A 71,881-nucleotide genomic window follows, 5' to 3' on the forward strand; every position below is an offset into this window, starting at 1 on the left:
AACTACAATACTATGAAATCTTTTATCAGTTATTCTTTGGATGTCAAGTTAATGTATTTATTTCAAAATCAAATGCAGCATAGGAATGTGTATTTACTGGAAAAAATACTTTTGTATGCATTTTTTATCTTGTTACACAGCAAGATGTATTTCCTTGGTAATTTTGTTTATATTCCCCAGATATACTTCCCTGTGTACAGTAATATATAAGTATATTTACGTGAACATATATATCATTCCAAATTTTGATCGCAATATACTGTTCTCCATATGTTTTGTACGTGTATTTATGTATATGCGTATATGGAAATATATGCACACACAAACATACATACACCCATGTGTAATTGTTTTCGTACATGTTTAATCTTATGTTTGTAATGTATGGTGCTCATTTGAATTATTTCAATGGACTTTGAACCGCATTCTTCTATCAATCAGATTTGTTTATACAACAATATTAAACATTTGCCTTTAAAACACATTCCATGCATTTTCCCCCTAAATTTGCATTTCTTTACATGTGACCTTTCTGTTTGGGATTGAGAAGGTTTTTTTTGTTTTTGTTTTTTTATTTAACTTCCCTTTAATTTGTTCAATAAAGTTTGTAACAGGGCTCAAAATTTTTCTTGGGTCACATATCTGGTTTTGAATGCCCCAGGTGTTCCTGTCCTGCTAACAGGGCACTCAAGCAGTCTTTTCCCCAATGTCTTTGTCTTGAAGATGATGGTGGAGGTGAAATCCCATTCCTCAGGCCTGGAGGCCTGGAGAGAGGTCCACATGGATAACACTGTGCTGGGGTGGTGTGTGGGGCCCAAGCAGAAGCAGAGGAAAAGTAACCTCCACGGAGGGAAGGAAATGATCATTTACAGAATTATTTTAAGCCAGAGGCTCCCTACATGGTATCTCGAATAACCTGACAAGTATTCAGTTATTTTCCCCATTATTTACACATGTAGAATTAGGTGTGAGGCCTTTTTCCATTGTGCCCTGAAGCCTTCAATGCTTTGAATGAAGAATTCCCATTGGGCTAGTACTTGATGCAACCCTAAGTATTTTTTGTTTTGTTTTCTGTCATAGCTATATTATTTTTAAATGAAGAAAAACCATGAAAGCTAAAGCAATGTCTGTACTACCAAAAGAAAAAAAGTTAAAAGCTTGAAAAGGTAGGAATGAATATTTGCAAACAATATTACAGAATTTGTGCTAGTGGGCTAGAAAATGAAGGACTTTTGTTTATCAGTGGAGAAAGGGACAAATGATAACAAATAATTTACGTAAAAAGCAAAATGCTTCTCCAGTAAACGTCTGGAAAGATGCCACACTGCATCAACTGAAGAAATGGCAATCTGGAGACGTTGTAATAAGTAAGTGAAAAAATCAATTTGCAGAAAATTATTTATGTGATTGCAAATTTTTAAAAGTATGTATCTGTAGCCACGTAAGTACACAAATATTTTAAGGTAGGTGTACACACTACCTAAACAGAAACACCTCTGGAAAATGTGCACCAATCTATTTACGTCGGATATCTTGGATACCTGTGAGTTGGAGTGAGGGGATCATATAGATGGAAGGTGCAGAATGATTTCATTTTCTAAGTATACATTTTTAATGTTTAGCATTTTGCAATTAGGCAAATTTGTTGAGGGGAACACTTGAAAATATCTAATAACCAATTCACAAGAAAAGTTCACATGTATTTACCATGTTATGAAAATGTTCCCATGATACTGCTTAATAAACAAATACAAACTTCAGCTTTTGATTTGACAGTTTATCTGTATATGTGTGTGTTTCTGTCTTACCCTTCCCTTACCCCAAATGTTCACGCTCTCCTGTGCAGAGTTTTGTTCACCTCTCCCAGGGACTGAATTTTCTCTCTCAGGGCATGGAGATCCAGAAAGGGATTGTGGACAAAGAGTAGAACATTCCAAAGGTAGTGGAAAATTCTGGAAAGTTCTGGCTAATGCACCGGAGCCCGAGCGCCTCCCTCCTTCTTTCTGCCTTGCAAAGCCCTCTAGTCAGAGACTTTCAGAGCTACAGTTCTGGCTCTGACCACTACACTGACTGTATTTTTTTTTTTTTTTGTAAAGGAAAAGGCACAATTTGTTTCATTCTACTCTCATTACAGTGACCCACCAAACTCTGTTTGCTATCTCCTTTATAGTTTCCAGGTTTGCTATGTGTGTGTTTTGCTTTATGGTTTTGGTTTTGGTTTTGGCTGGTGTGTGTGTGTGTGTGTGTGTGTGTGTGTGTGTGTGTTTGCTTGCTATTATCTCTCTGGAATGAGGTGGAGACGATGCCAGCCATGTAATTATTTTCAGAATATTCTGTCATTTTGCTCTAACTTAAAAAAAAAAATCCCAATATTGAAGCAAGAATTTAGCTAGGCTACGTATGCATGGACATGTCACCGCCATTCTGTGGAGCTGAGTTGCAGCTCTGTTTCTCCAAGTAGCATCTGAATGACCCCAAACAAGCTCTGGCACCTCATTAAACCTCAAGAAACCTCGAAAAGCTGGTGACTGCGATATCAGAGTCCCCTTGTTAAGGAATACATGACAGAGCAGATGCAATGTAACAAGTCCAGAGTCTGCCCTACAGCTGGCACTCAGAGTTCTCTGGGTTCACAGAATGAGGGAACAAGATGTATTGCAGTGGATACAGAGTCTGGCATACAGAGTCCCCTGTGTTTGTAGCTATAAGTACCTGGGTCCGGTCCCACCCCTCCTGACTCTAGTTGGCCTTTTCTGCAGGGCAGATTCAGTTGGAAACAGTTCCCTGGTAGGCTGGTAGCAAACTCAGGGGACAGTAATTATAAGAAGTAAAGTCGCCTCGGGCGCCTGAGGTTTTCTCCATGCCTTTGAGGAAGGGACTTCCCGTAAGGACTCCATCTTGCTTGTGTGGCGCTGACAAAGGGGTTCGGGACCTCCCTTCCCCTTCCTCAGCAGCCATCGTTGATCTCCAAACCTCCAGCTCCAGACCCCACGGACTCTCTTCACAAGCAAACCGGGAGGACATTGGTGACGGATCACTGCCTCAGTCCACACCATGGGTAAGTTGGTCAGCATGAGGCCTTGGTCTCAGATCCCCAGAGGGTATGAGGGGTTCTGGGCCCCTTCCCAAACCACATCACCCCACAGGACACCCAGCCAACCCCCTTTTAGAGGAAGGGTGGAGTGGCCCAGGCTGACTATTCTCCACTCTCTTGAAATGGGCTAAGTGGGCCCTGACGTTCCCATCCTGGTTCCATTCCACATGGAAAACTTCCCCTCCTATGGAAGTGGTCATGGGTGAGGTGAATTTTCTTCACTGGTTGAGGGGATAGACCTGATTTATGTGGTCTTCACAGGTCCAGAGTTTGGAGAGTGGGGAGGGTCTCCTAGGTTGGTGAGGTAGGAGGCAAATGGGAGGGGGTGTTGGTATAAATTAACATTCTCTGGATGCCTGCTAGAGGCTGGGGACAGGCAGAGCACCCACCATTACCCTTGACTCTTACATCAACTATTCAGGGTAGACTGTATTACCCCCATAGAAGTTTCTTGAGGTTTGTTTTATAACCCAGCATATGACCTCTTCTGGAATGTTCCACGTGTAGTGGTTATGTGCCCTGTTCCACGCCAATTAAGTAAATTTGTTAGTTTACTTAATTCTCATTTTAAAATCTCCACCTAGTGGAATTTATGTCTGCCATTTTATAGGTCACTCAAGGAGGTGTGTTAATGTTTCCCACTGTAATGGTGAATTTATCCATTTCTCCTTTTACTGTGATCACTTGCTTTGCACGTTTTGGCTCTGTGTTAAGACACGCACACAAATTTAGAATTTTGTACTAATGGCTCCTTTTTACATTGAAACTTTTATAATAATGAAACATCCCTCTTTTCTTTAGCAGTGTTTTTCCCCCTTGAATTAATACCTTTCCCTTTAGTAATATGGTTACACCAGCTTGCAGTACGTTAGTGTGTAAATGGTACACATTTTGCCTTGTTTTAGTTTTATTTTCAAATTTTCTAGACAATTAAACTTTGCATGTGTCTCTTTTAAGGAGCATTTGATGGAATTTTTTTTTCTAGGTTCATAATATCTGGTTTTCTATTTGGAATATCCAGTCTGAAACTTTTAATGTAAATATAGGTATAACTTGATTTCTATACAGCGTGTTAACTGCACATTTATTTCTGCCTGTTGTAAGGCCCTTTTCCTCTCCTTTCCTTGAAATTATTTAGTATTTTTTTAGAGGGAAAGAGAGGTGGGGAGGGGCAGGGGAGAGGGAGAGAGAGAGAGAACGGCTCTCTCTGAGGTCATGACCTGAGCCAAAATCAAGAGTCGCACCCTTGGGGCACCTGGGTGGCTCAGTCAGTTAAGCCACGACTCTTGGTTGCAGCTCACATCTTGATCTTGGGGTCATGATATCAGGGTTGTGAGAGAGAGCCCCGCCTTGGGTTCCATGCTCAGCGTGGACTCTGCTCGAGATGATCTCCCTTTCCTTCTCACTCTGCCCCTCCCCTCACCCCTCCTCTTTCTCTCTGTCTCTCTGTCTCTGTCTCTGTCTCTCTCTCTCTCTCTCTCATGAATAAATAATAAAATCTTTTAAAAAAATTGGACCACTTAACCAACTAAGCCACCCAGGCAGGCACCCCTATATTAGTATTAAATTGTTACCTTATTTGGTTGGACAGTTAAACATTCTCATAGTATTTACCCTTAATACCATAATGTACTTTTTTGCCTTTTCACGGTCTGATGTAAATTACTTCTTTAAAGCTCTTCATTCAGACAGTGAAGGAACGTTGAAACACTTTGATTCCACTCACACCCTCCCAAGGTATTGCCATGAATTTTAATTCTACGTGTATTTAAACCCCTAGAAGAAATTAGCCTCATGGTGCTATATAGTCGATACTCATTTAGACTTGCCTACGTATTCACAAATGCCATTCATTAGTCTTTCTTTCCTGCATCTCTGTGCCTCCACGTGGGATCATATTTCTTCTGCCTGAAGGAGAACCTTTAATATTTCTTTTAGTCTGAGTCTTCTGGTGACAAATTTTCCCAGTTTTGCTACATTAACATCATTGTGAAATGTACATCTTTTCTTTAGGAATGTTTTTCCTTAAAGCATACTTTGTCTCCTCTTAGTATTGTTATACTGACTTGATTATCCCGTTACTTTGGGAAGGTTCTCAAGCAAGATCTCTTCAAATGCCACTTCTCCACGTTTCCCTCTCCTTCATTCTGGGACTCAAATGAAGCATGTGTTAGATATGCCCACTACATCTCATTTAATTCTCTCCTCTCTCTTCTGGTATTATCCATATGATGTCTCTCCAGGCTATTCTGGATATTTTCATTAAATCTAACTTTCACTTCTCTAATTCTTTCTTCAGGTGGGAACTCACCCTTGACCCTTGAACCATAACACCAAACTTTCAGGGTGGACTTTGTTATCCCCCAAGGCAGAGGAGGGAACTGTGAATTAGAGGTGCTAGGCAACTTGTCCCAGGTCACCTAGCCTGAAAAGGGCAGAGCAGGGGGCTAACATCACAGATGAAACCCCAGGCCCAACCCCTTTCCTCTGTGCTCTATTTCTTCATGGCTGCAAATGCTCCCCACGTCTCATCCTCCCAGGAAAGGGAACCGCAGTGAAGTTTTTCAACCTTTTTGGCACTGTGCCCTATTTTGTTTTTGGATGATAAAAGTCAGTGATATTTCTTCATTAGCCATGGTATTTCCCCAGAACCTTTTGTGGCATTTGGGACCACTGACGTGTTGTTCTCAATTTCAGGGCATAATAACGTAGGTAACTCCTTGCAAAGAAGAGCAAGATGCTGGAGTATTTACCGAAGGAGATATAACAACTGGTCTGAACAAGTCAGTTCTGGCATTCGTCCTTCATCCCACCAGCAGCAAGATGGAGATCCAGCAACAAATGGCACTCACATGAGCACCCGAGTAAGATAGTAAGTGACCAGTCAGCATAGCTGAAATGTACCAGCCAGTGGAATACATAGCCTTGTAGTTGAATACGTCAGTCTCTTCTCCAACCTGGAAGAGTGAAGAATGATAGAATCAGGATAATGATTGAGCAAACTTTATTGTACCCTGGGATCAGTGGGAAAATGTGTAATAGAAGACTTTCTGAGCACATGTGGACTACTTTCTTCTCTCCACTTGCCCACAGCACTCCCTATGCCATTCCACCATGTCATTGGAGAGGCAATTTTCAGAAACAAGACCAAGTCCAAGCTAACATGGAGGGAGAGCAAAAGCCTCCAGAGAGAAAAATGGAGGGGGAGAGGCAGGATGAGACCTCGGGGAGCTGGTTCAAGATCATAGTGAGTGTCTTGGCAAAAGGGGCCTAATATGCAGAAGAAGGTGAACAGAGGAAATTGTGTTGGACTCATGTAGATATGCTGGGTACTTTTCTGGGGCAGAAGAGTGGGTAAGCAGTCTTTTTATTAACAGGAGTTAACATCCTAGATCAAGTAAGGGCAGACTCAGAGAAGCAATATAAAGGGACTACAGGGAGAATCCGGTAGGTTGTCTAAGAGCAGAGGAGACTACAGCCAGGGAGATGGAGCAACTCCACACCGGAAGGCTCAGTTTAGCTCTAGCTGAATGTGGGGGGAGGTTGAGTCTCTGGTGTCCCCGTTGGAGAGGCAGGCTAAGGCACCCTGCCCTGAGCTAGGATCACTTGGAACTTTATAAAAGGAAGTACATGTTAAACATCTTAAGTTGATTATTTGAAGAGAAGCGTTTGAATGGAAAGGAAATCCATGTCTGGTACAAACGTTTGCAATAATGGATAATGTCCTATCAGAAGAAATTATTTTAAAGCCCCCCGCCCCCCAAAAAAATGTATGAGACGAAGACAATGGTCTTCCCTAACCTTCTCTTAACCTTGGACTCCATTGTGTCAATCTCTTCTCCCATCTCTGCCTCCTAGATTCCATTTGGCATCAAATATGAAGAGACGTGGCTGCTGAATCTGATTCAGGGACAATGCAGTGTCCCCTTCACCCCAGTTGAAGTAAGAGAAGACAGTGAGGCAGATGAGAAGAAACAGGGCAGATGAGCAGTGTCTTGGGTCTCATATTATCTTTCTCTTGCCATTCTCCCTATAGTTTCACTATGAGAAAATGCAGGCCCAGTTCTTTGTTGAGCATGCCAGCATTGCCTTTGCATTGAAGAGTGTCAACGGGAAGATCTGGGATGAGAATAATGAAAGGGTGCGTGCCAAGGGCATGACTGTGGCTAGTTGGGGGCAGGAGGGCAAGAGAGGGGTAAGGTCTTGCATGATCCCAAGGCTCAGGTTTCCTGGTACTTACCCAGCCCCTCTTGTGTTCCCTACAGGTCTCTGTCTTTGTCTACCCCTCTGATGCACCCCACTCTGTGCAGAAGGAGCTGATGTCAGAAAAGGTGGAGCAGACAAAGGTAATGCAGACTCAAGACTAGTTGTGCATCCACATCCAGACCCACATCTTCTTCCCACACCTACTGCCCCCCCCCATCTCCACTTCAAACTCAGAGCCACTGACCCCATCCTTAACTCTGCAGCTGACCATGAACAAATGATACGTAGTTTCCCAGAACCCTCTTAAGAGCCAGAGAGTCCCCTATGCCTCTGGTATGCCCACAGCAGTAATTCTAGGGCATGTGAGGGCAGAGGGGTCCGTCTGGGAAGGAGACATAGGGATGGTAACGTGGGGAGGGGTTGGAGCTAGAGCTGTACCAGCCGGGCCTCTCCTCAGCCTTCTGATTGCCTCCTCTGGGCTTCTCGGAGACTTGATCACCCATGATATTGCAATGGTACTGAATCCTAGAAACAGCATGGCTGCCTCCCTGCAGACCCATGGAAAGAACATTTCCAAGGTGAGGACTCAGGCCCAGTGCTGAGACTGATGGTGAAGTGGGAGAGGTTAGGTAGAAGAGGCACATTGGCCCCAGATATTCCCCGTTGGGGTCCTCACTCTAACTTTTTCCTCATCATAGCTTTTGCCCTTGAACCGAAGCGACAAGAAGCCTTACCAGTGGGATGGCCCATCCAGCATTATGCAGAATGCCTCCAGTATCAAGCCCTTGAACAGTGAGGTGAGGTGTGGTACCCAGATCCCTCTTTGAAAGGAAGGCAGGAGTGCTCACGGAGTGGTGACAAGAGTCAGGAAGTGGACTTGTTGGAAAAGGGAAGGGTTGCGGGTGCAGGATCTTCCTGGCCATCTTTCTCTGCTCCATTTGTTTCCTCCCTATAATTATAGGTGAAGTCCGCAGGGGAGTTGGACAAGAGCAAAAGCCTGCAGCCAGAAGAGATGAGTGCCAACAGAAGCTCCCTGTGCACCGCCTTTCCTGATAAATCAACCAACATAAGGTCAGTTGTACACTATGTCACCCCATGGGACTCTGAACTATGCCTTATGGTGCCTGTTTGGAGGAGGCAGCAGCTCTGTTCCTTTGGGGGGGGGACCAGAGGCCCTATGCTCTCCTCCCTCTGTCCCTCACCTGTGCTTAGAGGTCTCCTTCCCTTCTTCTGACCTGCTCACCTGTTTGTCTGGTCTGGGATCTGTTTGCAGGCTATCTGCACACAGTTTTCTCTAGCGTGCCCTCTGCAAAGTGTGATCCATGAAGCAGGGCTCCCCTTCCTCACTAGGACCAGAATGACCACCTTGAACCACATGCTGTGACCTGGACAGAGAAGGGCCCTCTAGCCCAGAGCCTCATGCTGAGACAGGCCTTCCAATTCCCTCCTGAGACAGCGTTTCCCTCCCTTGTTTTGAGAGGGAGCCTCCTTTCCTTGAACCAAATGTATTGCCCGCACCCCCCCCCAACCCGCCCAATCCCACGCAGCCATGATGGCTTTCCTGCCCTATGCTGAAGGCTGAGGTCCTGGGGAGCTCTTCCCTGAGGTCCTGTTCCTCTGGCCCAAAGCCAAGATCTGGGCCCTCCCTGGGAGACACCAGGGTTCCCTGAGTCAGGGGGCCAGAAGTGGGTGACTGCCAGTGAGCTGAGGGCTTTCCTGAAGCAGGGATGGAAGGCAGAGGGCAGAAGTGCTTGAGCATAATGAAAGACAGGCCTCTCAGAGGCACTTCCCCCTCCCCTCCTTCCACACATCTCATCAACCCGACTGGTCCTTCAGAGGAGCCCTGGGGATCCCGACATTGATATAATCCCTCAGGCTAGGAACCAACTGAGACAGGCACAGGTGCACAGGGGCCATCAGGAGGGAAAGCAGGGATCATAAGAGGAGGCCACAGAACCTCAGCCATGCTGACCTGGGGCTTGACCTTCTACTCCTTCTGGGACAGGTCTCCTGCCCCTATGGTTGCCTTGTTCCCCATGCCCAGCTTGGATTGAGCTCACACAGGTGACAAAGTTTCAACCAGCATCCAATGGGCCCCCAGCCCAACACCTGCATGTTTTCCATTCCTACCTTGGGTGCTAGGGCCAGCCAGGGCGGATGAAGGAAAAGGCTGCAGCCATGGGGCCATTTCCTCCTTCTCTCTTCCTTCCTGACCCCCGCCACCATGGTAGAGCTTCTTTCCCTTCCCTTTGTTTTGCTTTCTCTTCCTCTTAGTCTCTGGTTCTCCTATGTCTCTCTCGCCTTTCTCCTCCTACCTTCTCCCCCCTCTTCTGTCTTTATCTCCCTCCCTCTCCCTCCCTGCCTCCTGGCTCTTGCCTCACTCACTCCCATGCCCCAGCATCCTGGGCCATCCCTTGGCGGTGGTGGTGGTGGTGGGGGTCATAGTGCTGCAGAATGCTGGACCCCTAGTGAGGTAGCAGAGTCCTGGGCGCCCACCCCATTCCCTCTTCTCTCTGGAGTCTTCGGTAGGGATCTGAAGGAAAGAAGGGAGGCAGGGAGGGGAATTCAGCCCTGGAGCCTGAGCTCCAAATGTTGCTTCTGGTGGCACTGGAGAAGGGAGTCAGGGCAGTCTAGGTGGGAGCCGCCCAGGGGGAAAGAGAGGGAGGAGGGGGTGGGGTGGAGAAATGGAATCAGAGAGGAGGGGAAGAGAGTGTATGCTTTCCCTATAGGTCAATCCACAGTGGAGGTGCCAAGGGCCCCGGAAGGCTGGGACACTGTGGTGTAGGTGGGACATACTGGGCTGTGAGTCAGGTGTAAGTGTGCTTGCTCCTATGACGAAGGACACTTGCAAAGAAAGTTTCACTAACTTTTCTATTTTGTCTGGATTTATGCAGCTCCATCCTGGAATTGTTTCCCAAGTTATTATGCCTGGTAGGTGTATTCCTTGATCATCGACTTCTCTACTGGCACCGATGCTTCCCACAACCTGCCCTGAAGCCATTTAGGTCTTGCAGAAGTTACAATTTTCATGACCCTTAGACCTCATGGAGGTACAGATTCGCGTGGGAACCCAACAAGGGCTCCAGATCTCCTTCAACCACGTTCTCCACAGGCATCAGGGACCTCAAGACGACGATCCCAAATGTAGTCTTGCCCATGTAATTTCAAGGGCCATTTTACACCTGGCCTCTGACCCTCACCCTCTCTGGGGCCCATCCTTTCCCTGATTGTCCAGTACCAGCTCCTGGTCTACACTGCCCACTTCCTCTTTTCCTTTTCCCAGGATAGCCAGGAGTCGCCTTCACCAACCAGCATTGGTATTGCAGCTCACAAGAAGTTACCAACCTGCAAGGTGAGAAGGGTGGATCAAGCAGGGTTTTGGGTGGTGCGTGAGGAAGGGGTCTCAGCCATGGTCCTGAGGACCATTGTGATTTCAGGGAAGCTTCTTTGGATCTGATGCACTGAAGAGTCTAATCCTGCAATTCCTACTGCAGTAAGTACTCCTGGGAATCTGGGGAAGGGGATGGCTAGGATGGGTGAGGTCACCCAAGCTCAGGACTGCTGACTGGGTCTTGAAATCTCATTTGGGGTCTAGACCACAGAGATAGACTATCCTCATTGCCACCCTCCATCCCCCCGCAGGTACTACTTGATCGACGACTCTGGAGACCGTCAGGGTCTCCTCAGTGCCTACCACGATGAGGCCTGCTTCTCCCTGACCACTCCCTTCAACCCCAAGGACCCAGCCCTGTGAGTAGCAAAACTCAGACTCTGCTCCTGGGCCCTGTGGCTCCCCAGCAGACACAGGGCAGCTCCTGGAAACACTCACACTGGCCAGACCACCACCTCTTGTTCCCTTTTCTCTCCTAGAAGCAGCTTGTGTGAATACTTCAAGGAGAGCAGGAATTTGAAGAAACTTAAGGACCCCTGTGCGTGTGTGATGGGGAATACTGGACAGGGAAAGGGGGTGTGAGGAGATAATTATAGGGTCCCGGGTGTGGCAACCCCTGACCTTTGCTCCTTTCTCCTCTCTTCATAGCCCTGCGTGTTCAGCTGCTGAAGCATACAAAGTGTGACATCGTGCGCTCCCTCTGTGTGCTGCCCAAAACTCAGCATGACCTCAGCTTCTTCGTGGTGGACATGTGGTTCCAGACGGTGAGCATCAGTCTCCTCCCTCGGGCAACCCCAGAAAGCCACAGGTGGGTAGAAAGTTTAGGTGACTTAGCACCTGGGCTCTTCTCTTTCAGGAGATGATGATCTGCTTCTCCGTCAATGGGGTATTCAAGGAAGGTGCGTGTGTGTAGAACCTCCTCCCCAGACGCCCCCACTGCTCTCCCCACTGCTAGCTGGGCTCCCTCTCAGAACTCTCCCAGCTTTTCTGGTGCCTTCCCTCCCCTTCCTATTCCTCCTATGTTCTCCCATCTCCACTCTGCCCTCAAATCATCCCGGTCTGAACTAGGTCTGTGCCTGTCTGCCCCACATAGTCTGGGCATTAGGGACACGGTCTGTGGAGTTTGACGGCTCTCATCCTAGATCCTTACTCTGTGACCTTGGGCTCTTAACCTATAAGTTTCCTCATTTGCTAATGGAGCTAATGATGCCTATCTCTTGAGCAGCTGTGAAAAGTGCATCAAATGCACTTGATAGGGTCCCTGTCACTGGTAGAGTCCCTGTCACAGGGAATAGATTGCCTTCCCCATCCAGAACACCTTGACTCCCCAGGGAACAAGTGTCCCCTTCAGCATGAATATCAACTCAGACCCTGACTGGGGAATGCTGTGTGAGTATGTAAACATGTGGGATGCTAAGGGGGTATTGTTGTGTGTTGCTGAAGTGGAAGGAATGTCTCAGGATTCTGTTCGCACCTTCACCCGGACCTTCATCGCTACCCCTGTCAGCAATTACAGGTGAGTGCTTTGTTGTGGGTGTAACACCCAGTTCAGTATGAGTTCGGGGGTATGGGAATGGGGAGGTACAGTCTTTGGGGTGTTCTCAATATTGTGAAAAACCATCAGGTACATCCAGGGAATCATGTCTCCTAGTGATTAAGAGCATTGGCTCTGAAATCAGATTATGGGTTCTTTCCCTGATCCCCACACTCACTAGCTTTGTGACCTTTGCCAAGTCACATGATCTCTTTGTGACACAGTGTCTTCCTCTGAAAATGGAGATTAGACCGTCCACTCCTTGGCAGGTGTGTTCGGTAAATATGGACGTAAAATTGTCCGTGGTTTGGGGATAAACCTATAAATGTAGTGAAATTGGTTAGACAATCTCTCTAAAGGTTGGCTCTCTGAGGGGTGAAGGAAAAATAGAGGTACCGGCCAAGGAACCTGGGTGGCGTGCCCAGTAGGGGTATGGAAAGAATCTGGTTTCTGAGTGGCAGTGGGAGCAGGATCGTTGTTGGGGTGTGGGGTTGTCTATCTGTCCAGTTTCTAAGGTCCCATTTTTTTTCCTTCAGCCTGTGCATCATGAATGATGACCTGTTTGTGAGGGACGCCAGCCCCAAGGAAACTCAGAGCACATTCTCTATCCCAGTGCCCGCACGCTCCTGCAGTTCCTGGCCCACCCTCTGCCAGAAGCAGCAGGAAGTGGTACAGACTTTCTCCACTCAGTCTGGGATGAATCTCCAGTGGCTTCAGAAGTGAGTGTTGGGGGTGCATGGGGATAGGAGGGAGCTGGGAGGAACCAAGATTGAATCATGTCAACTTGCAGGTAATTTGTTTTGCTCATTTATTTCACTAATTATCACCCTGAACATTATCCTTTCATTACTTATAAGCTGAGCTCTTCCTTCCTTCCTTCCTTCCTTCCTTCCTTCCTTCCTTCCTTCCTAGCTAGCTTCATTTTGTTTGTTGTTTTACTTTCCTAAATCCATGGACCTGTGCCTTTATTGACAAACATTTTGGTTTCAGGAGTTTTTCCCAGTGCTCACTGTGCCACAGGGTTCATTCCATTGCCTACATTGTGATAAATGTGGTGGCATGTTTCTTTTGCATAGGTTGGGAAATGGTACTGTGCAGTTAGATTGTGTCTGCTTTAGTTTTAATGGATATCACCTATGCTTTCTCCACACTAGGTAACTTCATGACAGCCAGTGGGACTACGGAGGTTCTCACTTGGCCCAAGGTGAGGCTGAGGAATTCAGGCCAAATGAGCCGAAACTGGGTGGCCTGGGGATGAAACTCAGGGCTCCTGGCTCTGCTGATCTCCCAACTCCTTCTCTTCACTTCCCTCCAGGCCAAGCACACAATCCCAAAGGAGGCCCTCACCCAGGCTCATCCAGGATCCTGAGAACGCAGCCCTGACAAGAAACTCTTGGATGTAGTCATCTTCATCTTCATCATCTTTGTTGTCTTTTTTCTGTAGCCTGAGTTAGTTGACTGAGTGGGAGGTTTGCTTGGGGCTGGGAAGCCAACGTTTAACTGACACTAATCCGCTCAAAGACCAGTTGTGTCTCAGGATTTTCCCACTCAGGATCCTTGATTCTCTTCTTAATAAATAGTGACATAGCATGTTATGTTGAATCTATGAAAAATCCATTCGAGGCCTGTATTTTGATCACTGGTCCACAGAGAAAGAAAAGGAGAGTCAAAGAGGCTCAGTGACTCTTGGAAAACAGTAAGGGTAGAGGCTCAAAAACTGGACCTCTCTAACGCCCAGGCTATGTGTGTGCCCTGTGGCTGTGTGGCTACCACAGTGGGGCATGTTCTCTCTCACTCTGTCATACCTGGGGATGCTTTTCTGTGCCCCTAGTGTATTAGTCAAATAGCTTTAGGCAGAGAACAGTATTCCTTCTTAGGCATACAAATCTATTCAAATTTAGCAACAATCCATTTAGGGAAAAACAGCAGTAAAGAGCACAAGAGAACCTGAGGAGAAAAGACTTGTCTTCATATATTACTGACATTGACACATAAAGACATAAGTAGAGAGAAAGGAAACTGATACTAAAATTGTTAATAAGATCAATAGGAATACCCAAGTAAATATATAAAAAGCTCTGTAAGCATAATAATCTACAAAATCACAACTGCAAATATTGTGATAAGGTAATAAGTGAGAAAAGAAAGGTAATGATTGTATTATCAGAGAAATGTGTGTGTGTGTGTGTAAATGCATGGCATCATGCATGTTTTCTGTACTGATGTATTAGTTTCCTAAGACTGCCATAACATTACAATAAAATAAATTAAAATTTAAAATTTCAAAAGTTGATCATCTCACCATTCTGCATGTCCAAAATCAAAACTACGGTGCTAGAAGGGCCATTTTCCTTTGAAGGCTCTTGGAAGAATCCTTTCTTGCCTCTTCCAGCTTTCTGGTTTTCCTGGTGATTTTTCCTGTGTGACAACATAACTCATATCTCTGCTTCCATCATACCATGGCCACATCTCATCTAAATATCAATTTTTAGAAGATTTTATTTATCTATTAATGAGAGACACAGAGACAAGGAAGAGACATAGGCAGAGGGAGAAACAGGCTCCTCACAGGGAACCCAATGTGGGACTCCATCCAGGAACTCCAGGATCACATCCTGGGCCAAAGGCATGTAGACGTTCAACCACTGAGCCACCCAGGAGTCCATAAATATTAATTTTAAAAGTTCCAAATCTCATCATCTAAATCAGGTGTGGGTGAGACTTAAGTTGGGTAAAATTTTTCTCCATCTTGGACCTATAAAACTTGAAAACAAGTTATTTGCTTTCAAAATAAATGGTGGTAAATTCATCTGATATACATTCTCATTTTGAAAGGGAGAACTTGAAAGGATTGAAAAAAAATTCATTACTCCCAAGTAAATTTGAAATTCCCGGAAAGTAAATTCTGATAGGTTTCAACAGCCTGGAATAATCCTCTGTGGCTTGAGGCTCTATTCTCTGGGCCCATCACAGTTGCCCTGCGTTCTCTGGACTCTGCCTCTATATCTGTGTCTTTGCCCTCATAATCATTCTATATTTTTCTTGAGGAATGACCCATATTAGCAGCCAAGTAGCTCTATCATCATGTTTCCTACCTTTAGAATCCTAGAAGTCTGACAGCCTTCCTTCACTTTGTGCCTCCTTTGTTATCTTCAAGTCAAATTGGCAGTGTTATAAGTCCAAAGTAGTCTAACGCTCGTCTTAAAAACCTTGTGAATCTTCCATGTATGACTAGGAAATCCATGCCATCAGACAATGGGTTTTTCTACAGATATTTACTGGATAACCTCATCTTTATTTCTGGAATCTTCTGAGAAATTGATTGGATCCATTAGCCACACATCTAATGTCTTGAGCAAAGGGTGGTCAACCATAAGCAGCTCTTTTTCCAGAACACACTTAAAATCTTTTGCAACCTAAATATGCTGAGAAGTAACAATTCAATCTTCAATTTAACTCTTTCTTCTCACCTTTTACTGTAAACAGCAAGGAGAAACACTGCTTGGAAATCTCCTCAGCAAAATAAGCAAATTCATTGTTTAGAAATTCTACTTTACATCCAACAAAACATAATTCAGCCAAGTTTTCTCACATCTTCTAACAAAGATTGCCTTTCCTACATTTTCCAATAATATGCTCTTCATTTCTGAGACCTCACCAGAAGCACTGTATTTTCACGAACAGTCTCTTCAAGACCACCTAGGCTTTTTCTGTCATGTCCTTCAATTTTTTCCATTTTCTACCCATTTCCCAATTTCAGAGCTACATCCACATTTTTAGGTATTTGTTGTCACAACCCATCATTCCAGATGCTAGAATCTGTATTAGTTTCCTAGGACTGCCATAACAAAGTACCATGAAGCAGATGTCTTAAAAAAATAGAGATTAATTCTCACATTCTGGAAGCCAAGAATCCAAAATCACAGTACCAGCAGTGCCATGCTCCATCTAAAGGCTCTAAGGGAAAGTCTCTCTTGCTTCTTCCAGATTCTGGTGGCTGTGGGGTTTCCTTAGCTTGTGGCAGCATAACTCAAATCTCTGCCTCCATCTTCACATGGCCTTCTTCCCTCTAATTCTGTCTTCTCCTTTTCCGTTTTTTTTTAAATTTATTTAAGGAAATTTGTCATTAAATTTAAAATCCACCTTAATTCAGGCTGCTGTCATTTTGAGATTCCTATCTTAATTACATCTGCAAAGACCTTTCAGATCACCACTTCCTGGGAAGCCTTCATGTTGTTGATTTCTGCAGTTGAGAACCAGAAATCCTCTTAGGTAAGAACATCTCAAGGGTCATGAAGGGCCTGACACCCACAGAAAGTCCAAATGCACTACTTTCTGTTTACTTCATGCCTACTCTCCATTTTCATAACTTTCAATTGGGACTCACTACCCATAGACAGCCAACAGAGGTTGTCATCCTGTTGTACTTTGTGCAAGGTAACTATTTCTTGCACCAGCTAAAATGAAAGTACTTATCATTTTTTGAGTAATATTTACTGTTTTATACCCACAGAGACAGTCCAAGAGATAGATTGTCATATATAAGCATGTGGGGTACTGAGATTTTGGTGAAAGAACTTCAGATACCATCTATTTAGAGCCATAGTTGACACAATTAACCATGCCAGGATCCCCTAATGTCTCACACCTCTATTGAAATCCCTGCCTCTCCATCCAAAAATCACACACCCACTCAATCAAAATTGGTTAGGTTTGAGGTCACAGGAAATGAGTCAGGGCAGAACAGATCCCTTATGGCCCAGTTAATGTCTACCATTGCCAGTTCTAATACCTTTTGTCTTAGGAAGGACATGACTTGGTGCTTTAGGTTGAGAATTAAAATCACAATCCCATTTCTTATTTCATATACTTTTATGACCCCAGTTTTTATTATTTATGTTGTCCATCCCTTTTGTACCAGCAAAAAAATATTGCTTTAAGAGATACCAATTGCCCTTCCACATCATCTTTGGTATGTTCTTTTGGCCAGCATTATCCTCTAGGATAAAAACTGAAATAGTTGGATTAGGTTTTTAAATGCATTCTGCCAATCTATGTCTTTTGATAAGGGAGACTAATTTACATTTATATTAAACTTATATTTACACTTAAAGAAATTACTGATAAGGAAGAACTTACTGTTGCCATGTTATTGTTTTCTGTGTGTCTTATAGTTTTTTGTGTGCCTCATTTTCTCCATGATTGCCTTCCTTTGTTCTTAGTTGATTTTTTTTGTAGTGACTCATTTTTATTCTATTATTTCCTTTTTTGTATATTCTATAAATACTTACTCTGGTTACTGTAAACATGATATATAAGATCCAAAGTTTTAACAATCTATTTTAAACCAATAGCAACTTAACTTGAATCACATACAAAACTCTACAACTTTCCAACTGTCTCCTTCCCTCATTTGATGTTATTGATGTCACAAATTATATTGTGTATCCATTAATATAGATTATGTTTTTGTCTTTTAAATCCTGTAAAAGAGTAAAAACTAAATTTTCAACCCAAAGTTACAATCATGCTTTTTTTTTATATTTGCACAAGTAATTTCCTTTTCTACCTTTCCAAACTCTCTCAGTTTGTGTTTCAGAATGTTTTAATTTTTCCCTCATATTTGAAGGACACTTGTTGGGCAAAGAATTCACACTGATATGGTTTTCTTCATTCACCATTTTAAATATATTATCATTTTGCCTTCTGGCCTGCAAGTTACTACTAAGAAAGCCACCGATAATCGTTTTGAATAAATCTGATGATAGTGGAAATGTTTGTTTTATTTTGGATCTTAGATATATAGCATTCATTCTGGCACCATTATCTACAATGCTAATTGCAAAATTGTTGTTTTTTTTTAAACATTGCCTCACTCTATACACACACATGCAAAAGTGTAATTAGAGCTAATAAACGAGTTCAGTAATGTTTCAGGATACAAGGTCAATATATGCAAATCAGTTATATATCTATACATTGTCAATGAACAATCTGAAAATGAAATTGAGAACACTATTTTATGTACAATAGCATCAAAAGGAATACAATACTGGGGAGCAAATTTAACTAAGAAAGTGCAAGACTTGATATTTGAAAACTACAACACACTTGAAAGAAATTTAAAATACTAATAAATGGAAATATGTTTATGTTCATGAATTGGAAGACTTAATTTTTTAGATAAAAATATACTTTGATGTTTTCTATAGATTTAGCACCATCTCTATCAAAATTCCAAGTACCTTCTTTGCAAAAACTGACAATCATATCTTAAAATTCATAATGAAATGCATGAGACACACAGTAGCTAAAACAATCTTTAAAAATCAGAAGACAGGGCAGCCCGGGTAGCTCAGTGGTTTAGCACCACCTTCGGCCCAGGTTGTGATCCTGGAGACCTGGGAACGAGTCCCACGTTGGGCTCCCTGCATGGAGCCTGCTTCTCTCTCTGCCTCTCTCTTTCTTTCTCTCTTTCTCACTCTGTGTCTCTCATGAATAAATAAAATCTTAAAAAATAAAAAATAAAAAAATCAGAAGACATTTATAGATCTTACACTTCTAAATTTCAAAATTTACTACAAATCAATAGCAATTAAGACAGTGTGGTACTCGCAAAAAGATAGATATATAACAATGGAATAGAATTAAAAGTCCAGAAATAAAACCATGTGACTATTGTCAAAGTATAACCACAAAACTCTTAGAAGAAAATATACAGATTAAGTATTTGTGATCTTGAGTTAGGCAGAAGTTTCTTAGGTATGACGACAAAAAAATTACCAACAAAGGAAAAAAGTAAATAATTTGGATTTTATTGAAATTAAAAGCTATTGTGTTTTAAATGGCACGATTTAAGAAGGTGATAAGATAACCCAAACAATGGGCTGAAATATTTGCAAATTATATATATGATCAGGGATTTCTATCTAGAATATATAAAAACTCTCATATCTCAAAAATAATAAAAAGAAAAAGAATTCAATTTAAAAATAGGAAATCAGGACAGCTACATGCAAAAGAATGAAACTTGACCACTATCTTACACCATACACAAAAATTAACTCAAAATAGATTAAACACTTGAATATAGGACCTGAGGCCATAAAACATCTAGAAGAAAACACAGGTGGTTAGCTTTTTGACATAGGTCTTTGGCTTTTTAAAAAAATCTGACACCAAAACAAGAGCAATAAAAGCAAAAATAAACAAGTGGAACTACATCAAGCTAAAAAGCTTCTGAACATCAAAAGAAACCACCAACAAAATGAAAATGCAACCTAACGAATGGAAAAAAATATTTGCAAATCATATACCTGACAGAAGTTTAATATTCAAAATGTATAAAGAACTCATACAACTCAACAGAAAAACAACAAACAATATCATTTAAAATGAGCAGATCTGGGATGCCTGGGTGGCTCAGTTGGTTAAGCCTCTGCCTTCGGCTCAGGTCATGATCCCAGGGTCCTAGGATCAGCAAGGAGCCAGCTTCTCCCTCTCCCTCTGCTGCTCCCCTGCTTGTGTTCTCTTGCTCTCTCTGTCAAATAAATAAATAAAATCTTAAAAAATAAAATAAATAAATAAAATGAGCAGATCTGAATAGATATTTTTCCATAGAAGACATAAATATGGACAACAGGTACATGAAAAGATGTTCAACATTATTAAGCATCAGGGAAATGGAAACCAAAACCACAATGAGTTATCCCCTCATGCCTGTTAGAATGGCTATTATCAGAAAGATGATAAATAATAAGTGTTGGTGAGGATATGGAGAAAACAGAACTATTGTGCACTGCTGATGGGAATGTAAATTAGTGCAGCCAGTATAGAAACAGTATGGAGGTTCCTCAAAAAATTAAAAATGGAACTACCCTACAATCTGGCAATTCTACTCTGGATATTTATTTAAAGAAATAAAAATATCAACTTTAAAAGATATATGCACCCCCATGTTCATCGCAGCATTATTTACAATACCCAAAACATGGAAGTAACCTGTGTCCATTGATGGATACATGTATAAATGTGTGTATATATACACACACAATACACATACACAAAGTAATATTATTCAGGCATAAAAATGGGATTATGCTGTTTGCAAACACATGGATGGACCTTGAAGACATTATGCTAAGTAAAATAAATCAGAGAAAGAAAAATGTTGTATGATCTCTCTTATATGTGAACTCTAAAAAGAAATAAAGAAGAAAGCAAGAAGCAAGGAAGCAAACTTTTAGATGCAGAGAACAGATTGGTGGTTACCAGAGGCAGGCAGTAGAGGGTGGGAGAAATAGGCAAAAGGAGTCAAAAGATAAAAAGAAGTAAAAAATATGGAAAAGTGAAACTGAAGAGTGAGAAAAAAATTATGGAACATCCACACAAAGAGTATTATGCTGTGTATTAGATAGATAATACTTCATTATCTTAGTATAGTAGATTGCCAGTAAATATCAGTAAGTAAAATATGAAAATGGAGAAGTATATGTAACATATGCACTATTTATCCAAAACAGGGGCATACAAAATTTATGTATACATAAAGTGAGCTCTGCTCACTTTCCATTGAGCTCCTGAGATAATTGACACTACAGTTCAAAGCCTAGCAGGTCAACCTGAACTAGCAGATGCTTCCACCTAGAATCCAAGTCCTTAGCCCTTGGTTAGTCCACAGTTCCCATTTGTTTGGAGACTGCTGTTTCAGTCAGTAGTTCCACTTTGGGAACTGCTGGTGGTACATACCTAAGGCCTTTTCTTGGTCAGTACCATCTCTATCTCTTTGGTTTCTGCTGGTGCCCGGAGTCCTATTTCCACAGTTTCTGTTAGTTTCTGTTAATATACACATAAGATAAAGTAAGAATAGATCTATTGTAAATGAGAATCTCAGAAACCAGGGCCATAAAATTGGTGGGCATGGGTGAGCAATCAAAAGCTGTTAGAGCAGTCATCACCTAAGACTCGTGTTAGAATATGTTGATCATGGAATGAGTTAGATTGACACTAGGTCATCTGAAAACCTCAAGAAAATTTCCAAGCAATGAGATACACTTTCATATGTACAAACCCTAACCCAGCTGCACATCACTCTTAGGTATTAATTTCCCTCCAAGAGACCCAAGGCTTAGCTAAAGAAATGGAATCCTCAAGTTCCAAAGAACTGAACACACCACCTTCCAGCACACCCGCTTATTTTATGTCTAAGAAATTTGGTCCTGGAAGCTGTGGATACTACAGAAAAATGGCAAAATCTTAATAAGGACAACTCAGAATTACAATGGCCATTATGCAGAATGTTCCAATTAGAAAAGATTATTTAAGAAGTGCACTTGAAATTAAGTGTTCCCAAATCAAACAGAATGGGACACCTATTTTAACTGGTATGCAGAAGCCTCCATAAGGTTTCAGGCTCCAGAATCAATAGCTTGATTGAAAATGTTACTACAAATAGCCAGTGAAAAATCAAAGACACAAGAGGTACCTAAAACAAAAGACTATAAGACTGACATGATTCCTACTGCTCCCCTCTATCCTCCTTTACCTAAGTTTTCACAGTATACTAATTCTTTATCTAAATTGTTCTTCTACTTTGAAGAAAGTATTAAACAGTTAACTCTTAAAATAAAACCACTCGAGGCTGCAGGTGATCCTCTCCATGTATCTTTTACTCCTTTGTCAAAGATTTAACTAATGGCTACAGTTAATTTCTTAAACCCAGGGAGTATCCTCAAAATTTTTCAGAAGAATTTAGATTCCTCATAAGAGCCTATAATCCTTGGCTGCAAGATCTTTATCAACTTGTGCACACACTGGTAGGACCTGATGAAGTCCAAAAAAGGATGTGGAAGCAGAATGGCAAAACTCTGAGGATGATATTTGAGATCCTTGATCTTCGACATGGTCCCCTTATGGACCAGAAAAAGCTTGTAAAATAGCAAACCATCTTTTAAAAGCTATTCCTAAGGTCATGCCTGCCTTCAATCATTGACCTATTATTCAAACATGCAAACAAAAGAAAGATGAATCTATGGCAGACTTTAAAGCTTGTCTGGAAGCTCTCTTTCTATGGCATTCTGGGTTCCATACAATAAGTGATGTTTTCCAACCTGCTCTAGCTGCCTTATTTGAAAATGGATTATCTTCTGAGATTAGTGGGTTAAGAGACAGAAAATAATATGGAAAGCCACTTGTCTGACTGAATTCATGGTCATTGCTGTGCATTTTGAAAGGATGTTGGAACAAGACTATAAACAAAAGTCCAAGTTATTAGCCTTATAGCTGCAACAGCTCCAAGGCCAGAAGCCCAAAACAACACCTGCACCTCCTCCATTACATCTTCTTAGGAGTTCATCATCAAAACACTAACTCAGGAGCAGTGTTATTTGAAATCAACTGGGACACTGAAAAAAAGGTTGTCCTCAAAGGTTTTGTGCAAATCCTTCAACATCAACTTAAATGCTTTCATTTATACCCTCAAAGAAGAGCCCCCATATAGATCTCTTCCAAGATTGACAGGACTGAAGGATTCTCTGGTACACTGCTATCAGTATGTCCCTTAAAAAACCAAGAGGAAACTAAAATCAAGATTAATGGAAAATCTTGCCGTCTGGTAGATACTGGAGCTACACTCTCTACTTTAAACCCCAGTCTCATAAGACAATAAATCTCTCTGAATAGAGAAGAAACTTCTAATAGTTTCTTCTAATAAACTAATCTAATAAAATTCAGGTATCTAATAAAATTCAGAGAAAGCCTCTATCTCAATTAGTGCAATCGACTCTGGGACCTTTCACTGAAAAACATTTCTTTTTGCTGTGTGACACAGCTCCAGTCAATGTATTAGGTAGAGATCTCCTTTCCAAATTGAAGAGGCTGATATATTTTGCCTCAAACAGAGAGCTTACTTTAGAATTTTCTGACCAAACTGAACCTAATCTTTATGTTTCTCACAATCTTTCTTTGATATAGAATAGGAATAATTCCAGGAAATGATCTTTAATTTAATCCAGGTGTTTGAAGATTCATGGGCTAATTCTAACACTAACAATTGGAGAGCAGAAAATGGAGAACCTATAAAAGTTCAGATAGACATAACTAAACCTCTTCCCAAATCACCTCAATATCCACTACAGCCCAAGGCCATATAGTGCCTCATGCCAGTAATTGCCTATCTTGCCTCTCAGAAGGCTATTGTCTCTTTAAGGGTTGAAACCCAACTATCACTTGCCCTCCATGCTCTTCTAGTGGTGAGTCAGCTGGCTTTTAAAACTCCAGGTTCCAATGGAATACTACTCAGCCATCAGAAACAAGGAATACCCACCATTTGCTTCAACGTGGATAAATTGGAGGGTATTATGCTGAGTGAAGTAAGTCAATCAGAGAAGGACAAACATATGGTTTCACTCGTATAGGGAATATAAAAAATAGTGAAAGGGATTAAAAGGGAAAGGAGAGAAAATGAGTGGGAAATATCAGAGATGGTGACAGAACATAAGAGACTCCTAACTCTGGGAAACGAACAAGGGGTATGGAAGGGGAGGTGGGAGGGGGAATGGGGTGACTGGATGACGGGCACTGAGGGGGGCACCTGACAGGATGAGCACTGCGTCTTATACTATATGTTGGCAAATCGAACTCCAATAAAAAATATACAAATAAAATAAAATTAAATATTCATAATAAACTAAAAAAATAAAATAAAATAAAAATAAAACTTCAGTTTCCAAATTCCACTGGTTATACAAACTCACGAATTCATCCCCTCTGGTTTTCAAGGACAGATGTTTGGCGATTTGTTTTCCACCCACCCCCACCCCCAACTCCAGGTATTCCCTGGTGCTTTCCCCTCTCTGTGACTGCAGTTGCCTCCTTCCTGCAGGCAGCTTCCTACCACCGTTTCTGCCCTTCCTAACCTCTTAGATGTGGCTTCTTCTCTACATTTAGTTGTGGAGTTTGTTCTGCCAGTCTTCAGCTTCCTCTCCTGTTTATTTATTTGGCTGTGAGTGATACCTAGTTGTAAACATGGAATGGTGTGAGCTTAGGTCCTCCTACTTTGCCATCTTCCCAAGCTCCAGAAATGGCATTTATTAACAAACTCCACATGCTCTCCAATATCTTCTTAATTCTGAATTGACTCAGCAGTTTTCTGCAAGCAGGCTATCCTTCTATGAGAACCTCCTGCTTTTACCACCTAATCTCCATCCTAAACATTGCAACACTCGTAATCTTATAGTTACTACCTTTGCCTGACAAGGGCAAAGCCCATGACTCGGAAGTAATAATGTTGAATTTTAGGACACTGCATCCTGATTTTCGAGATGCCTCTTTGACTAATCCCAATGTACTTTTGTTTGTTGATGGATCATATTGTAAAAATGAAAATCAGAATTTCCAGGCAGGCTATACTGTTACTATCCAGTACGTACTACTTGAGAGGCTAAACTTTCCTAAGCTAAATCAACTTAACAACCAGAGCTCTATATCTTTATCAGAATATACCAATTATCAAAAGGACATATTATTAATATTTATATTGACAGCCAGTATGCTGTGTTTTGGGGATGTTATAGAAACCAAGGGCTTTCCTTTATATCCACTGAGACTTCAGTCAAAAATAGACAGCAAGCAAATGACCTTCTTGTAGCTATTCTCTTACCTTCTGAAACTGTTGTGACCAAAATTGAGGCTCACAGGAAAAGGACTGAAATTAAGTATCAAGGAAATGCCCTGGATGACTTTTGTGCAAAGGCAGCAAGAACAGAAAGTATAAAGGCTTTGGCATATGTAGATAAAGTCCATTCCTCTTCTGCAAAAAATAATCTCTTGTTGCCAGACTTTTGTCATCCTGATGTGCTGTGACACAGCAACAATCTCCTCCTGATTCAGAAAAATCACAGTGTGCAAACAATGGTTGTAAATTCAATGAACAATTGGAGCCATGAGAAACCCAAGATTGTCACTTGTTTTTATTAATACAAACCCCAACTTTTGGTTCTTGCATTCTTTCACCAGTCATTATTCAGCTAAAAGGACTCAAATTATGCAAAACACACCACTAGAACAACGAGCAAAGAACACAAACACAATCAAGTTACGCACACAAAAAGAATATCTAAAAACCATGGAGAAAGATTCTCAAGTATATTAATGAAATGAAAAATAAGGTGAGATTTTTTTATATTTTATTTTTAAAATAAATTTAATTAATTTAATTTACTAAATTTGCAAAGATGAAAAAGATTGATAATGCTTGGGTTGGTTTTGTGCCTCTGCCACAAAACTCCCCAAAACCTTTGGAATTTCCTAAGAGATACGAGCAATAAAAGTGTGTCTTTTGTTATAATATTTGGTCTTTTGTCACTTCAGAGCCAAAAAACTAAAATGAGTGTCATTGTTACTTATAACAAGTCCCTTTCAACCACAACTGAGTTTATTAATAAGGTGACTTTTGGAAATCCCCTAAAGATATGAGGCTGCTTGCCAGGAGAAACAACCATGATTGGAGGGCTGGAACTTTCCGTCCCACTCCCTGGATTTCCAAGGAGGGGAGATGTGCAGGAAAGATTGAATCAATTCTCAATAGCCAATGATTCAATCAATCATATCTGTGTAATGAAGCCTTATAAAAACTCAAAAAACTCAAAAAGGATGGGATTCAGAGAGCTTCCAAGTTAGTGAACCACATGCTGCTGTGCAGGGTTGAAAACTCCATGGTGACAGAAGCTTTGTTCAAGATCTCACACTATGTATTTCATTTGCCTATTGATTTATATCCTTTGTGATAAATGAGTAATCTAGTGAGTAAACTGGTTTCTGGAGTTCTGTGAGCCTGTCCAACATATTAATCAAACCTAAGGAGGGAGCACAAGTAATAACTTGAACTTGTTATTGGCATCTGAAGTGGAGGGCAATCTTGCGGGATTGAGCCCTTAAGCTGTAGAATCTGATACTATCTCCAAATAGATAGTGTCAGAATTGAATTAACTCAGGTAATACCAGAGAATTGCTTGGTGGTTTGGCAACAAAACACACACATTGGAATGGGAGCAGAACTATAACATGAAAAGATGCTCAACATCATTAATTATCTAGGAAATGCCAATCAAAACTATCATGAGATACTACTTCATCTTCACTAATATGACTAGAAGCAAACTTTCAGAAAATAACAAATGTTGATGAGGATGTAGAGATAACAGAATCTTCATATACTGCTGGTAAGAAAGTTTAAAATGATCAACCACTTTGGAAAAACATTTAGCAGTTCCTCAAATGATTAATTGTTTTGTTGCCATGAACTCTGAACACATTGTGCTAAATGAAGAAGTCAATCCCAAAAGAACACATATTGTATGATTTCATTTATGTGAAATATCCAGAATAGGGAAATCTATAGAGACATATTATGTTAATGGTGCCTTGGCTTGAAGAGAATTGTGGAATGGGGAGTGATTAGTGAAGGTGTACTTTTTGAGTTTCTTTTTGATGTACTGAAATGTCCTAAAATTGACTATGGTGATGAATGCACATTTCTTTAAGTATATTAGAAACCATTAAAGTGTACACTTTAAGTTGGCAGATCTTATGGTATGTAAACTATAGTTCCATACTGCTGTTTTAAAAATATATGAGATTCTTAGCCAGATGTGATTATTAATTGAACATGAGGAACAATGATGAGGGATTCAAGGATAATACCCAGATTCTGGGTTTGCCAATGGGTGGATACTAGGGCAGAAAACAATTTAAAAAGAAGCAGGTCTAAGGTGAAAGTCAAGAGCTAGAAAGAGAGTGAGACAGCATATATAGAGATTTAAAAAAGAATTAATGATTTTATTTATTTGTTCATGAGAGACACAGAGAGAAAGGCAGAGACATAGGCAGAGGGAGAAGCAGGCTCCATGCAGGAGCCTGATGGGGGACTCATCCTAGGACCCCGGGATCATGCCCTGAGCCTAAGGCAGACACTCAAGTACTGAGCCACCCGGTAGTCCTAAGATTTTAAAACTTTTTTAGAGGTGATGAATCATGGCCTCTTTGAGAATCAGCTAAGAAGTTTGGCCCCTCTCTCCGACAGAAATGTGAATATATTACCACCTTCTCACATATACAGATAATATTTGAATATCTGTTCCACAGACTTCTGTGTTGAAAATAACAAGTTTACTCAGGATGGTCAGTAGTCAGTGTTGCTTGGTCCCTGGCATAAATGAGGGAGTACCAGGGTGAGTATAGACTGGCAAATAGTGACCCTACAGCAAGGCCTGGTTCTTCCTGAGTGCCCTGGAGGGGGGGAGGATAGGGTGAGGATCTCAGCAGTCTGCACTTCCTAACCCAGGTTAAAGATAGCAGGAATGTCCCACGGAGTCTTCCACCTGGACAAGGTAACAGAAAGAACAGGCCGACCTGGGAGGCTTTCCCCACAGCAATCAAATCTCTACTGTTCTTGGAATCCTCTACCATAGAGGTATAGAAGAGGTATGAGAACAGAGCCCTGCCCCTACACATCTGTCTGGGAGGTGAGTCACTAGGTGGGAATTTTTTTTTGGGGGGGGGGAATAAAAAAACTAAAGGAATTTACTTAGGTCATTACCTTGATCATTTGTCTATCTGTATTCTTGGATTAAGCAGTCAAGAGCCTGAATGTAGGACATAAAAGGCCTTTGTATGTGGCATTGGGAAGACAGGCACCTTCCTGATTTCTTGTCAGGGCAGGGACAATCTATCTCTGCATCCCTCAACCTGCCACTGCCTCAGAGCACTTCCCTTTGCTTAGGTATTCAAAATCATCAATAATAGCCATCAAATTTCAGCAGATGGCTTCAGTTGTCAGCAAATACTTTTCCATACATAATGAATGTTATCATAGAATAAAATATAAATGTTTATTAACAAATCTTAAAATTTGTTTCAGAAATAGGGGAAACAGTGGATTATTTATATAGAATGACCAAGATCTGACACCTGGATTTCTCTTTGAGCATTTTCAAAACACTGTTCGTGTTCAGGAAGATTCCCTGTCCCCCAATGCACTCCTCCCCACCTTTTTTCACAAAATATTAAAACAAGGTAGAATGTTCTAAAATGTTTTGTAAAAAAATAAAAAATAAAATAAAATAAAATAAAATGAAGTTTTGTGGAGCCCAGAGAAAATATTTTCTGTGTGATGCAGAACATAAAAAATGAGTTTCCCGTGTTGAAGCATGTCTTATAAGAGTGAAACCTCATAATTATGTTTTTTGAGCAATACTTATTTTAAAAAGATAATAAAGAGAAAATTTTAGGAAGCAGATACACAACTAGAGAGAAGAGAAGAAAAAACGGAAAAGACCTAGCCAATGCCAAGGCTTTGGGGAGAGGGGGAGGGTGATATGCAGACCTTCCCCGGTAATCAAAGATGGGCAAACCTCAACCGCTAAGCGGTGAGGCCACTAGCTGGCCCTCAGATTGGAGAGTACAAAAACTGAGTGACTGACAAGACGGTGAGCGTCGTGGCCCCGCGCACAAACCCACAGAGGGGTAGTTGGTACATAGGGGACGTGGGGATCAGGGTCCAGTGAGCTCCCTGCCCCGTCCAGAGGGAGTGGAGTGGGAGGGGAGAGAGCTCATCCGTGACGCGGGGCGCTCACGTGACGTGGAGCTGCAGAGCGACGCAGCCTTCAGTGCAGTCGTCACTCCCGTCTGGGTACCTGCTCCCCGGTGTCCTGCGCCCGGCGGGCTGGCGTCAGGCCCGAGGAAAGCGGAGCAGGTAAGGGCTCCGGGGCCGGCTCCTAGGATCAACGCAGCGGGTCCGGGCCAGCTTTCTCCACCCCCAGCATTCTTGGGAACATCCGTAGTGGCCCCCTGGGGTGGGGGTGCTGGGGCGGCCAGAGGGCAGCAGAGCAACTAAGAGAGACTGGAAATCACCCCCAGTTCCTGCAGGAAAATGGGGAACCTCCCGGGCGGGGTGGGGGGACGCTAGGGTTGGGAGCCGGAGATGGGGATTAGGGGGGCGGCCAGGGGGGCCCGGGACCCGGAAGGGACCAGGTGGTGGCAGGTCGGCGCCAAACGCTTCGCAACACTCCCCGCTCCCTCCACGCTGGCCCTTTGCAGGACTGCGGGCCTAGGTGTCAAGTGTCGCGGCGGCGCCCACACGGCGAGAATCGGGAGAAGGAGGAGACAGCAAGGATAGGCCCAGGTCGGTGCGGGGGACAGAGTGGGGGTCGGGTGCAGAGCCGAGTTTGAGACCCCCTCCCATCTACGTCATCCCCTGTCCCCCACCTCCATTTTGGTGACTGCAGAAGCCTGGGGCTGGAACTGTAGGAAAATGGTGGGTTTGGAGGGAGGTAAGACAGAGAAGAGAGAGAAGGGGGAGGGTCCAAACTGGAGGCCCCCTAGAGGGCGCACAAGGCTTTTCAGGTAGGAAAATGAAATTTTTAAAAACCGTTGATATCCAGGGCTCTGAAAGATGAGCAGTAAGGCTTCTGTCCTCGGTGCTGACCTGTCCACCAAAAACTCAACCCCTTCTTTTATCTTTTGTCTCCTAGGAGCAATGGCGTCCCAAGAGGAACACGCAGTAAAAAATCTCAACACGGAAAATACTGACCAGGAAAATAAAAAATATGATGAAAAGGAGCAAAATACTAATAAAGGAGAGCCCTTGGCCCTCTCTTTGGAAACTGGTGAATATTGTGTGCCTCGAGTAAATCATAGGCGGTTCCGTGTTAGGCAGCCCATCCTGCAGTATAGGTGGGATGTGATTCAGCGGCTTGAAGAGCCACAGGGAAGGATGAGAGAAGAGAATATGGAAAAGATTGGGGAGGAGATGAGACAACTCATGCAAAAGCTGAAGGAAAAGCAGTTCAGTCATAGTCTACAGGCAGTTAGCACTGACCCTCCTCACCGTGACCATCAGGATGAGTTTTGCCTAATGCCTTGAATCCTGATATTATCCCTGAAATTAATAGGGAGACTCTTGCTTTCTAAACTTAAGTGTTCGTGATATACGTTTGTTGTAAACCTTTTGATGTCACTCATTTCTGGTATGTCTATTATTACTTAGAGTTAAATGTTGTGTTTTTGACCCAATCTGTAAGATTTGGTTAGCAGGAGAATTTTACCTATTGCATGGAAAGATGCTCATATATTGTGAAACCAATAAAGCAGTTTTAAAAAAACAACCTCTGTGTTTTTACTTCAAATCTTATATTTATGTATTTAGTACATGAAGAAAAAATGCTGAAATTAAATATACCAAAGGATTTATTTAATACAGGGACTCAATTTTGTGAGATGAGTTGATGTGTTTTCTTTTATATTTTCTGTAGTTTTAGAAGAAATGGAAACTATTTTTAATGACCTTGAAAGTAGGAGGGTCACATAATAATTAATTGGTTATGAAATTTGGATATTTTAGCCAGAAGAATAAACCCAAGAATTCTTTATAAATTAAGGACTCTGTTTGTTTCACATGACTGAAACAGGATCAGGTATGTGAGCTATGTTTACCTATTTTTGTTCTCAACTCCACCTATTAGGCAAGACTGCCTATGCTGAAATTTTCCTTTCAGATATTTATCAGAGTTTCCAAAGATATATCTCACCAGTCCAGTATCTTCTTCTGCTGGTCAAGCTGAATTCTGCCTGGCAAGAGGTAGGCTCTTAACAAAATACAGTTAATAATGATTGAGTTAGGAGCTTTAAGTTCTTGTCTCAGTTCAGTCCCTGAATAAAATAAACTTGCGTATGCAGCTTCACCTGAGGAGTGTGTGGGAGAATCACCTAAGGAATTTCTTGAAAATCTACTCTTGGGGTGCTTGGGTAGATTAGTCAGTTAAGCTTCAGGTTTTGGCTCAGGTCATGATCTCAGGGTGGTGAGATTAATTAAGCATCCTCCATGCTCAGTGAAGAGTCTGCTTGAGATTTTCTCTCTCCCTCTTTCTCTGCTCCCACTCCCACGTTCCTTTATGCTCACTCTCTAGCTCTCTCTCAAGTAAATAAATCTTAAAAAAAAAAAAAGAAATGTAGATTTTGGTCCTCCCCTAAATCTACTGAATCGAGATCCAGAACTTTAATATTTAGCAAGAAATCCTGGTAATTCTGATGTACATTAATGTCTAAAGGGCTGCTAGGTGTATATATTTATTGTCTCAACTCTTAAATAGGAGCCATAATGAAGAACATAAAGGTGAATATCTAAATTCAGTGGAAAGAAGCATTAAAATGTAAAGAGTAAGAAAATTTAAAAGGCCTTTAGATTCACTACATAAAAATTAAAAGTATGTACTCTGAAAAATGGTAATATTGAGCTGCATGTGCTTATTAAGAACTTGAAACATGGTTAACACAATATGAGATGCGCAAAGTGTAAAGCATACAGAAGATTTTTTTAAAATTTTTTATTGGAGTTCAATTTGCCAACATATAGCATAACACCCAGTGCCCATCCCATCAAGTGCCCCCCTCAGTGCCTGTCACCCAGTCACCCCCACTCCCCACCCACCTCCCTTTCCACCACCCCTTGTTCGTTTCCCAGAGTTAGGAGTCTCTCATGTTCTGTCTCCCTTTCTGATATTTCCCACTCATTTTTTCTCCTTTCCCCTTTATTCCCTTTCACTATTTTTTATATTCCCCAAATGAATGAGACCATATAATGTTTGTCCTTCTCAGATTGACTTATTTCACTCAGCATAATACCCTCCAGTTCCATCCATGTCGAAGCAAATGGTGGGTATTTGTCGTTTCTAATGGCTGAGTAATATTCCATTGTATACACAGACCACAGCTTCTTTATCCATTCATCTTTCGATGGACACCGAGGCTCCTTCCACAGTGAGGCTATTGTAGACATTGCTGCTATAAACATTGGAGTGCAGGTGTCCCGGTGTTTCACTAAGTCTGTATCTTTGGGGGAAATCCCCAGCAGTGCAACTGTTGGGTCAGGGCAGTTCTATTTTTAACTCTTTGAGGAACCTCCACACAGTTTTCCAGAGGGGCTGTACCAGTTCACATTCCCACCAACACTGCAAGAGGGTTTCCCTTTCTCCACATCCTCTCCAACATTTGTTGTTTCCTGCCTTGTTAATTTTCCCATTCTCACTGGTGTGAGGTGGTATCTCACTGTGGTTTTGATTTGTATTTCCCTGATGGCCAGTGATGTGAGGCATTTTCTCATGTGCTTTTTGACCATGTCTATGTCTTCCTCTGTGAGATTTCTGTTTATGTCTTTTGCCCATTTCATGAATGGATTGTTTGTTTCTTTGCTGTTTAATAAGTTCTTTATAGATCTTGGATACTAGCCCTTTATCTGATAGGTCATTTGTAAATATCTTCTCCCATTCTGTAGGTTGTCTTTTACTTTTGTTGACTGTTTCTTTTGCTGTGCAGAAGCTTCTTATCTTGATGAAGTCCCAAAAATTCATTTTTGCTTTTCTTTCCTTCATGGATGTATCTTGCAAGAAGTTGCTGTGGCCAAGTTCAAAAAGGGTGTTGCCTGTGTTCTCCTCTAGGATTTTGATGGAATCTTGTCTCACATTTAGATCTTTCATCTATTTTGGGTTTATCTTTGTATATGGTGTAAGAGAGTGGTCTAGTTTCATTCTTCTGCGTGTGGATGTCCAATTTTCCCAGCACCATTTATTGAAGAGACTGTCTTTTTCCAGTTGATAGTCTTTCCTCCTTTGTCGAATATTAGTTGACCATAAAGTTGTGGATCCACTTCTGGATTCTCTATTCTGTTCCATTGATCTATGTGTCTGTTTTTGTGCCAGGACCACACTGTCTTGATGAACACAGCTTTGTAGTACAACCTGAAATCTGGCATTGTGATGCCCCCAGATATGGTTTTCTTTTTTTAATATTTCCCTGGCTATTCGGGGTCTTTTTTGATTCCACACAAATCTTAAGATGATTTGTTTCAACTCTCTGAAGAAAGTCCATGGTATTTTGATAGGGATTGCATTAAATGTGTAAATTGCCCTGGGTAACATTGACATTTTCACAGTATTAATTCTTCCAATCCATGAGCATGGAATATTTTTCCATCTCTTTGTGTCTTCTTCAATTTCCTTCAGAAGTGTTCTGTAGTTTTTAGGCTATAGATCCTTTACCTCTTTGGTTAGGTTTATTCCTAGGTATCTTATGCTTTTGGGTGCAATTGTCAACGGGATTGACTCCTTGATTTCTCTTTCTTCAGTCTCATTGTTAGTGTATAGAGAGATGCCACTGATTTCTGGGCATTGTTTTTGTTTCCTGCCACACTGCTGAATTGCTGTATGAGATCTAGCAATCTTGGGGTGGACTCTTTTGGGTTGTCTAGGTACAGTATCATGTCATCTGTGGAGAGGGAGAGTTTGACTTCTTTGCCAATTTGAATGCCTTTTATTTCTTTTTGTGGGTTGATTGCTGAGGCGAGCACTTCTAGTACTATGTTGAATAGCAGTGGTAAGAGTAGATATCCCTGTCTTGTTCCTGATCTTAGGGGAAAGGCTCCCAGTGTTTCCCCATTGAGAATGATATTTGCTGTGGGCTTTTAGCAGATCGCTTTTAAGATACTGAGGAATATTCCCTCTATCCCTACACTCTGAAGAGTTTTGATCAGGAATGGAAGCTGTATTTTGTCATATGCTTTCTCTGCATCTATTGAGGGGGTCATATGGTTCTTGGTTTTTCTCTTGTTGATATGATCAATCACATTGAATGCTTTGAGTGTAACCTTGCATCCCAGGATAAATCCCATTTGGTCATGGTGAATAATCTTGTTAATGTACTGTTGGATCCTATTGACTTGTATTTTGTTGAGAATGTTTGCTTCTGTGTTCATCAGGGATATTGGTCTAGAATTCTCCTTTTGGTGGGGTCTTTGTGTGGTTTTGGAATTAAGATGATGCTGGCCTCATAGAACGAGTTTGGAAGTGTTCCATCCCTTTCTGTCTTTCGGAACAGCTTTAGCAGAATAGGTATGGTTTCTTCTTTAAACGTTTGATAGAATTCTCCTGGGAAGCCATCTGTTCCTGGACTTTTGTGTCTAGGGAAGTTTTTGATGACTGCTTCAATATCCTTCCTGGTTATCGGCCTGTTCAGGTTTTCTCTTTCTTCCTGTTCAGTTTTGGTAGTTTGTGGTTTTCCAGAAATGCGTCCATTTCTTCTAGATTGCCTAATTTATTGGCGTATAGCTACTCATAATAAGTTTTTAAAATCGTTTGTATTTCCTTGGTATTAGTGGTGAACTCTCCTTTCTCATTCATGATTTTATTAATTCGAGTCTTTTCTCCTTCTTCTTTCTAATAAGGCTGGCTAATGGTTTATCTATCTTATTAATTCTTCCAAAGAACCAACTCCTGGTTTTGTTACTCTGTTCCACAGTTCTTCTGGTCTCTATTTCATTGAGTTCTACTCGAGTCTTTATTAACCTTCTTCTTCTGCTGCGTGAAGTTTTCATATGCTGTTCCTTCTCCAGCTCCTTTAGGTGTAAGGTTAGCTTTTGCATTTGAGTTCTTTCCAGTTTTTGGATGGATGCTTGTAATGTGATGTATTTCCCCCTCAGGACTGCTTTTGCTGTATCCCAAAGATTTTGAACGGTTGTATCTTCATTCTCATTAGTTTCCATGAATCTTTTTAATTCTTCTCTAATTTCCTGGTTGACCCTTTCATCTTTTAGTAGGATGGTCCTTAACCTCCACGTGTTTGAAATCCTTCCAAGAAAAAAGTAAAAGTTAAACAATTTTACAGCTGACTAATAGTTACATGGAAAAAATGACCAGTTTCATTGGTAAACAAGGATATGCAAATGAGACCAAATTTTTTTTAAAGTGACAAGTTGGTAAATAATTTTAATAATAGCAACCAACATTTATTGATCATTATTATAATCTAAATATTTTACATGACTTATTCAATTTCCCTAACCACATAAGTTGCATGAGGATACTATTGTTAGGCCATTTTATAGTTAAGAAGAATGAACCACATACCCAAAGCCATGTGACTATTAACTTGTGGAGCTGGAATTTGAACACAGTGTGACTTTTGAATCCAAGTCATTATTAGTGATTTATACCTAGAGATAAGGGTTCCTTCATACAGTGAAAACATAAAAGAGCGTGGGCAGTTTCATACAGTGTTGGTGAGACTGAAAACTGGTTCAACTTTTCTGACATATAGTTTGGAAATATGTATCAAAAATCTTAAAACAATTCTCTAGTCTTTAATCAGAAATTCTATGCTTATGACTACATTCCAGGTGAGAAATCATAAAAATGATTTGTATTGGAACTGTGAAAACATCCAAATGTGCAAGCATGTAAATAAGATGACCCTTGAACAATGCAGAGGTTAGGGGTGCTAACTCCCTGCACAGTCAAAATTCCACATATAATTTTTGACCTCTAAAAACCTAATTACTAATAGCATACTGTTGACTGGAAGCCTTACCAAAAATATAAAGTCAGTTAACATATATTCTTCATGTTATATGGATATATAACATAATATATATTAGTATAAAATATATTTTTTAGGGATCCCTGGGTGGCTCAGCAGTTCAGCGCCTGCCTTTGGCCCGGGGCGTGATCCTGGGGTTCCAGGATCGAGTCCCATATCAGGCTCCCTCCATGGAGCCTGCTTCTCCCTCTGCCTGTGTCTCTGTTTCTCTCTCTATATCATGAATAAATAAATAAATAAATAAATAAATAAATAAATAAATATCTTAATAAAGAAAGAATTAAACTTCTAAAAATATATATATATTTTACATATATAGTATTTTTATGATAAAGTAAGCTAGAGAAAAGCAAATGTTATTAGGAAAATCATAAGGGGGACGCCTGGGTGGCCCAGTGGTTGAGTGTCCTGGGATTGAGTCCCACATAGGGCTTCCTGCATGGAACCTGCTTCTCCCTCTGCCTATGTCTCTGCCTCTCTCCCTCTCTCTGTCTCTCATGAATAAAATAAAATCATTAAAAAAGGAAAATCATAAGGAAGAGAAAAATATATTTACAGTATTGTACTGCAAAAAAATTCACCTATAAATTAACCCATACAGTTCAAACTGATGTTGTTCAAGGGTCAATTGTTTATGGAAGAGCAGGATGTTTACTTTAGCAATTTTGAAAAATCAAAAACCTGGATATGACTTTAACACTAATAAGGGAAAGATAAATACGTAAGATGCATTAATACTTTGGAAAGCTATCTGGCCATTATAAATAATGTAGTAGTTCTGAATAGGAAGAAATGGAAAATTCTCTAATATTGTTATTTTAATTATATTGAGTAGGGAATATCAGCTGTATGTAAAGAATAATTGACTAAAATTTGCTTAAATATTAAAGAAGTTTATATTTCACATAGCAGAAGGAGCAGAAATAGGTAGAACAGGCTTCAGGGCTGATTGATTCAGGACTTCACCAAGGACCCTGGTTTCCATCTCTGGTTAACTTCTACCATGCCTGGTGTCAGCTTCATCCTAAGGCTGGTGTTTACCCCTGATGCAACAAGATGGCTATTGTGGTGATTGAGGATATATTCATTTCTGTTTCTGCCCCTCAGGAGAGAAAGGATAACCTCTTTCCCAACCATGGAATATAAGACCTCTTCAATCTGACTGGGCCATTTTAAGATCATTAGTCATCCTCAACCAGTAACAGTCCTCAGAGAAATTCCAAAACCTGACAGGTTCAGAATAGTTAGAGCCTGCCTGCTGAAGGTATTACTAAGGAGGGGTGGGGAGGCAATTTAGATATTTGGAGTTTAGTTAAGAGATGAAAGAAGAAGCTGATGTTGGATAAGCATACACTATACTGGGAGCTCAAAAATGGGAAGGACTCAGAGTACTCTGTACCTCCAGTAGGCCCTGAGTGTAAGATCAACAGCAGGAAGACATACTGAATAACCTTTGAAAGGAGAAGCAGGGCATAAAAAACTAAAGTAGTCCAGAAAATGCTAATTCAGAGGGAAGAGAGTAAGAATGAGAGTGAGAGCAAGAATAATGAATATGATTCAACAGAGTCTCCCCAACTAATAGAAACCTAAGAGATTCCTGGAGCCCTGGGATTAAATAATCAAAAGAAGGAGCAGTTTCTCCAGAGTTTAGTAAAACCATTCACTAGGATTAAGTGGAAGTCACGTGTGTCTATGCCCAGAGATGCCCAAGAAGCCAGTCAATGAGGAACAGAACCATGCGGAGAGAATTCTAAGAAAATTAATTTTTAACAAAACTTCCACTTTTGTAACATTAATACCACCTGCCTTCACAAATTCTTGCCCTGCTTCATGGACCGGTGCAAGATGTGTTGGGCACATCCCTTTCTCGTAAAGTAGGTTGAAAGTCAGCCTTGAATGTTCTTGATAATATCTCTTAAAAGCAAATACTTGAGTTGTTTTAGATTTGAATCTTACCAGAGTTTGTGGAGATTTTCATGGGGCATTGTTTGCTCACTTAGCAGACTCATGACCTCTACCTCAGCCAAGCTACTTTATCCCTCACTAGCCTTTTCTTTTCATTCTCCCGATATTTCAAGGCTCAACCTAGATCCTTCTTCCTCAGGACAGCTTCCCTGGCTCTATGAGTACCACCCTTTTCTTATTCCTATTAAGCTGACAAGACTTCATAGTTTTTAAATTTATTTTTTCCCAGAAGTTGGTATGTGCAATAGTGGACCTGCCCAGGCACCTCATGTTCTGCTTTCCCTGTGATGTCTTAGATTATGTTTTATAAATGTTTTGTATCTTTCACAGATTCACTGAGTGATCAGTAAACTGGTCTCTGTTTCTCCTCTTGATCTTCTCTATTCCAGTCTCTATCTGGCAATCCAAGTAGTATTTTATTTTTTATTTTTTTAGAGATTTATTTTTTACCCCTTTGAAGGGGGTCAGAGGGTGAAGAGAGAGAATCCCAAGCCAACTCCTCACTGAGTGCAGAGCCCAACACAGAGTTCAATCCCACAACCCTGAGGTCATGATCTGAACCAAAATAAAGAGCTGAACGCTTAACCAATTGAGCCACCCAGGCACCCCAATCCAAGTAGTATTGTAAAGGAGAATTAGAATGTGCTCTTCCCATCAATTATATCCCTTAACATGCCTCCATTGCATTTAAATATTTAAAAACAAAACAAATCTTTACCCTGGCCTTCAGCTCTGCAAGACCCAGCTCCTGGCCACTTCTCCCACTCAACCGGGCTACTCTCCCCCTCTATTTTTTTTTAAATAACTTGTTTTTTTTAACTTTTATTTATTTATGATAGTCACAGAGAGAGAGAGAGAGAGGCAGAGACATAGGCAGAGGGAGAAGCAGGCTCCATGCACCGGGAGCCCGATATGGGATTCGATCCCGGGTCTCCAGGATCGCGCCCTGGGCCAAAGGCAGGCGCCAAACCGCTGCGCCACCCAGAGATCCCCTCTCCCCCTCTATTGATAAGCTCCAGACACACTGGGTTCCTTTGGTTCTAAATGGGCCAAGGACTTTCCTACTCTAGAGCATGTACACATACTGCTTCTCCTTCTGGAAGGCTAATCACTTCCCCCTGGCTAATTCTTATTTACCCTTTAGGACTCAACTTAGTTTTATGGCTTCTGAGAGTCCCTCTCTCATTCCTTGATCTAGCCCCTCATGCTCTCTCTCGCAGAACCATGTTCTCTGTCACAATTTAGGATTATGTTTTTATAATGTTTCTCTTCCCCTGCTAGACCGTACATTTCATGCTCAGAGGGACCATGTCTACCTTATTCATCAGGACATATCCAACATCTAGCCCAGTGCCTGACACATGGTAGGTCCCAAGAGATAGTAGGTTGAATGCCACAAAACTGATACTTTTTAAAATTAAAACCAGGCATATGTTGGGGCGCCTGGGTGGCTTTGTTGGTTGAGTTTCCTTTTTTTTTTTTGTTGGTTGAGTTTCCAACTCTTGGTTTCAGCTCAGATGATCTCAGAGTCATGAGATTGAGCCCTGCATCAGGCTCTGTGCTCAGTGTGGAGTCTGCTTGAGACTCTCTCTCCTTCTCCATGTGCCCATCCTCACTGTGTGCTCTCTCTCTCTCTCTCTAAAAATACATAAGTAAACAAACAAACAAATAAATAATCTTTAAAAAACAGGACTATATCAGCAACCTCATAAGTTTCAACCTAATATTTTTTGAACAAATGAAAAATGAGGCAGGTGAATTATTAAGAGAATGAGAAAGTAGCCTCAGGAGTATGTTTTAGTCCCACATTACTATTTATAATTTTTATTTTATTTAATTTATGATAGGCAAACACAGAGAGAGAGAGAGGCAGAGACATAGGCAGAGGGAGAAGCAGGCTCCATGCACCGGGAGCCCGACGTGGGATTCGATCCCGCGTCTCCAGGATCGCGCCCTGAGCCAAAGGCAGGCGCTAAACCGCTGCGCCACCCAGGGATCCCCCACATTACTATTTAATCCCATGACCCTGAGATCATGAACTGAACCAAAATCAAGAGTTGAATGCTTAACCAATTGAGCCACCCAGGCACCCCTATTCAAGTAGTATTTTAAAGGAGAATTAGAATGTGCTTTTCCCATCAATTATATCCCTTAACATGCCTCCATTGCATTTAAATATTTAAAAACAAAATAAAACAAAACAAATCTTTACCCCGGCCTTCAGCTCTGCAAGACTCAGGAATCTGCTTGAGTTGCTGGTCTGAGGATGTTCCCCCTAAAAGAAGGAGCACCTCTAATCTTTGTCATATGTATCTCTCTAGTGAACTCCTCTAAGTCTATGCCTTGCACCCATAGGCCCTTGTGTCCTTCCTTATGCTCTATCTCCTCCCATGATCTTTCATGTTTTCTTCCCCTTTCACAACTGTCTTTGACAACTAATTCATCAGGGGCATAGGGACTTCTACATGATGTGTCTACTCCATTTCTTTGCTGATAAGCTACCGAGTTTTCTTTACTAGGTCATAATAGAATTTGTTTTATTCAAGTGAAAAACCAAAAAGAGGAATCAAAGACACTATTGAATGATGAAGGAACGAACTACTTACCCTGAATGGATTGTAGCATTAGAATGGAGTACCTTTGAGGTGTTGGAGACAGAACCTAAAGGATTTCAGGGCTGCCTCCACTTCACACTCCCATTTTTCCTTTCTTCTTCTATCCAAGGAACTGCAAGTATGGCAGTTATGTGACTCTTAACTCTTAACTCATCCGCAGTGCGACTGAGAGAGGAGGAGGGTCACAGAATCTACCAGAGGAACCAGGGGTTTAAAAAGTTTGAAAATTACTGTCTTGAGCCAAAAAAAAAATCAGATTTTAAAACAATTTCCTAGGTGTCTCAAAAAGATTGAACTCAGTTCCAAGAGGACCTAATGTTGGAATATTAATTTTGGCTACCAGTATTTGCTATAATGTAGGAGCTGCATACATACACAATGAAGAGTTGAATGAATGATTTGAGGATACACCAGCCAATGAAAAACATTAAAGTATAACTTCCTTCCTTTTTTTTTCAATTTGTGTGTATATATTTCAAACAGAAGTAGGTTCATTTCGCATATACTGTGTCAAAATATTCCATTATGAAAAAATCAGATTGTTTTGTTGTTGACGATGTTTTTTTGTCTTTCCAGATTAAAAGTACACATTTTAACTTTAGGTTTCCAGTTCAGTATGGAAGGAGCTTGAAGGCCATCACGACCATTGTCATTGAAACAAAAAAGCTGACAAATCAAAAATCAACAATTCTTATACTACTGCAGAATTGAAATCACAGAACAAACTACTGCCCTTACAAACTGGATAGACAGGTGTATATAGAGAAACACAGCTTACTGGAGCAGAAATTCAGGACGAAATCACTGCTGAAGCCAGCATCATAGTAGAGAAATAAACTATAATTGATCAATTATTAGAGGCTTATTTTGGACAAGTTTAAGAATTAAAAATTCTAGGTGAATCCAGTCTTAAGGGGTACTCCATGTTTTCATGAATTTTACCTCCAAGAGTCCTGCCAGCTTCTCACAATGAAGATCAGAGTAAAATATGGTCCTGCTTCCAGTAAGAAGAGGGAAAATATAGCCATTTCAAAAAACATGCAGAGCATTCTGTTCTTTTTATCCATCTCTAGTCTTCCTGGCTCACCTACTCATGGAGGGAGAACTGAGAAGCACTTTTGAAGGTCATAGCCCATTGCACAAGCTCAAAATGGATCGAAAACCTAAAGGTGAGATCTAAAATAATGAAACTCTAAAAAAAAAAAGGCTTCACAACATTGGATTTGGCAATGGGTTCTTGGATATGACACCAAAGACACAGGTAACAACAAAAAATTAAACAAATTAGACTTCAAGAACATTTAAAAATTTTATGCATCAAAGACTCTATCAGCAGAGTAAAACAGCAAGCCATAGAATGAGAGAAAATATTTGCAAATCATATTTTCTGCAAATCATATTTTTAATAAAAGATTAATATCCAGATTATATAAAGGACTCCTAAAACTCAATAACAAAAAAAAAAAATAACTTGATCCAAAACTGAGTGACTAGACATTTCTCCAAAGAAGATATACAAATGGCCAATAAGCTCATAAAAAATGGTCAACATCACTATTCACTAGGGAAATGCAAACTAAAACTATTATGAGATACCACCACTCACCTTTTAGGATAGCTACTATCAGAAAAAAAAAAGAAAACAACACATGTTGGTAAGCTCGTGTATCCTTATGCACTGTTGATGGGAATGTAAAATGGTAAGGCTTTGTGGAAAACACTATGGTGGTTCTGCCAAAATTTTAAAATAGAATTACCATACTATTCATGAATTACATTTCTGGGTATATACCCAGAAGAATATAAAGCAGAATCTCAAAGAGATATCTGTACCCTACCTTTATAGCAGCATTATTCATAATAGCTAAGATGTGGAAGCAACCTAAATGTTCACTGACAAATGAATGGATAAGCAAAATGTGGTTTATACATACAGTGAAATATTATTCAGCCTTAAAAAGGAAGGAAATTCTGGAACACATGAGTGGCTCAGTCAGTTAAGCATCCGACTCTTGATTTTGGTCTCAGGGTTGTGAGATGGAGTCCTGCATGGGGTTCTGTGCTCAATTGGGAGTCTACTTGAGATTTTCTCTCTCCCTCTGACCCTCCTCTCCTCTCTAAAATAAATGAATAAATATCTTTTTAAAAATAAAAGGAAAGGGAGATCCCTGGCTGCCTCAGTGGTTTAGCGCCTGCCTTCAGCCTAGGGTGTGATCCTGGAGTCCCAAGATCGAGTCCCACTTCAGGCTCCTGCATGAAGCCTGCTTCTCCCTCTCCCTCTGCTTGTGTCTCTGCTTCTCTCTCTGTGTGTCTCTCATGAATAAATAAAAAAATCTTTAAAAAAATTAAAAAAATAAAAGGGAAGGAAATTCTGACATATGCTACAGTGTAAGTGAATACTAAGGACAGTATGCTAAGTGAAATAAGCCAGTTACAAAAAGACAAGTACTGTATGAGTCCACTTATATGAAGCACTTAGAATGGTCAAACTTATACAGACAACAGGTAGAATGGTGTTTGTTGGGTACTGGTGTGAGGAGAAAATGGGAAGTTATTATGTATTGGAGATAGGGTTTCAGTCATATAAGAAGAAAATAATTCTGGAGATAGATGGTGATGATTGCACATTATGAATATATTTAATACCACTGATGCATATACTTAAAAATGATTATTGTAAATTATATATTTTTCTTTTACCACAATAAAAAATTAAAATTCATTTAAAAATATAGGTACACAAATATAGGGCATGGAAAGTAAAATCCTTTGGTATTCCACTCTTTCTATGACAACTGGTATTAAAGTTCTATTGCAGGTTTTGTTTTTTGTCTATGCATCTCTTAGTACTTGTTATGTAGTAATTCTTCTTTTTAAAAAGATGTCACAATATACATGCCATTCAATCTGCTTTGTTTAATTAAAATTAATATACACGGGTTCCTCTCGGAGCGGAGACGGCAAATGGCGGATTTCGATACCTACGATGATCGGGCCTACAGCAGCTTCCGCGGCGGCGGAGGGTCCCGCGACAGTGCTGGTGGCCATGGTTCCCGCAGCCAGAAGGAGCTGCCCACAGAGTCCCCCTACACAGCGTATGTAGGAAATCTACCTTTTAATACAGTTCAGGGAGACATAGATGCTATCTTTAAGGATCTCAGCATAAGAAGTGTGGGGCTATTCAGAGACAAAGACACAGACAAATTTAAAGGATTCTGCTATGTAGAATTTGATGAGGTGGATTCCCTTAAGGAAGCCTTGACATACGATGGTGCACTGTTGGGTGATCGGTCACTTCGTGTGGACATTGCAGAAGGCAGAAAACAAGATAAAGGTGGCTTTGGATTCAGGAAAGGTGGACCAGATGACAGAGGCTTCAGGGATGACTTCTTAGGAGGCAGGGGAGGGAGTCGCCCAGGTGACCGGGGAACAGGCCCCCCAATGGGGAGTCGGTTCAGAGATGGCCCTCCCCTTCGAGGTTCCAATATGGACTTCAGAGAACCAACAGAAGAGGAAAGAGCACAGAGGCCACGGCTCCAGCTGAAGCCTCGAACAGTTGCAACGCCCCTCAATCAAGTAGCCAATCCCAACTCTGCTATCTTCGGGGGAGCCAGGCCCAGAGAGGAAGTCGTTCACAAGGAGCATAGTGAAAGGGAATATAAGGGAAGGGAGAAGAAATGTGTGGGAAATATCAGAAAGGGAGACAGAGCATAAAGACTCCTAACTCTGGGAAATGAACTAGGGGTGGTGGAGGGGGAGGAGGGCGGGGGGTGGGGGTGAATGGGTGACGGGCACGGAGGGGGACACTAGACGGGATGAGCACTGGGTGTTATTCTGTATGTTGGTAAATTGAACACCAATAAAAATTAATTTATTAAAAAAAAAAAAGAATGAGCTTGCGGTTGGGAGGGAATGGGGTGTGGGGGAGTTAACTCGAGACCACAGCCTGGCCAGCCCCTTGGGCTGGCAGTCCTGCAGCCACCATTCCTGCGCCTGACTTTTGTCCTCCTTTCTTACAAGGGAAACACAGCTTGTGAGCGCATGTCAGTAGTTAACAAGTGGTTTTTAGTACATTCTTGGCTTTGCTGAACCTATCTAGTGCCTGTTTCGTGCTTTTTTTTTTTTTCTGCCATTCCTTTCGCCTTTTCCTTCTGTCTTTTCTCCTTCCTGCTTCTTGTTTCTTTCCAGTACATGAGTGTCTCCTGAGGAACAAAGCAGCCACCCAAGGGCGTTCTCTGGATGGAGGTGCTGCTCCATTTTTCTCCTTTGCTTTCTCTCTTTACTTTAGAGCACTGGCCAGACCCAGGTGTTTCTTTGATTTTTCTAGCGCTTCTCTTCTAACCTGCATGTAGAGTTCTGTATTGCTGTGGCTTCCATGGGGAGGGGGAAAAAGATGAAGAGGGAAAAAAAAAACAGGAAAGAAATCACAAATTGGGTAGCATCTTTATTCCGCTGTGATCAACATACAGAATTTAAGGCACCTTGTTTTCAAAACAAGAGTAAAATACCTGTTGATCCTTGCAAATTCCTTCCTATTCCTATTTATAAGCAGCCCTGTCTCTGTTACTCCTGCCCAGAACGGATTTTTCAAGCAGAAGAGGCTCTCAATTCAAACATGGAACCCAAAGGAAGGGGATAGGGGTGTGGAGTGTCAGTGAGGAACTTGGATCAGGCCAGCTGAGCACATTGCTGTGTTCACACCTGCCAGTGTCCCAGGCTGCTCCCCTCCTCCCTAGCAGTAGTAGACATGCCTCTGGCCGGCTAGACACAGAACCTCCATCTGCTATCCCTCTTGCTGGCCAGGGTGCTGTGGGGGCACTGATGGGTGGCCGTGGCAAAGCCGTGCCAGGGCTGCACTGCCCCTCCTCAGATCCCCGCCGTGCGTGGGTCCTGCCTCTCTCCCTTGAATTTGTCTGTCCCGTGGTGTAACAGTGAGATACTGTGCTTCCCACCTTCCCTGAGTTTTATAATGAAAATGGGCCTAAAATCTGGCACTTTATTGTTTCACTTAATGAATTGAGGATTCTACTATGCAGAACTGTCCAGAACCTTCAGATAGCTGGTAGGTGGCTGTCTGTCACTGAGTCTCCTCTTTGGGGCAAATTTTCTTGATCCCACACACACTGTGTTCGGCACTTGGCCAGGGGCCCGGCAGTGTGTTGGGCCTTTGCTTTTGAGCTGGAACACACCTGTATGTGAACAACTTCCAGTTCCGCAGCACTGAGGCCTGCTCCTCCCCTTGGGAGCAGCTTGGGGCCTGCCAGCAGCTAGAGCCTGGGGAGGAGACCCTGGTGACCAGGGGCCACGGGGTAGCCCGGCCTGGGCGGCACACTGGGCTGCGGCAGTGCTCGTCACCAGCTGGCTGCCTCAGCTTCTCTTACCGTGTCTTTGTCCCAAGGTTTCAGCAATTACAGAACTCTCTCCCCTCCTTCCTTTCCCCCTGCCACCTCTGCTTCTGAAATAAGAACCATTTGTGTGACACCCATACTTAAGAAAGACCTGCATTATGTGGTTGTAATCAAACCTGATGCTTTCAGATGTCCTACTTACATCTTCAATGTGGAAAAGATTGAGAACAAAACAAAATCATCTAAACTTCTGGGCCATCCAGTTGACTTTTAAAACGTAAGAATGGAATTCCAAACACTTAACACATTCAGCTATATGACAGAAAGTAAATCTATGGATATGGTATTTTGTGAATGATCTTTTAAATAAAAGAAAACCTTACGTAATAAAAAAAAATAATATACACAAATATGTCCACCCAGTGCTCTAAATTTATACCTCTCTATACAAATATACAACAAAATAAGGCAAAAACTAGGGCATAAAGATGCTAAAACAAATATCTATAAAAACACCACAAAAAATGCTCTTGAAAAAGTAGTCTATAGTGTTTCGCTCCAGTGAAGTACATCTTTTTAACCATATAATTGTACATAAAAGGTATATTCTTGCTGGCAAGCTAACTTTCAATCTCCTTGCACCTCTCATCTGTTGTCTGAATAATTTCCTAGTTAACATTACCTCAGAGTACAGCCTGCCTCATTTTTGTCCCTTTGGCTCCCACTTATAATTTATAAACATTGTGTACATGTAGAGATATAATGAAGGTACCAGATATAATTTTTGTCCCTTTGGCTCCCACTTATAATTTATAAACATTGTGTACATGTAGAGATATAATGAAGGAACCAATAGCCCAACCACACTGTTAACATTGTGCAATGTTTCCCGCTGTAGGTTTTTCTATAGGAGATAGAAGGCCTGCTGGACACAAAAATAGTGCTTGTTTCCCATCCACTTCACCATTAGTGAAATCTGACAACCCTGTGGCCCATGAATGATTGGCCTGGGTGGAAGAAAGGGAAAACTTTCTCAACTTGGTAAATAACATCTCACTGAAATTGTCCTCAATTAGGTTACCATCCATTCTCCCTGTCCATGCTCCCAAAATGGAAAGTTATCTGGTTCCTTCCCCAGCAGGAGGGTGGCCATGCAGTATTTAGAATTAAAACCCAGCTGGGCCTTCAAACACCCCCACCCCCCTGTCTCAGACATATTTTTTGGTGATCCCACTCCTAAAAGGAATTTTAGTGTTGGAAAATAAGATTAAATGTTTTTACCTTTTTTACATATGGAAAATGTAGTCAGATATAAATAATGCACATAATAATTCTACCACTCACTGATAATCATTGTAATATTTATGTCTTACATTAATATTTCTGTCCTTTTATTGTTTAAAAAATCTCCTACCATACAGGATGATTGTGAGCACACATATAAACCATATGCATATAATAATAATACATATATATAAATATGTCAAGTATATAAGCCTATATATTAATATATTGATATAGATAACTATATTAAATATTATATATATGTGTATGTGATTAGCAAGGAGAAAATGTTTCAATAGTAATTATCATTATCTTTGACTATTATTCAGTTGCATTTTTCTATATATGTGTATCTATGCACATGTGTATGTATTCTATATATGTGCATAGGTGCACATATGTATGTATTACACACACAATAAAAATTAAATAGAACTATACTGAAGATACTTTAGTATATAGCTCTGCTCTTTTCTAAATACTTTACCAAATGACCCAGGACCATTTATCTCTTCACTCATCTCAGATGACATCTTATTGACCCAGTCATAAAAAGAATCTTAGTAACCACTGGGAAGATAACATAGTCAACCCTTTACATGAAGAAGGAGTCTTCTGAGGATGCTAGTAGTGTGTATATTTCAATCAAGTATAAAGAAGAAAGTGCATATAATCAGGGATTCCCACTAAGCACTGACAACTAGTTTAATAAATAGGTATGATATCAATATTTCTACATTTTGGTTTCTTTGGCTTGACAAAAATGTATGCTATAAGGCTTTTATAAGAAATAAGTTTATATAAATGAGACTGTTTAAAAGTATGTCTGGCATAGAATAAATACTCAATCAGTATTGCCACTACTAACAGGTCCATATTATTTATATATATGTATATAAATGCATACATACATAAATTGCATATAAAGTTTTGGCCAAATCAAGTCATATTGCATATGCTGTGAGAAAAAAGATAATCTTATTTTATCCAAATGGCTACTTAGAATATAAAATGTTGTTCAACATCATTATTCATTGGGAAAATGCAAATTAAAGCCAAATGCAATGTTCTCAGCAATGGCTTAAATTAAAACTAACAAAACCAACTGTTGATGAGAATATGAAATAGGCGGAACTCTCTGATAGGGTATGAATTGATGCAAGCACTTTGTTAAACAGTATCTATGAAGGCTGAACTTGCACACATCTGATAGCCTACCAACTGCACCCGTAGGTATATTCTCGACGAATAATTTTTTGAGCACCAGAAGTATATGCAGAGAAGTGTTCATATAAGCATCATTCATAATAACCTAAAGCTGAAAACAACCAAATGCCCATCAGCAAGAACTAATAAATTAAGCTTGGTAAAGTCAAAGAATGGACTACTGTAGAACAATGAAAATAAATTATTGCAAAATGTGATAATTTGAATAACAGACCTAAAGAAGTCAGACACAAAAAAGTTCATACTCTATGATTTCTTTTTTGTAAAGATCAAAAACAGGCAAACTAATCTATGACACAGCCATCAGAATAGTAGTGAACTTTACACAGAGGGAGTGGTAGTAATGACTTGGAGGAGGACATGGAGGAGCCCTCTGGGGTGCCAATAATGTTCTGTATCTGGATCAGGGTGGTTGTTATGTGATGGTGTTTATAAAAATTTATGTTGTTGGACTCAGGCCCTGTACAGCCCTGATACCCCATGTTTCTGAGAGATGAAGGGTTTGGCTAAGGATTTTTATTTTACAGAGTGGAAACTTCCTATTGTTAATGGTGTGCATCTTCATTATGCATTTGTGATTTTCAGGTAAAACTTGTAGATCCTCTCAGTTTGAAAGACAGAGTTAATCATCTCAAAACAAAAACTATAGGCATTGGCTGTCCAGGCCTAAAGGTAGGTTGAGAAGTTAACTTGGATGAATCCAGTTCAGATCTTGATGTTTGTTCCCTTTACCTATCCCCAATACCAAAATTAAACAAGAAACAAGCAAACAAAAATACAGAGGTTCTAGTGCTGTCAGGTTTGGAAACAAACAACCTATAGGGTATAGTATCCTGATTGTGTGGCCACAGTGTTTAAGGTTCTCAGAGACTTGGCTGGCCCTATCTTTCTATAATTCCTCAATTTATCCATACAAATATCTTACACTGAATTAACGCTGGATTATCTATGGTAACCACAAAGTATACCATTGCACATTCTTTCATCTGTACCATGGACCAGACCTGACGTGCTCCCTTAGAGAACTTTCCTTGACTATTTATCCTTTCTCAGCTCAAATGGCACCTCCTTCTTGAAGTTGCACGACAATCCCATCTCACCATGTGGAGGTACCACCCCATGCTCTGTTCACCCACAGCATGCCACTTGTCCTTCTAGTATGTTCCTCTGATGCAGGTAGTGTGAGGACTACCAGGAAAGAATGCTAAATATCAGAGGGTGGTAAATTTAGGTAATAAGCACTTTGGTGTCTGTAAAATTATTCCTTGTACTTTATTGTACATATATAAATGTATATATATTTGCCATATTGCATTTTAAAATGACTTTAGTGAAAGTATGGGTATTATTATAATACACTACGTGTGAGAATCTAAATTTTACAATCTTTCTGGAGGGTAATTGACATTCACAGAGCTTCATGGAAGTGATTTGATGATTGTGAAATTTTGTTAAGAATCCAAAATTTTCAGTGTTTTTCAATAGGAGCTATATTGGTGCTTTGTGGGTAAAGCAGTCACATTTAACAATTTTTGGTACATCAATACACTGGAATTTTATGCACTCTAAAAGGAATGAAATGTTTCTATATACACATATAATTTATGTGTGATTCTGTGTAATGGAGGTATAAAAAAAGCAGACAATATTTTGCATTTTATTTAAGACTTAGGGAAACTATCCCACTCATATTGGTTTCTATCTCAACTGGAATTTTTAAAAATAATTCTTTCTGACATTATCAAGATGAGTTGGCTTTTGTAGAAGAGGAAAAAAATTCTTTTAAAAAATATTATCAAGCTCTGAACTGGATATGTTACATTAACTGTCACATATCTTTTTTAACTGCTACATATTTTAAAACATCAATATTTTTCATAATCACTATTGCTCTGTGCCTTGTGTTATCATGTTGAAAAATATGTTGATTTGAAACAAATGCAACAAAAAATATTTAATGACCATGAAAAGAACAGTAATCACAGAAAAGAACAGTTTCACCTTCAGCATTAGGACAATTCTTACCTACCAAATAAGCGTTACAGGATTAGGAAAAAATGGTTTCTTGTATAAGGGATACTTTACATAGAGGTTATTTATCATTCTAGGGGTTCCTGGGTGGCTCAGGTGGCTAAGTGTCAGATTCTTGATCTCAATTTAGGTCTTGATCTCTGAGTTGTGAGTTCAAGCTTTGAACTTGGGGCTCCATGCTGGGCACGGAAACTACTTTTTTAAAAAGAGGTTATTTATTATTCTAAATAATTTTTGTATTTTCCTTGGATTATAAAAGTTGTCTTTTGTGTATGTATTCACATAGTAAAAATCAATAGGAATGTTTATCAAATTTGTTAACTTGCTACATTATGTATGTCTGTATTTTTTAATTTTTAACCTAATTATTAAAGATAGTGAAGATATAAAAGAACAGAAATTGAATTGCACTTAAAATTAAAGAAAAACAATTTAAGAATTTTATAAGATTATTTCTTATTAACTGATCAAAGAACTTCCCATATGTTGCCTGATCTTTGGGAATACTTGAGGCACTACTGAAAAACACAAGCTTCTAGATCCCTTAACTGACCTATGAATTAGAAATTTGAGGACATGGAACTGGGGGATTCTGTTTGTATAGCAAACACCTTGAATGATTATGTAATGGCAGATTTGAGAAAACCATGACCAGACAAGATTGATAAAATACTGATACATTTGTTGGCACAGGAGGGAAAAGGACTAAGAACAATGATATCCGTTCACTCTAATACTGTACAAAACAAAAATAATTATGAGAAATAAAGATAAAAATAATGCCAACAAACATAAAAAGTCTTGCATTCCGGGGCACCTAGGTGGCTCAGTGGTTGAATGTCTGCCTTTGGCTTTGGTAGTGATCCTGGGATCCTGGGTTTGAGTCCCACATCAGGCTCCCTGTGGAGAGCCTGCTTTTCTCTCTGCTTATGTCTCTGGCTCTCTCTGGGTCTCTCATGAATAAATAAATAAAATCTTTAAAAAACAAAAAACCCAAAAAACCTTGCATTCCCATCAAGAGGAAAACAAACAGATTGTGGTGCATTTATACAATGGGACACTATGCTTCAGTTAAAATAAAAGACCTATAAGGGCACCTGGTTGGCTTAGTTGGTTGAGTGTTTGACTCTTTGATTTTGGCTCAGGTCATGATCTCAGGGTCCTGAGATCAATCCCCATGTAGGGCTCCCTGCTCAGTGGGGAGTCGGCTTTCCCTTCCTCTGTCCTTATGCTGCTCCCCCTGCTGATGCATTCTCTTTCTCTAAAATAAATAAATAAATAAATATTTAATAAAAATGAAAATAAAAGACCTATACTTCTACATATCAATGTGTATGAATAACAAAGCATAATGCTATGCAAGAAAGATGTGTTTCAAAAGCAAACATTTCTTATAGGACCATTCTTAACAGTTCTTAAGTCTCTAAAAGTAATGTTGTATATTACTTATAGTCATAAAAATATCCAGTAAAAATATAAAAACATACATAAGGGCACATCAGCCTTAAAGTGCAGTTGCCTCTGGGGAGAGAATGGAATGAAAGAAAAGTGAGATGAATTGAGGTATACCTATAACTTTTTTTTTTAAATCTAAATAGGGGCAGCCTGGGTGCCTCAGTGGTTTAGCACCGCCTTCAGCCCAGGGCCTGATCCTGGAGACCCGGGATAGAGTCCCATGTCAGGTTCCCTGCATGAAGCCTGCTTCTCCCTCTGCCTGTGTCTCTGCCTCTCTCTGTGTGTGTGTCTCTCTCTGTCTCTCTCTCTCTCTGTGTGTGTATCTCATGAATAAATAAATAAAATCTTTAAAAATAAATAAATAAATAAATAAATAAATAAATAAATAAATAAATCTAAATCACACATGATAAAATGCCAGTAAGTTATAAACTGGTTGATGAGTACATTTGTGTCTGTTATGTAATTCTATCTATATTTTTATATGTTTAGGTATTTATAAATGATTATGTATTGTGTTCATCAGAGCATGATAAATCAAATATTGTGATATATTCAGTGGAGGTGGGAGTATATACTGGCACATAGTTTATGGAGGACTATCTGTATAAGGTGTAATTGGTACAATATTAATAATAAACAAAGTTGGAAAACTATGGGATTAATTCAACAAATTATAGTATAACTTCAAAAAACGTGTTCTTAGGATCCTTCCTTTTGATCCCCCCCTTTTTTGATAACTAATTAGAAATCCATCCACAAACACATGTGCCTCTGTTTGATTTCTGGGATCTAATAACAAACACCAGGGGACCCAGGAGAGGTCTTGCCCACATCTACATCTGGTAATAGACTGACAAATCTCTGAACAGGCTGTGAAATCAGCAGGAACCTACAAAAGTGTTTTAACCCCTCTTATTCCATTATAGGGAAAAATCTGGAAAGTACTGACTTGGGCAGACATCCACAGACATAAGAAGCTTTGTAGAAGTGCAGCTTTCCTGAGTAGAGATTCCACATCGCTATTTGAACAATAAAAAATTATGAGTCTAGATGCATTGAAGAGGATAAGAGGAACATTGCTAGTGCTGCTCATCCAAGACAAAACAGCATGATGCTGAGCTAGCTGGGAGCAAACTCTCATGCAGAAAAAGGAGACAGTGAGTGAGTACTTCACTACCTCAGCTTTATTGGATGCTGCTGGACAAATGTGTTTGTCTCCAGCAGCACCCAGAGTACTAAGGCAGGACTTCTATGACTTGAGTCAGGGTGGGGACAGAAGATACTGGGAAAGAAGAAGATAAGAATATCAAAGGGCATTAAAGGGACATGACATTTGCCGACTACACACAGAACTTCAGCAGGAAGTTGGCCCACAAGTCTCTGGGAAAACTTAACTAAAGGATTCCCCACAGTGGGACTGCAGGCACTCCCATAACCCTGAGGGCTAAACCCATGGCTCTTCTACTGTTGGGCAGGCTCACAGTGTGCATTCTCAAGTGCAGTGGTAATAGAAAGCTCGAATAAACAGAATGCTTCCCAAAAATGGACCAGGGTCTCTGGGCAGACCAGAAAACACAAACTTGAACTATAGTGCCACCTTATGGAAAACAAAAGAAGTTTTTGGCAACCAGCCTGGTGAGTTGTTAAGAACAAGTTGCAGTAATTTTTCTGACATCAGCCATAGCAGCATTCTTTTAAATATGTCTCCTACAGGGATCCCTGGGTGGCGCAGCGGTTTGGCGCCTGCCTTTGGCCCAGGGCGCGATCCTGGAGAACCGGGATCGAATCCCACATCGGGCTCCCGGTGCATGGAGCCTGCTTCTCCCTCTGCCTGTGTCTCTGCCCCTCTCTCTTTCTCTCTCTGTGACTATCATAAATAAATAAATTTAAAAATTATATAAAAAAATATGTCTCCTACAGCCTTGTGTCCCGGGGATAAATCCTACTTGGTCACGGTGAATAATTGAAAAGACCCTGAATAGCCAGGGGAATTTTAAAAAAGAAAACCATATCTGGGGGCATCACAATGCCAGATTTCAGGTTGTACTACAAAGCTGTGGTCATCAAGACAGTGTGGTACTGGCACAAAAACAGACACATAGATCAATGGAATAGAACAGAGAACCCAGAAGTGGACCCTCAACTTTATGGGCAACTAATATTTGATAAAGGAGGAAAGACTATCCACTGGAAGAAAGACAGTCTCTTCAATAAACGGTGCTGGGAAAATTGGACATCCACTCTCTTTCACCATACAAAAAGATAAACTCAAAATGGAAGAAAGATCTAAATGTGAGACAAGATTCCATCAAAATCCTAGAGGAGAACACAGGCAACACCCTTTTTGAACTCGGCCACAGTAAATTCTTGCAAGATACATCCACGAAGGCAAAAGAAACAGAAGCAAGAATGAACTATTGGAACTTCATCAAGATAAGAAGCTTTTGCACAGCAAAGGATACAGTCCACAAAACTCAAAGACAACCTACAGAATGGGAGAAGATATTTGCAAATGACGTATCAGATAATGGGCTAGTTTCCAAGATCTATAAAGAACTTATTAAACTCAACTCCAAAGAAACAAACAATCCAATCCTGAAATGGGCAAAAGACATGAAGAGAAATCTCACAGAGGAAGACATAGACATGGCCAACATGCACATGAGAAAATGCTCTGCATCACTTGCCATCAGGGAAATACAAATCAAAACCACAATGAGATACCACCTCACACCAGTGAGAATGGGGAAAATTAACAAGGCAGGAAACAACAAATGATGGAAAGGATGTGGAGAAAGGGGAGCCCTCTTACACTGTTGGTGGGAATGTGAACTGGTGCAGCCACTCTGGAAAACTGTGTGGAGTTTCCTCAAAGAGTTAAAAATAGACCTGCCCTACGACCCAGCAATTGCACTGTTGGGGATTTACACCAAAGATTCAGATGCAATGAAACGCCGAGACACCTGTACCCCGATGTTTATAGCAGCAATGTCCACAATAGCCAATCTGTGGAAGAAGCCTCAGTGTCCATCGAAAGATGAATGGATAAAGAAGATGTGGTTTATGTATACAATGGAATATTACTCAGCCATTAGAAACGACAAATACCCACCATTTGCTTCAACGTGGATGGAACTGGAGGGTATTATGCTGAGTGAAGTAAGTCAATCGGAGAAGGACAAACATTGTATGTTCTCATTCATTTGGGGAATATGAATAATAGTGAAAGGGAATATAAGGGAAGGGAGAAGAAATGTGTGGGAAATTTCAGAAAGGGAGACAGAACATAAAGACTCCTAACTCTGGGAAACCAACTAGGGTGGTGGAAGAGGAGGAGGGTGGGGAGTGGGGGTGACTGGGTGACGGGCACTGAGGGGGACACTTGACGGGATGAGCACTGGGCGTTATTCTATATGTTGGTAAATTGAACACCAATAAAAAATAAATTTATTATAAAAAATAAAAAAAATAAAAATAAAAAAATTAGAACAGAAAAATAAATAAATAAATAAATAAATAAATAAATAGATAGATAGATAGATATGTCTCCTACAACAAGAGAAACAAAAGCAAAAACAAACAATTGGGACTACATCAAAAATAAAAAGCTTCTGTACAGCAAAGGAAACAATCAACAAAACTACTGTTAGAAGACAACCTACTGTTAGAAGGAACATACTTGAACATAATAAAGGCCATATATGAAAAACCCACAGCTAATGTCATTCTCTACGGGCAAAAACTGAAAGCTTTCCCCCTAAGGTTAGGAACAAGAGAGGGATGTCTGCTCTTACCACTGTAATTCAACATAGTTCTTGAAGTCCTAGTTGCAAAAACCAGATAACAACAACAACAAAAATAAATAAAAGTCATTCAAAACAGCAAGGAAGTAATCAAACTTTCATTCTTTGCAGATAACATAATACCATATGTAGAAAACCCTATAAAGTCCACTGAAAAACTACTAAAACTGACAAATGAACTAAGTAAATTCACAGAATACAAAATCAACATACAGAAATCTGTTGTATTTCTATACACTAATAACAAAACAGCAGAAAGAGAAATTAAGAAAACAATCCCATTTACAATTGCACCAAAAAGAATAAAATGCCCAGGAACAAACTTAACCAAAAGCAAAAGCAGGTGAAAGACCTGTACTCTGAAATCTATAAAACATTGATGAAAGAAATTGAAGACAACACAAACAAATGGAAAGGCATTCCATGCTTATGTATTGGAAGAACAAATATTGTTAAAATGTCTATACAACCCAAAGCAATCTATACACTTAGTTCAATCCTTATCAAAATGCTGAAAGCATTTTTTCACAGAATTCAAACAAACAATCCTAGAATTTGTATGGAATCACAAAAGACTCTAAATAGCAAAAGCAATCTTGAAAAAGGAAAAAAAAACCCTGGAGCTATCACAATTCCAGATTTCAAGTTAAATGTTACAAAGCTGTGGTAATCAAAAGAGTGTGGAACTGGCATAAAAACAGATGCATAGATCAATAGAACAGAATAGAAAGTCCAAAAATAAACCCACGATTATATGGCGAATTAATCTTTGACAAAGGAAGAAAGAATATCCAGTGGGAAAAATACAGTCTCTTCAACAAATGGTGTCAGGAAAACTGGATCCCTTTCTTACATTACACAAAAATAAATTCAAAATAGATTAAGGATTTAAATGTGAGACCTGAAACCATAAAAATTCTAGAAGAGAGCAAAGGTAATAATTCTTCTGACATTGGCCATACCAATACGTTTCTTCGATAGTCTCCTGAGGCAAGGAAAACAAAAGCAAAATTGACAATTGGGACTCTATCAAAATAAAAAGCTTCCTGCACAGCATAGGAAACAACCAACAAAACTAAAAGACAATGTACTGAATGGAGAAGATATTTGCAATTGATATATCATAAAGGCTTAGTATCCAAGATATATAAATATATAAAGAACTTATACAACTCAACACCAAAAAGCCCAGATAATCCAAATGAAAAGGAGCAGAAGAAATGAACAGAAATTTCTCCAAAGAAGACATACATATAGCCAACAGACACATGAAAAGATGCTCATCATCACTTATCATCAGGTAAACGAAAATCAAAACCACAATGAGACATCACCTGACACCTGTCAGAATGGTTAAAATAAAAAAACACAAGAAATGACAAGTGTTGGTGAGGATGTGGAGAAAAAGGAAACTTCCTCAACTATTGGTGAGGATGCAAACTGGCGCAGTCACTATAAAGAACAATATGGAGAGGTTCCTCAAAAAGTTAAAAATAGAACAACCCTATGATTCAGCAATCACACTAATTGGCATTTACACAGAAAATACAAAACACTGATTTACACAAAGAATAATTTACCAATTATTACTAATCTATTATTACTAATAATTTATTAATTTATACAAATTTGCTATTTTGCACAAAGAATGCAAAAACACTAAATCAAAGGTATGCATGCACTCCTATTTTTATTGCAGCATTATTTGCAGTAGACAAATTATGGAAGCAGTCCTAGTGTCCATGGATAAATCAATGGATTAAGAAGAAGTGATATATATAATGGAATATTATTCAGACATAGAAAAGAATGATATCTTACCACTTGCCACAACATGGATGGAACTATAAGGTGTAAAGCTAAGTGACATAAGTGAGTCAGAGAAAGATAGCAGATGATTTCACTCATATGTGGAATTTAAGAAAGAAAACAAAAGAACAAAGAAGAAAAAAGAGACAAACCAAAAAAAAAAAAAAACCCTCTTAACTATAGAAAACAAAGATAGTTATCAGAGGCAAGGTGGATGTGGGGGATTGGTGAAATAGGTGAAGAGAATTAAAAAATCCTTATCTTGATGGGCACTGAGTAATATATAAAATTGTTGGTTTATTCTACTAAAGCTGTTCCAAAGATAGAAAGGGATGGAAAACTTCCAAACTCATTCTATGAGGCCAGCATCATCTTAATTCCAAAACCAGACAAAGACCCCACCAAAAAGGAGAATTCTAGATCAATATCCCTGATGAACACAGAAGCAAACATTCTCAACAAGATACTAGTCGATAGGATCCAACAATACATTAAGAAGATTATTCACCATGACCAAGTAGGATTTATCCCCGGGATGCAAGTCTGGTTCAACACTCATAAAGCAATTAACGTGATAGATCATATCAACAAGAGAAAAAGCAAGAACCATGTGATCCTCTCAATAGATGCAGAGAAAGCATTGGACAAAATACGGCTTCCATTCCTGATCAAAACTCTTCAGAGTGTAGGGACAGAGGGAACATTCCTCAGCATCTTAAAAGCCATCTGCCAAAAGCCCACAGCAAATATCATTCTCAAAGGAGATACACTGGGAGCCTTTCCCCTAAGATCAGGAACACGACAGGGATGTCCACTCTCACCACTGCTATTCAACAGAGTACTAGAAGTCCTAGCCTCAGCAATCAGACAACAAAAAGAAATAAAAGGTATTCAAATTGGCAAAGAAGAAGTCAAACTCTCCCACTTTTCAGATGACATGATACTGTACCTAGACAACCCAAAAGAGTCCACCCCAAGATTGCTAGAACTCATACAGCAATTCGGCAGTGTGGCAGGAAACAAAATCAATGCCCAGAAATCAGTGGCATTTCCATACACTAACAATGAAACTGAAGAAAGAGAAATTAAGGAGTCAATCCCATTTACAATTGCACCCAAAAGCATAAGATACCTAGGAATAAACATAACCAAAGAGGTCAAAGATCTATACCCTAAAAACTACAGAACACTTCTGAAAGAAATTGAGGAAGACACAAAGAGATGGAAAAATATTCCATGCTCATGGATTGGAAGAATTAATATTGTGAAAATGTCAATGTTACCCAGGGCAATTTACACATTTAATGCAATCCCTATCAAAATACCATGGACTTTCTTCAGAGAATTGGAGCAAATCATCTTAAAATTTGTGTGGAATCGAAAAAGACCCCGAATAGCCAGGGGAATATTGAAAAAGAAAACCAGAGCCGGGGGCATCACAATGCCGGATTTCAAGTTGTACTACAAAGCTGTGATTATTAGGACAGTGTGGTACTGGCACAAAACCAGACACATAGATCAATGGAAAAGAATAGAGAATCCAGATGTGGACCCTCAACTCTATGGTTAACTACTATTCAACAAAGCAGAAAAGACAATCTACTGGAAAAAGGACAGTCTCTTCAATAAATGGTGCTGGGAAAATTGGACAGCTACGTGCAGAAGATTGAAACTAAACCATTCTCTTACACCAGACACAAAGAGAAACTCAGAATGGATGAAAGATATGAATGTGAGACAAGAATCCATCAAAATTCTAGAGGAGAACACAGGCAACGCCCTTTTTGAACTTGGCCACAGCAACTTCTTGCAAGATACATCTATGAAGGCAAGGGAAACAAAAGCAAACATGAATTATTGGGACTTAATTAAGATAAAAGGCAAGGCTTCTGCACAGCAAAAGAAACAGTCAACAAAAATAAAAGACAACCTACAGAATGGGAGAAGATATTTGCAAATGACATATCAGATAAAGGGCTAGTATCCAAGATCTATAAAGAACTTATTCAACTCAACACCCAGGAAACAAACAATCCGATCATGAAATGGGCAAAAGACATGAACAGAATTCTCACAGAGGAAGACATAGACATGGGCAACAAGCACATGAGAAAATGCTCCGCATCACTGGCCATCAGGGAAATACAAATCAAAACCACAATGAGATACCACCTCACACCAGTGAGAATGGTGAACATTAACAAGACAGGAAACAACAAATGCTGGAGAAGATGTAGAGAAAGGGGAAGGAACCCTCTTGCAGTGTTGGTGGGAATGTGAACTGGTGCAGCCACTCTGGAAAACTGTGTGGAGGTTCCTCAAAGAGTTAAAAATAGACCTGCCCTAAGACCCAGCAATTGCACTGTTGGGGATTTACACCAAAGATACAGATGCAGTGAAACGCCGGGACACCTGCACCCCAAAGTTTATAGCAGCCATGTCCACAATAGCCAACCTGTGGAAGGAGCCTCAGTTTCCCTCGAAAGATGAATGGATAAAGAACATGTGGCATATGTATGTTACTAAGCCATTAGAAATGACAAATACCCACCATTTCCTTCAAGGTGGATGGAACTGGGGGTTATTATGCTGAGTGAAGTAAGTCATTTGGAGAAGTACAAACATTATATGGTCTCATTCATTTGGGGAATATAAAAAATAGTGAAAGGGAATACAGGGGAAAGGAGAGAAAATGAGTGGGATATATCAGTGAGGGTGACAGAACATGAGAGATACCTAACTCTGGGAAATGAACAAGAAGTAGTGGAAAGGGAGGCAGGCAGGGGGATGGGGTTACTGGGTGATGGGCACTGAGGAGGGTCCTTGATGGGATGAGCACTTGGGGTTATGCTATATGTTGGCAAATCGAACTCCAGTAAAAAAAATATACAAAAAAAGGATTAAGATCACAATCCATTTCCTTTTGTTTCGTGTGCTTTTGTGACCCCATTGTTTTAACTTTTTTGTTATCCATTCTCTCTATGGCAGCAGAAAGACTGCCCTCCTAGTATAGCTCATTAACCCTAGTAGTTAGTATCTCCAGTTTGGATTGCATCTCATTTCATTGATTTTTAATTTCAGCTTGATTAGACCTAAATTCTGCAGTCATGAAGTCTCTTGAATCTTTTATGCTTTTTTTCCAGAGCCACCAGAAGCTTTATAATTGTGCTTCTGAATTGGTTTTCTGACATCGAATTGTAATCCAAATTCTATAACTCTGTGGCAGAGAGTACTGTTTCTGTTTCTTTCTTTTGTGGTTAGTTCTTCTTTCTAGTCATTTTGCTCAGTGCAGAGCAGCTAAAAACGAGTTGTACTTGTTAGAAGCACAAACTCTTTTCTGTTGCGTTCCAGCTGTTCTGTCTTTAAATCTCAGGTTGAATTCGTAGGTTTTCAGGATGATTTGAAAGTTATCTAGGTAAGTTGGTGGGGACAGGTGACTCGGGGCCCTATTCCTCTGCCTTCTTGCCCAACGCGCCCCCCTGCCCCGATCTTAATCCTTAACCCAAAGCTGCACTGGGTGCCTGGAAGATAAACATCTAGGCAGGTCCTCATAAGGCAAAAATATCAGAGCTAGTGATGGCAAACATCAGGCTCAGAATATAGGGGTTGCCCTTTCATCTCCTAAGTAATTTCCTGTGGCCTCAGTTGTGTCCGATTTTGATTGAGTAGTTATGTGTTTTATACACAAGATGGAGAATAAGTATTGCAATGGACATGGAATTAATTTGGGAAGCATCCTATTTCTCAGCCATAGACAGCAGCAACCTAGAGGCTGCCCAGGAGATGCAGGTCTGAAGGGCTGTTTATTCACTTATGTGCTGATGAAAGCAAACAAGGTCTGCACCTACATTTGAACTCCTTCCTTCCACTATGCCTCTAGGCCTCAAGGAAGGGTTCACCTCTGAACACCTTCCAGAACTGACTCTGAAGGACTTTCCTCATATCAATAATCCTCCATATCCTCCAGATCCCAATAGGTACCCTATATATTAAGGAGGGGATCTCTGACCTAAAGAAGAAAATTCTTGCATCTGAAAGGTTATGTCTTTCCCAGGTATTTTTACCTGACATAATGTACTTTTATAATTAATGATTATTTTACACATCATATACAATATATCAATACAGAGAGACACACATGCAATATATTTTCTTGGAAATAAAAATCTTTATATTTCTTTTCTCATTTAGTATCTTATCTCAATGTTTGCAAATGTGTTTTTATACTTATTGTCTTTGAATAGACTTTCATGGATGTGTTGGGCATTACTATTTGTTTAATGAGAATTTTAGATTTATCTCCATATCTGATTTCTCTACAGTTTCTTTTAAATAGCAAGGATATTTAAATCAGGTATGCATGAGAAGAATTTATTGTTAAAATGTTTTTCATGTGCTTTCTAATGTAGTTTTTATTCAAACAGGTTTCTTTTCAATATCTGTATATGGCTAAGAAACTAATATAACTGCAGTATAAAAATATTCTGACTAAAACATTGGGAACAGAGACCAGTCTCCAGCTCAGCTTTATTTTCTCATTTAGTACATTGTCTAAACATTTGAAGATATATTTTTCTAGGTTACTGTGATTGGATGGATTTCATAAATATCTTGAGTATTCCTAATGATCTTATTAACAATTTTAATATCAGTTTCCTTTCTCTCTACTTATGTCTTTATGTGTCAATGTCAGTAATATATGAAGACAAGTCTTTTCTCCTCAGGTTCTCTTGTGCTCTTTACTGCTGTTTTTCCCTAAATGGATTGTTGCTAAATTTGAATAGATTTGTATGCCTAAGAAGGAATACTGTTCTCTGCCTAAAGCTATTTGACTAATACACTAGGGGCACAGAAAAGCATCCCCAGGTATGACAGAGTGAGAGAGAACATGCCCCACTGTGGTAGCCACACAGCCACAGGGCACACACATAGCCTGGGCGTTAGAGAGGTCCAGTTTTTGAGCCTCTACCCTTACTGTTTTCCAAGAGTCACTGAGCCTCTTTGACTCTCCTTTTCTTTCTCTGTGGACCAGTGATCAAAATACAGGCCTCGAATGGATTTTTCATAGATTCAACATAACATGCTATGTCACTATTTATTAAGAAGAGAATCAAGGATCCTGAGTGGGAAAATCCTGAGACACAACTGGTCTTTGAGCGGATTAGTGTCAGTTAAACGTTGGCTTCCCAGCCCCAAGCAAACCTCCCACTCAGTCAACTAACTCAGGCTACAGAAAAAAGACAACAAAGATGATGAAGATGAAGATGACTACATCCAAGAGTTTCTTGTCAGGGCTGCGTTCTCAGGATCCTGGATGAGCCTGGGTGAGGGCCTCCTTTGGGATTGTGTGCTTGGCCTGGAGGGAAGTGAAGAGAAGGAGTTGGGAGATCAGCAGAGCCAGGAGCCCTGAGTTTCATCCCCAGGCCACCCAGTTTCGGCTCATTTGGCCTGAATTCCTCAGCCTCACCTTGGGCCAAGTGAGAACCTCCGTAGTCCCACTGGCTGTCATGAAGTTACCTAGTGTGGAGAAAGCATAGGTGATATCCATTAAAACTAAAGCAGACACAATCTAACTGCACAGTACCATTTCCCAACCTATGCAAAAGAAACATGCCACCACATTTATCACAATGTAGGCAATGGAATGAACCCTGTGGCACAGTGAGCACTGGGAAAAACTCCTGAAACCAAAATGTTTGTCAATAAAGGCACAGGTCCATGGATTTAGGAAAGTAAAACAACAAACAAAATGAAGCTAGCTAGGAAGGAAGGAAGGAAGGAAGGAAGGAAGGAAGGAAGGAAGAGCTCAGCTTATAAGTAATGAAAGGATAATGTTCAGGGTGATAATTAGTGAAATAAATGAGCAAAACAAATTACCTGCAAGTTGACATGATTCAATCTTGGTTCCTCCCAGCTCCCTCCTATCCCCATGCACCCCCAACACTCACTTCTGAAGCCACTGGAGATTCATCCCAGACTGAGTGGAGAAAGTCTGTACCACTTCCTGCTGCTTCTGGCAGAGGGTGGGCCAGGAACTGCAGGAGCGTGCGGGCACTGGGATAGAGAATGTGCTCTGAGTTTCCTTGGGGCTGGCGTCCCTCACAAACAGGTCATCATTCATGATGCACAGGCTGAAGGAAAAAAAATGGGACCTTAGAAACTGGACAGATAGACAACCCCACACCCCAACAACGATCCTGCTCCCACTGCCACTCAGAAACCAGATTCTTTCCATACCCCTATTGGGCACGCCACCCAGGTTCCTTGGCCGGTACCTCTATTTTTCCTTCACCCCTCAGAGAGCCAAACTTTAGAGAGATTGTCTAACCAATTTCACTACATTTATAGGTTTATCCCCAAACCACGGACAATTTTACGTCCATATTTACCGAACACACCTGCCAAGGAGTGGACGGTCTAATCTCCATTTTCAGAGGAAGACACTGTGTCACAAAGAGATCATGTGACTTGGCAAAGGTCACAAAGCTAGTGAGTGTGGGGATCAGGGAAAGAACCCATAATCTGATTTCAGAGCCAATGCTCTTAATCACTAGGAGACATGATTCCTTGGATGTACCTGATGGTTTTTCACAATATTGAGAACACCCCAAAGACTGTACCTCCCCATTCCCATACCCCCGAACTCATACTGAACTGGGTGTTACACCCACAACAAAGCACTCACCTGTAATTGCTGACAGGGGTAGCGATGAAGGTCCGGGTGAAGGTGCGAACAGAATCCTGAGACATTCCTTCCACTTCAGCAACACACAACAATACCCCCTTAGCATCCCACATGTTTACATACTCACACAGCATTCCCCAGTCAGGGTCTGAGTTGATATTCATGCTGAAGGGGACACTTGTTCCCTGGGGAGTCAAGGTGTTCTGGATGGGGAAGGCAATCTATTCCCTGTGACAGGGACTCTACCAGTGACAGGGACCCTATCAAGTGCATTTGATGCACTTTTCACAGCTGCTCAAGAGATAGGCATCATTAGCTCCATTAGCAAATGAGGAAACTTATAGGTTAAGAGCCCAAGGTCACAGAGTAAGGATCTAGGATGAGAGCCGTCAAACTCCACAGACCGTGTCCCTAATGCCCAGACTATGTGGGGCAGACAGGCACAGACCTAGTTCAGACCAGGATGATTTGAGGGCAGAGTGGAGATGGGAGAACATAGGAGGAATAGGAAGGGGAGGGAAGGCACCAGAAAAGCTGGGAGAGTTCTGAGAGGGAGCCCAGCTAGCAGTGGGGAGAGCAGTGGGGGCGTCTGGGGAGGAGGTTCTACACACACGCACCTTCCTTGAATACCCCATTGACGGAGAAGCAGATCATCATCTCCTGAAAGAGAAGAGCCCAGGTGCTAAGTCACCTAAACTTTCTACCCACCTGTGGCTTTCTGGGGTTGCCCGAGGGAGGAGACTGATGCTCACCGTCTGGAACCACATGTCCACCACGAAGAAGCTGAGGTCATGCTGAGTTTTGGGCAGCACACAGAGGGAGCGCACGATGTCACACTTTGTATGCTTCAGCAGCTGAACACGCAGGGCTATGAAGAGAGGAGAAAGGAGCAAAGGTCAGGGGTTGCCACACCCGGGACCCTATAATTATCTCCTCACACCCCCTTTCCCTGTCCAGTATTCCCCATCACACACGCACAGGGGTCCTTAAGTTTCTTCAAATTCCTGCTCTCCTTGAAGTATTCACACAAGCTGCTTCTAGGAGAGAAAAGGGAACAAGAGGTGGTGGTCTGGCCAGTGTGAGTGTTTCCAGGAGCTGCCCTGTGTCTGCTGGGGAGCCACAGGGCCCAGGAGCAGAGTCTGAGTTTTGCTACTCACAGGGCTGGGTCCTTGGGGTTGAAGGGAGTGGTCAGGGAGAAGCAGGCCTCATCGTGGTAGGCACTGAGGAGACCCTGACGGTCTCCAGAGTCGTCGATCAAGTAGTACCTGCGGGGGGATGGAGGGTGGCAATGAGGATAGTCTATCTCTGTGGTCTAGACCCCAAATGAGATTTCAAGACCCAGTCAGCAGTCCTGAGCTTGGGTGACCTCACCCATCCTAGCCATCCCCTTCCCCAGATTCCCAGGAGTACTTACTGCAGTAGGAATTGCAGGATTAGACTCTTCAGTGCATCAGATCCAAAGAAGCTTCCCTGAAATCACAATGGTCCTCAGGACCATGGCTGAGACCCCTTCCTCACGCACCACCCAAAACCCTGCTTGATCCACCCTTCTCACCTTGCAGGTTGGTAACTTCTTGTGAGCTGCAATACCAATGCTGGTTGGTGAAGGCGACTCCTGGCTATCCTGGGAAAAGGAAAAGAGGAAGTGGGCAGTGTAGACCAGGAGCTGGTACTGGACAATCAGGGAAAGGATGGGCCCCAGAGAGGGTGAGGGTCAGAGGCCAGGTGTAAAATGGCCCTTGAAATTACATGGGCAAGACTACATTTGGGATCGTCGTCTTGAGGTCCCTGATGCCTGTGGAGAACGTGGTTGAAGGAGATCTGGAGCCCTTGTTGGGTTCCCACGCGAATCTGTACCTCCATGAGGTCTAAGGGTCATGAAAATTGTAACTTCTGCAAGACCTAAATGGCTTCAGGGCAGGTTGTGGGAAGCATCGGTGCCAGTAGAGAAGTCGATGATCAAGGAATACACCTACCAGGCATAATAACTTGGGAAACAATTCCAGGATGGAGCTGCATAAATCCAGACAAAATAGAAAAGTTAGTGAAACTTTCTTTGCAAGTGTCCTTCGTCATAGGAGCAAGCACACTTACACCTGACTCACAGCCCAGTATGTCCCACCTACACCACAGTGTCCCAGCCTTCCGGGGCCCTTGGCACCTCCACTGTGGATTGACCTATAGGGAAAGCATACACTCTCTTCCCCTCCTCTCTGATTCCATTTCTCCACCCCACCCCCTCCTCCCTCTCTTTCCCCCTGGGCGGCTCCCACCTAGACTGCCCTGACTCCCTTCTCCAGTGCCACCAGAAGCAACATTTGGAGCTCAGGCTCCAGGGCTGAATTCCCCTCCCTGCCTCCCTTCTTTCCTTCAGATCCCTACCGAAGACTCCAGAGAGAAGAGGGAATGGGGTGGGCGCCCAGGACTCTGCTACCTCACTAGGGGTCCAGCATTCTGCAGCACTATGACCCCCACCACCACCACCACCGCCAAGGGATGGCCCAGGATGCTGGGGCATGGGAGTGAGTGAGGCAAGAGCCAGGAGGCAGGGAGGGAGAGGGAGGGAGATAAAGACAGAAGAGGGGGGAGAAGGTAGGAGGAGAAAGGCGAGAGAGACATAGGAGAACCAGAGACTAAGAGGAAGAGAAAGCAAAACAAAGGGAAGGGAAAGAAGCTCTACCATGGTGGCGGGGGTCAGGAAGGAAGAGAGAAGGAGGAAATGGCCCCATGGCTGCAGCCTTTTCCTTCATCCGCCCTGGCTGGCCCTAGCACCCAAGGTAGGAATGGAAAACATGCAGGTGTTGGGCTGGGGGCCCATTGGATGCTGGTTGAAACTTTGTCACCTGTGTGAGCTCAATCCAAGCTGGGCATGGGGAACAAGGCAACCATAGGGGCAGGAGACCTGTCCCAGAAGGAGTAGAAGGTCAAGCCCCAGGTCAGCATGGCTGAGGTTCTGTGGCCTCCTCTTATGATCCCTGCTTTCCCTCCTGATGGCCCCTGTGCACCTGTGCCTGTCTCAGTTGGTTCCTAGCCTGAGGGATTATATCAATGTCGGGATCCCCAGGGCTCCTCTGAAGGACCAGTCGGGTTGATGAGATGTGTGGAAGGAGGGGAGGGGGAAGTGCCTCTGAGAGGCCTGTCTTTCATTATGCTCAAGCACTTCTGCCCTCTGCCTTCCATCCCTGCTTCAGGAAAGCCCTCAGCTCACTGGCAGTCACCCACTTCTGGCCCCCTGACTCAGGGAACCCTGGTGTCTCCCAGGGAGGGCCCAGATCTTGGCTTTGGGCCAGAGGAACAGGACCTCAGGGAAGAGCTCCCCAGGACCTCAGCCTTCAGCATAGGGCAGGAAAGCCATCATGGCTGCGTGGGATTGGGCGGGTTGGGGGGGGGTGCGGGCAATACATTTGGTTCAAGGAAAGGAGGCTCCCTCTCAAAACAAGGGAGGGAAACGCTGTCTCAGGAGGGAGTTGGAAGGCCTGTCTCAGCATGAGGCTCTGGGCTAGAGGGCCCTTCTCTGTCCAGGTCACAGCATGTGGTTCAAGGTGGTCATTCTGGTCCTAGTGAGGAAGGGGAGCCCTGCTTCATGGATCACACTTTGCAGAGGGCACGCTAGAGAAAACTGTGTGCAGATAGCCTGCAAACAGATCCCAGACCAGACAAACAGGTGAGCAGGTCAGAAGAAGGGAAGGAGACCTCTAAGCACAGGTGAGGGACAGAGGGAGGAGAGCATAGGGCCTCTGGTCCCCCCCCCAAAGGAACAGAGCTGCTGCCTCCTCCAAACAGGCACCATAAGGCATAGTTCAGAGTCCCATGGGGTGACATAGTGTACAACTGACCTTATGTTGGTTGATTTATCAGGAAAGGCGGTGCACAGGGAGCTTCTGTTGGCACTCATCTCTTCTGGCTGCAGGCTTTTGCTCTTGTCCAACTCCCCTGCGGACTTCACCTATAATTATAGGGAGGAAACAAATGGAGCAGAGAAAGATGGCCAGGAAGATCCTGCACCCGCAACCCTTCCCTTTTCCAACAAGTCCACTTCCTGACTCTTGTCACCACTCCGTGAGCACTCCTGCCTTCCTTTCAAAGAGGGATCTGGGTACCACACCTCACCTCACTGTTCAAGGGCTTAATACTGGAGGCATTCTGCATAATGCTGGATGGGCCATCCCACTGGTAAGGCTTCTTGTCGCTTCAGTTCAAGGGCAAAAGCTATGATGAGGAAAAAGTTAAAGTGAGGACCCCAACGGGGAATATCTGGGGCCAATGTGCCTCTTCTACCTAACCTCTCCCACTTCACCATCAGTCTCAGCACTGGGCCTGAGTCCTCACCTTGGAAATGTTCTTTCCATGGGTCTGCAGGGAGGCAGCCATGCTGTTTCTAGGATTCAGTACCATTGCAATATCATGGGTGATCAAGTCTCCGAGAAGCCCAGAGGAGGCAATCAGAAGGCTGAGGAGAGGCCCGGCTGGTACAGCTCTAGCTCCAACCCCTCCCCACGTTACCATCCCTATGTCTCCTTCCCAGACGGACCCCTCTGCCCTCACATGCCCTAGAATTACTGCTGTGGGCATACCAGAGGCATAGGGGACTCTCTGGCTCTTAAGAGGGTTCTGGGAAACTACGTATCATTTGTTCATGGTCAGCTGCAGAGTTAAGGATGGGGTCAGTGGCTCTGAGTTTGAGGTGGAGATGGGGGGGGGCAGAAGGTGTGGGAAGAAGATGTGGGTCTGGATGTGGATGCACAACTAGTCTTGAGTCTGCATTACCTTTGTCTGCTCCACCTTTTCTGACATCAGCTCCTTCTGCACAGAGTGGGGTGCATCAGAGGGGTAGACAAAGACAGAGACCTGTAGGGAACACAAGAGGGGCTGGGTAAGTACCAGGAAACCTGAGCCTTGGGATCATGCAAGACCTTACCCCTCTCTTGCCCTCCTGCCCCCAACTAGCCACAGTCATGCCCTTGGCACGCACCCTTTCATTATTCTCATCCCAGATCTTCCCGTTGACACTCTTCAATGCAAAGGCAATGCTGGCATGCTCAACAAAGAACTGGGCCTGCATTTTCTCATAGTGAAACTATAGGGAGAATGGCAAGAGAAAGATAATATGAGACCCAAGACACTGCTCATCTGCCCTGTTTCTTCTCATCTGCCTCACTGTCTTCTCTTACTTCAACTGGGGTGAAGGGGACACTGCATTGTCCCTGAATCAGATTCAGCAGCCACGTCTCTTCATATTTGATGCCAAATGGAATCTAGGAGGCAGAGATGGGAGAAGAGATTGACACAATGGAGTCCAAGGTTAAGAGAAGGTTAGGGAAGACCATTGTCTTCGTCTCATACATTTTTTTGGGGGGCGGGGGGCTTTAAAATAATTTCTTCTGATAGGACATTATCCATTATTGCAAACGTTTGTACCAGACATGGATTTCCTTTCCATTCAAACGCTTCTCTTCAAATAATCAACTTAAGATGTTTAACATGTACTTCCTTTTATAAAGTTCCAAGTGATCCTAGCTCAGGGCAGGGTGCCTTAGCCTGCCTCTCCAACGGGGACACCAGAGACTCAACCTCCCCCCACATTCAGCTAGAGCTAAACTGAGCCTTCCGGTGTGGAGTTGCTCCATCTCCCTGGCTGTAGTCTCCTCTGCTCTTAGACAACCTACCGGATTCTCCCTGTAGTCCCTTTATATTGCTTCTCTGAGTCTGCCCTTACTTGATCTAGGATGTTAACTCCTGTTAATAAAAAGACTGCTTACCCACTCTTCTGCCCCAGAAAAGTACCCAGCATATCTACATGAGTCCAACACAATTTCCTCTGTTCACCTTCTTCTGCATATTAGGCCCCTTTTGCCAAGACACTCACTATGATCTTGAACCAGCTCCCCGAGGTCTCATCCTGCCTCTCCCCCTCCATTTTTCTCTCTGGAGGCTTTTGCTCTCCCTCCATGTTAGCTTGGACTTGGTCTTGTTTCTGAAAATTGCCTCTCCAATGACATGGTGGAATGGCATAGGGAGTGCTGTGGGCAAGTGGAGAGAAGAAAGTAGTCCACATGTGCTCAGAAAGTCTTCTATTACACATTTTCCCACTGATCCCAGGGTACAATAAAGTTTGCTCAATCATTATCCTGATTCTATCATTCTTCACTCTTCCAGGTTGGAGAAGAGACTGACGTATTCAACTACAAGGCTATGTATTCCACTGGCTGGTACATTTCAGCTATGCTGACTGGTCACTTACTATCTTACTCGGGTGCTCATGTGAGTGCCATTTGTTGCTGGATCTCCATCTTGCTGCTGGTGGGATGAAGGACGAATGCCAGAACTGACTTGTTCAGACCAGTTGTTATATCTCCTTCGGTAAATACTCCAGCATCTTGCTCTTCTTTGCAAGGAGTTACCTACGTTATTATGCCCTGAAATTGAGAACAACACGTCAGTGGTCCCAAATGCCACAAAAGGTTCTGGGGAAATACCATGGCTAATGAAGAAATATCACTGACTTTTATCATCCAAAAACAAAATAGGGCACAGTGCCAAAAAGGTTGAAAAACTTCACTGCGGTTCCCTTTCCTGGGAGGATGAGACGTGGGGAGCATTTGCAGCCATGAAGAAATAGAGCACAGAGGAAAGGGGTTGGGCCTGGGGTTTCATCTGTGATGTTAGCCCCCTGCTCTGCCCTTTTCAGGCTAGGTGACCTGGGACAAGTTGCCTAGCACCTCTAATTCACAGTTCCCTCCTCTGCCTTGGGGGATAACAAAGTCCACCCTGAAAGTTTGGTGTTATGGTTCAAGGGTCAAGGGTGAGTTCCCACCTGAAGAAAGAATTAGAGAAGTGAAAGTTAGATTTAATGAAAATATCCAGAATAGCCTGGAGAGACATCATATGGATAATACCAGAAGAGAGAGGAGAGAATTAAATGAGATGTAGTGGGCATATCTAACACATGCTTCATTTGAGTCCCAGAATGAAGGAGAGGGAAACGTGGAGAAGTGGCATTTGAAGAGATCTTGCTTGAGAACCTTCCCAAAGTAACGGGATAATCAAGTCAGTATAACAATACTAAGAGGAGACAAAGTATGCTTTAAGGAAAAACATTCCTAAAGAAAAGATGTACATTTCACAATGATGTTAATGTAGCAAAACTGGGAAAATTTGTCACCAGAAGACTCAGACTAAAAGAAATATTAAAGGTTCTCCTTCAGGCAGAAGAAATATGATCCCACGTGGAGGCACAGAGATGCAGGAAAGAAAGACTAATGAATGGCATTTGTGAATACGTAGGCAAGTCTAAATGAGTATCGACTATATAGCACCATGAGGCTAATTTCTTCTAGGGGTTTAAATACACGTAGAATTAAAATTCATGGCAATACCTTGGGAGGGTGTGAGTGGAATCAAAGTGTTTCAACGTTCCTTCACTGTCTGAATGAAGAGCTTTAAAGAAGTAATTTACATCAGACCGTGAAAAGGCAAAAAAGTACATTATGGTATTAAGGGTAAATACTATGAGAATGTTTAACTGTCCAACCAAATAAGGTAACAATTTAATACTAATATAGGGGTGCCTGCCTGGGTGGCTTAGTTGGTTAAGTGGTCCAATTTTTTTAAAAGATTTTATTATTTATTCATGAGAGAGAGAGAGAGAGAGACAGAGACAGAGACAGAGAGACAGAGAGAAAGAGGAGGGGTGAGGGGAGGGGCAGAGTGAGAAGGAAAGGGAGATCATCTCGAGCAGAGTCCACGCTGAGCATGGAACCCAAGGCGGGGCTCTCTCTCACAACCCTGATATCATGACCCCAAGATCAAGATGTGAGCTGCAACCAAGAGTCGTGGCTTAACTGACTGAGCCACCCAGGTGCCCCAAGGGTGCGACTCTTGATTTTGGCTCAGGTCATGACCTCAGAGAGAGCCGTTCTCTCTCTCTCTCCCTCTCCCCTGCCCCTCCCCACCTCTCTTTCCCTCTAAAAAAATACTAAATAATTTCAAGGAAAGGAGAGGAAAAGGGCC

The 71,881-nt window shown here is 41.5% G+C and overlaps 4 protein-coding genes across 4 annotated transcripts in view; 3 read left to right on the top strand and 1 right to left on the bottom strand.

Moving 5' to 3' along the window:
* The first annotated feature begins 3,054 nt into the window (after window positions 1-3,054).
* On the top strand, window positions 3,055-29,451 carry LOC129517999 (nuclear RNA export factor 3-like). The gene is given in 20 exon segments (XM_055338070.1): window positions 3,055-3,058; window positions 5,792-5,966; window positions 6,188-6,341; window positions 6,953-7,036; window positions 7,131-7,235; window positions 7,360-7,440; window positions 7,999-8,097; window positions 8,262-8,371; window positions 10,195-10,231; window positions 10,584-10,652; window positions 10,738-10,793; window positions 10,943-11,050; window positions 11,171-11,229; window positions 11,340-11,455; window positions 11,548-11,590; window positions 12,135-12,207; window positions 12,762-12,944; window positions 13,380-13,429; window positions 28,806-28,975; window positions 29,320-29,451. Coding segments are annotated over 20 exon segments (1,908 nt in total).
* Window positions 28,881-30,374, top strand: LOC129518474 (protein BEX1-like). Its single transcript, XM_055338621.1, has 3 exons — window positions 28,881-28,975; window positions 29,320-29,404; window positions 29,754-30,374. Exon 3 carries the CDS (start codon window positions 29,759-29,761, stop codon window positions 30,143-30,145), a length of 387 nt encoding a protein of 128 aa, XP_055194596.1. The 5' UTR covers window positions 28,881-28,975; window positions 29,320-29,404; window positions 29,754-29,758; the 3' UTR covers window positions 30,146-30,374.
* A 12,816-nt stretch (window positions 30,375-43,190) lies between these two features.
* LOC129518373 (eukaryotic translation initiation factor 4H-like) lies at window positions 43,191-44,599 on the top strand. Its single transcript, XM_055338494.1, has 2 exons — window positions 43,191-43,872; window positions 44,116-44,599. The coding sequence occupies exons 1-2, from the start codon at window positions 43,191-43,193 to the stop codon at window positions 44,118-44,120; spliced, it is 687 nt and encodes a 228-aa protein (XP_055194469.1). The 3' UTR covers window positions 44,121-44,599.
* Window positions 44,600-63,130: 18,531 nt separating this feature from the next.
* LOC129518001 (nuclear RNA export factor 3-like) overlaps window positions 63,131-71,881 on the bottom strand; it is a 9,895-nt gene continuing 1,144 nt past the window's right edge. Inside the window, exons 2-16 of the mRNA XM_055338071.1 lie at window positions 70,113-70,287; window positions 69,738-69,891; window positions 69,043-69,126; window positions 68,844-68,948; window positions 68,639-68,719; window positions 67,708-67,817; window positions 65,848-65,884; window positions 65,427-65,495; window positions 65,286-65,341; window positions 65,029-65,136; window positions 64,850-64,908; window positions 64,624-64,739; window positions 64,489-64,531; window positions 63,872-63,944; window positions 63,131-63,317 (exon numbers count right to left, since the gene is read on the bottom strand). Coding sequence (XP_055194046.1) covers window positions 63,131-63,317; window positions 63,872-63,944; window positions 64,489-64,531; window positions 64,624-64,739; window positions 64,850-64,908; window positions 65,029-65,136; window positions 65,286-65,341; window positions 65,427-65,495; window positions 65,848-65,884; window positions 67,708-67,817; window positions 68,639-68,719; window positions 68,844-68,948; window positions 69,043-69,126; window positions 69,738-69,891; window positions 70,113-70,287 — 1,457 coding nt within the window. The remainder of the gene's footprint in view (window positions 63,318-63,871; window positions 63,945-64,488; window positions 64,532-64,623; window positions 64,740-64,849; window positions 64,909-65,028; window positions 65,137-65,285; window positions 65,342-65,426; window positions 65,496-65,847; window positions 65,885-67,707; window positions 67,818-68,638; window positions 68,720-68,843; window positions 68,949-69,042; window positions 69,127-69,737; window positions 69,892-70,112; window positions 70,288-71,881) is intronic.

Source organism: Nyctereutes procyonoides, unplaced genomic scaffold, assembly GCF_905146905.1.
Source record: "Nyctereutes procyonoides isolate TBG_1078 unplaced genomic scaffold, NYPRO_anot_genome, whole genome shotgun sequence".
Taxonomy (NCBI): Eukaryota; Metazoa; Chordata; class Mammalia; order Carnivora; family Canidae; genus Nyctereutes; species Nyctereutes procyonoides.

What these genes read in the sequence shown, in the direction of transcription:
- LOC129518474 (XM_055338621.1), top strand. Translation starts at nt 29,759, where the DNA reads ATGGCGTCCCAAGAGGAACACGCAGTAAAAAATCTCAACACGGAAAAT.
- LOC129518373 (XM_055338494.1), top strand. Translation starts at nt 43,191, where the DNA reads ATGGCGGATTTCGATACCTACGATGATCGGGCCTACAGCAGCTTCCGC.